At 38.8% G+C, this 72,089-nt stretch overlaps 3 protein-coding genes across 14 annotated transcripts; 1 reads left to right on the forward strand and 2 right to left on the reverse strand.

The window, feature by feature from the left end:
* The first annotated feature begins 3,627 nt into the window (after positions 1–3,627).
* On the forward strand, positions 3,628–39,299 carry LOC104605206 (protein FAR-RED IMPAIRED RESPONSE 1-like). 9 transcript variants are annotated; one of them, XR_002023134.2, is made up of 6 exons: positions 3,820–3,834; positions 4,040–4,164; positions 4,496–4,576; positions 4,664–5,241; positions 16,144–17,957; positions 38,247–38,385. XR_002023134.2 is itself a non-coding variant. In XM_010269870.3 (5 exons), the coding sequence occupies exons 2-4, from the start codon at positions 4,143–4,145 to the stop codon at positions 38,454–38,456; spliced, it is 810 nt and encodes a 269-aa protein (XP_010268172.1). In that variant the 5' UTR covers positions 3,701–3,834; positions 4,040–4,142; the 3' UTR covers positions 38,457–38,463; positions 38,832–39,299. The 9 variants fall into 9 exon arrangements, 3 of the variants coding, with proteins under 3 accessions (XP_010268172.1, XP_088752478.1, XP_088752480.1); XR_002023135.2 differs by lacking the exon at positions 4,040–4,164 and having other exon boundaries at positions 3,628–3,834; XR_002023132.2 differs by lacking the exon at positions 4,496–4,576 and having other exon boundaries at positions 3,630–3,834.
* A 6,334-nt stretch (positions 39,300–45,633) lies between these two features.
* Positions 45,634–47,243, reverse strand: LOC104605205 (uncharacterized). Of its 2 annotated transcripts, none has more exons than XM_010269865.3 (3): positions 47,012–47,243; positions 46,336–46,933; positions 45,634–46,248 (listed from the first exon to the last, which is right to left on the reverse strand). In XM_010269865.3, exons 1-2 carry the CDS (start codon positions 47,017–47,019, stop codon positions 46,348–46,350), a joined length of 594 nt encoding a protein of 197 aa, XP_010268167.1. In that variant the 5' UTR covers positions 47,020–47,243; the 3' UTR covers positions 45,634–46,248; positions 46,336–46,347. The 2 variants fall into 2 exon arrangements, with proteins under 2 accessions (XP_010268167.1, XP_088752473.1); XM_088896347.1 differs by having other exon boundaries at positions 45,634–46,241; positions 47,012–47,229.
* A 684-nt stretch (positions 47,244–47,927) lies between these two features.
* LOC104605204 (protein FAR1-RELATED SEQUENCE 5-like) lies at positions 47,928–56,718 on the reverse strand. 3 transcript variants are annotated; one of them, XR_736554.2, is made up of 4 exons: positions 56,462–56,718; positions 55,304–55,968; positions 49,085–49,185; positions 47,928–48,862 (listed from the first exon to the last, which is right to left on the reverse strand). XR_736554.2 is itself a non-coding variant. In XM_010269864.3 (3 exons), exons 2-3 carry the CDS (start codon positions 55,808–55,810, stop codon positions 48,680–48,682), a joined length of 690 nt encoding a protein of 229 aa, XP_010268166.1. In that variant the 5' UTR covers positions 55,811–55,956; positions 56,462–56,716; the 3' UTR covers positions 47,928–48,679. The 3 variants fall into 3 exon arrangements, 2 of the variants coding, with proteins under 2 accessions (XP_010268166.1, XP_010268165.1); XM_010269864.3 differs by lacking the exon at positions 49,085–49,185 and having other exon boundaries at positions 55,304–55,956; positions 56,462–56,716; XM_010269863.3 differs by lacking the exon at positions 49,085–49,185 and having other exon boundaries at positions 56,462–56,716.
* Positions 56,719–72,089: the final 15,371 nt, after the last annotated feature.

The raw sequence follows: 72,089 nt of genomic DNA on the forward strand, positions 1-72,089 counted from the left end.
TTTTAAATAAAAAATTTTCAAAAAATGTAGAAAAATGCATATTTATGATATTTTATTAATCAAGTTAAAAAAATAAGTGTAATAAACAAGAGTTATTTTTCTTGATAATGAAAATGAAATACATCATTTTGACCAACAATGAAATATAAACACTAATTATAAGTAGTTCAACTTTTGGGTTAAATGTGTTAACCTTTAATGTCATAAATGAATAATAAAAATATAAAAATGAAAAACATATAAATTTTGTAAAAAAACATTTAGGCACATGTATAATATCATATATTTATCACATTAAAGAAAAATTAAGTGTGACATATCATAATTATTTTTACACACAAAAAATACAAAACGAAATTATAGAAAAAATTAAACACATCTATAATTCTATATTTACATTGCTATTAAAAATATAATTAAGTATGTGAAACTTTATTCTAACTAAAATCAAGGTTTTAGAAATCGATTGGAAATAGAATCGCTTTGGCTTTCGATTTATGGGTCAGCAGTTCAACGGTCTATTTTGGGTGGGTCAAACCGATAAGATGTAAAATATAATGTAATGTTTATTTTGATCGTTATATTAGGATTAGAATAAAGTCCACCATATATATACATTAGTATGTAAGGGGAATGTGAGACTTTGAGAAATAGGTAATTGGTTAAAGCTAAGAAGTGAGAAAAAAGAAAGAGATAAGAAACCACCAACAGTGGCTATGTCCATGTTCATCATCACTGCCACTACAACACCATTTACCCTCTTTTTACATTTCTCTCATCTATCTAAATCTCTCTTAGGTCCCATATCGGTTGCTTCATTGGTGTATTTTATATTTCTAATATAAGATTGGTGTTTAATATCTCATTTCTTGCATCCATATTTCAATCTCTTCATTGGAGTTTAAATTTTTATGTTGTTACAACTTAAAAAGGATTGCAGAAATTAAAAAAAAACTCAAAAACAAAATGGAAAAACTAAAAGTCTGAACTAATTTTGGCCATTGGGTATAATTAGGGGAGGCCACAAGCCGAGCTTCTCACAAGCTATTCGAGCTCGACTCATGAGCCTATTATAATAAATAAATAATTTTTTATTATATACGTACATACATACATACAAATGCATATACATATAAATATATATAATAAATAATTTTTATTTTTATATATAATATATACATAAAGTTTATAGAAAATTTTTTATTTATTATTACTATAATTATCATAATCTATTATTGGCACACTTACTAGTTATATATATAAAAGTGGAAATGCAATGTGAAACTTTTTTGGAATAAAATTACCCTCTACTTCTTTGTTTGAGAAAATGGTATAGAAGCCATTTTATTATAACTTTAATGGCTACTAAAATGCCCATGATTGTGTACTTAGTCCATCTAATGGTAAGGGTTGAAAATATAACTTCAATTATTACTTCACAACTCATTTAATCCCCTCTCATTAAATCTTATTCTTAAATTATTAACTCCCATATTCTCTTATTAAATCTTACATTTAAGTTATTTTTATTAATAAATGCTATTAATTAGATCTATGTCATTATTTTTAACAACATAAACCCATATATTTTAAAATTGACTAAAAAACAAAATCATTATTCGTCCAAGTGGTGGCTAAGAAAATCAACCATCTCAATTAAATTGATCAACCTATGAAGTCATAGTTAGATAATAAAATTTTTAAAATATGAATAAATAAAGAAAATTACAAAAATGTAGAAAAAATTAGACACATTTATGATATTTTTATTAATCAAATTAAACAATAAGTGTAATAAACAAGAAGTGTCTAGCCTAATAGGTAGGCTTGTCAATGATATTTGAAACTTCACAACTCAATCCAATTATTACATATTTGGATGAGGTATTTATGTAATCATATTTGGATTTTGCAATTTGCGCCTAATTAATAATAAAAATATACATTTATAGAAAATTTTTGAAAATTATTACCATCATTATCATCATCTATAATTGCTACGTTAATTGTAAGCAATGGTGTAAAGTGTTGTTTGTGCAAGAAATGAAAGCCAACAATCAACAACAAGAGTAATAGGAATCACACATTATAGAAGTTCAACCAAATTTAACCTACAACATTTTTCTCAAGCAACTTCTTGAGAATATCATTATATATATGGCATAGACTTTTGGGTGCCAACAAAACTTTTACAACAGTTAGATTTCTAGGTGCTAACAATACCTTTATGGTAATTGAACCTACGAGTACCAACAAGACATTTCATTAGTTGAACTTATAGGTGCCAACAAAACCTTACAACGTTCAATTTTAAAACACCCAATAACACTAGACTAGAAAAATCACTAGTTGATCAAATACAACAAGTCTATCAATGATAAATTCAAATGATGAGCGATGTAATACCTTTATAAGGTTGATATGCAAATGCAAAGTAAACTATTCAAATGCAAGAGATTGTACAATAATAAATGGGTTACAACACTTTAAGAGATTAAGTTTCTTAATGATAATCAATCTCTAACAAATGAATATTCAACTTTTCTCTTGATTCTCAACGTAATTGACTTATTTTTCCCATGGTCTATATTCTTGGCAAAAAACAAGTAAGGAGTAAAAGAGTTAGGGCTTACAAGAGAGTTTTGGGTCTATTATGACTTTTTTTTTGTGAGAGAAAATTAATTTTTTTTTTATTTTTTTTAAGAAGTAACATCTCAAAAGTGGTTATTCCTTCCACTATTAAAAAAGTTAGTTGTCCACTATAAAGAAAAAAAAAATCTCAATTTAAATGATAAGTGACAAAGTGGGGGTCTATTTAGAAATAAAATTTGTTTTGATCTCTTAAATTAAATAACAAATTGATATATAAAAATCCATTAAAATAATAACCTAAACTTTACAACCTAGAAAATGGGCGTCAAATAAAATTTATCAAAATACATAAATAAAAAAATACTAACATCATACTTAATATGGGGTCAATTTCTATTATGTATATCAAAATTAGTTACTCCCATTGTCAAACAAAAGCTTATACACTCAAAATAAAAAGTGAAATTCAACTTACTGAGGATTTATAAAGTGGGATATTATTTAGAAATAAAATTTGATTTAATCTTTAAATTAAATAAATTTATATATAAACAAAATAATAAACTAATTCACACGATTAGAATCAATGTAAACTAAAATTTATCAAAATACCGGTTACTAGCCCCCTTAGCCCTACTTAGCACGGGGCAAAGTCATTCTCTAATATAAGGCTATGTTTGGTTTGATGAAAAAGGTAGGGAAAGAAAGGAAAAGGTGTAAAAATCTTTATAGCCTAAGTGTCAATCAAGGATTGAATGTGCCCATCGAACGGTTCTAGCTTAAGTCCATATTATGTGACATCGTTATCAGACGATCCTGAAAACAAACAAGGCCTCCATAAACCATATAACCGTCTTTTATACATGGAAAGATTAAAGACCACTCACTTGGTATCTTGTGTTTTCATCAACACTACAGGCTAAAAATGGAACAATAACAACCGTCGGATCAGTGGGATGAAGAAAACAACGACTTCCACAAACCATTTCACCGTCTCTTAATCATTGGAAGACCACTCACTGGTATATCGTGTTTCATCAACCCTACAGGCTCAAAATGGAACCAATCACAACCATCGGATCAGTGGGCCACTGATGGATCAAAAGCAACGATCTCCACATACCATATCACCACCGTCTTTGATAATTTTTTCTCTCGGTAAGTGAATAACCTCCAAAATTTCACAGCCAGGAAGGAGGGAGAGAGGAGAGGGAAGAGGGTGAGCATCAAAAGAAGAATCAAGTAAGTTTTTATTTTTATTTTCTCGTCCTTAATTTAATATTATACTCTTTTAAAACAGACGATTTTTTCTAATATAAAAAAGGAAAACAGAAACCCTAGAGAGGTTACGAGTTGTTTAATCTTCAAACGATTGAAACGTCGGTTAATAGAGAATTAAAAAACAAAACCCATTTTTACTTATTTGTTCGAATATTTGAATTTGTAGTTTGGGACTTTGGGATTTCAAAGACGAGAGATTTGTTCACGCAAAACCGAGAAGTTTTGCAGGCATGTTGTTGAATATTATTCGCCATTGAAAGGCTTTGAGTATGAACGGAACAGACTTGTTAGGTAGGTTGAATATGTCTTTCAGTTGCCGGAAGTGTTTTTTTACAAGTATTTTGTTTTACGGTTATCATAAAAGCTGAGAGCTTTATACACATTTGGGTGTTTTATTATTTGTTTTCTGAGTGGAATCGGTAAATGGTGTCTAATACATATGTGTTTGATATAGTTGCTGAAAGCAATAACCACTGTAAACTAATTGATGAGGATAGAATTTTGCTTACATGCATGAGTGCTTGGAAGATTGGCTTTATGAACTATTCACGTTGTGTTTTAGATGAATATATTTCATCACTTATGAAAATAAGAACGATGTGCCTTTTTTTTTTTTTGCTAGGGGAAAGTATTAGTATTTTGTAGTTTTTGATATAGCTTTTGGCGGTTTGGGGAGGGCAATTTGGCCGACGAGGAAGAAAAGGTTATCTGTTTATTTATTTATTGAATTAATTATTTGCAAGTCTTATTTGGCATGGAGGATAATAGGTGTTGCTGTTGAGTGTGACAGTGAATTTTGGAGTTTATGCAAGTGATGATGACAGAATCGCAGAAAGTTCTGTTAGAATGGAGCCTGATGCAGATGAGGACACCAAGATGATAGAAAGTTCACTTGGTAGGGAAGCTGGTGGAGGTGAGACTGGAGCAATGGTTGAAATTCCTATCGGGAGGGAGTTAAATGTTTCTAATGGAAGGGAATTAGCTGATCTAGATGGAAATATAGATCCATATATTGGTATGGAGTTTGAATCAGAAGAGGCTGCAATGATATACTATGATGCATATGCTAGGCGTGTGGGTTTTATCATCCGTGTTGGCAATTGCCATCGTTCAGGTCGGGATGGTTCTGTTATTAGTCGGAGATTTCTTTGTAACAAAGAAGGTTTCCGTGTAGATAATAAGAAAACAAAGCGCCTTGAAGTCCGGAAGCCACGTGCAATTACCAGGGAAGGTTGCAAGGCAATGATAATGGTACGAAAAGAGAAGTCTGGGAAATGGGTTGTTACAAAACTTGAAACTGAGCATACTCATCCTTTGGGTATTCCTGCTGGTAAAGGTCGTCGGGGCACAGTTCAAGCTCGACCTCAGGTCAGTGTATTTCTTTTTGTTTAATAGTTGCTTAATTTTCTACTTTTTCTATTGTTCATATTTATTCCTTCACTTCTTTTCTGTTCTGCTCCCTCATATTTACGCTCTCATGCCTAATGTTTGCAGTTCCCTATGTGAAGTCTCTTGATGCACCTGTTTTTTTTTTTTTTCCAAGCACTTAAAGATGATAATGCCTTTTGTTTCTGTATGTATTGCATAGTCAGATAAGCTATGTGAATGGTGTGTCTAAATTCTAAACTCTTTTATATCCTTGAGCATTGGAGGTGACTATGGTTTGTTGGATAATTGATATGCCCAGAATAATTATATTCTCACTATTGATTCACTATCTTATTGACTCTCAGAGGAAGAACCTGAGATTTCCAAGTCTGTTTGTTAATCTATTTCTAATGATCTAATCTTACTAAGTATTGTTTGAAATATCTTAGTAGAAAATGTTGTTTTTTCTTTCTTTATTTTATTGCTTTCCAATAAGGATTTTTAGGCAATACCTAGCTAACCATTTTCCTTGATGGGAACTAGCTCCTCTATCTGGTTCTAGGTACCTCCAACCTGGCAACCACCACCCACCAAAAAAGATGAAAATAATGGTGACATAGTGATAGCTATGTGTCAGGCAACAAAGTTATACTGTTAATTCATTATAACCTATATGCATTATTGCATTTAATACAACTTTACACAGTTTTAGTACACTTACATGTTAATCATGCACTACTAAACTAGAAATTAAGTTGCTAAGTGATTAATGGAAAGTTGGAAACTATAGTATATCTGTTTTTCCATAAATAATTTATACGAGTTTTGAATAATCTTCCTCAGAGTGCTGTACAACCAATAAACACTATGTTAAAAAAGTATATCTGAGATGAGGATGATGAGATGGATGGGTGGCAAAGCTAAAAAAGGATGGAATTAGAAATAAACACATTAGAGAGGACCTAGGACAGTCCCAATTGGTGACAAAATGGGGGAAAGTCAATTGAGATTGGTCATGTGCATACATAACCAATGGTTTCATCAGTTGACTGGTAGAATGCTCTAGGGAGCAAGGTGAAGAGAAGAGTAATCAAAATGTGGGTTGAAGTGCTGAGAAATGACATGAAGATGTATATTTTGATAGGAAACGTGGTTTTTGATGGAACAGAATGATGAGACATGATTTGTGTAGCCAAATTTGAATGGTTGGTATTAAGGCTGAGTTGGGATCTGGAAAGAATTGGGTTTGGAACCACCTTTAAGGGGAGGCAACACCTTGTGCCTCCTCTTAGGGTGCTTCATGCTTGTACTATTTCTATCTCTATTTAATAAAATACCATTCATTCATCAAAAAAAAGGCTGAGTTGGGTTGAGTTTTGTATTTTGAATAATCTCCCTGGTTCAAAGTAATTCATTTTAGATCTTTTTGCAATGTTATTGACTGAGAGTGGGTTAAGATTGACATGGTTGTATCGAAAAACAAAGGGTAGCAAGGAGTTGGTTACCACCGGGAAGCGGGTATTTAAAATTGAATTTTGACGGTTGCAACTTTGGTAAAACCTGGGACCATCTGGAATATGAGAGGTGTTAAGGAATGAGAATATAGAGATATATGCAATGTTTTCAAGACCAATAGGTGAAGGGAATTCGATGAGCGCAGAGCTAATGGCTGCAGGTTTTAGGATACAAAATGCAATGGAATTGGGGGTGGAGAAACTTGCAATTTAGGAGACTCAAAAGTTGTAATAAGCTGGCTAATGAAGAATGATACTGTTTTTTTTTTTAATGGCAGGTTTACAAGAAAAACTGCCTTCTTCCCCAATCGCTTCTTGACGACCTTTGCAGATTTACAAGATATTAGCAATTGAAGTAAAGAAAAACAACTGGGAAATTTGTTTCAATGATTTTACATCAGTTTTAATAGGTAATAAATCGGTAAGAAGGGGGAAATGGAAATATTGTAGCTATGTTTTCAGGACCTATTCAGAATGGAAATGCGGTGAGATCAGAACTGCTGGCTGCTGTGTATGGGGTGGAGAAAGCTAAAGAATTAGGGATCGACAGATTGGATATTGAAGGTGATTCCAAAATTGTTGTGGACTGGCTGAAAAAGGGGGAAGGAGTAATATGGCAGTTAAAGAATGAATTCAGACGTTTCAAGCAGGTTTCTAAGGATATGATAATCCAAGTAAAGTGGATTAGAAGATCTGCAAACAGTGTGGCAGATGGGTTAGCTAAACGTGGAATTCAGAGACAGTCCATGTTTTGGGCTGTTTTGTAAATATTGAAAGTGGTTTTGGGTTTGATCTTTGCCCACAACTCCTTACTGTACTCCATTTTATAATTAATAATAAAATTTTCTTGTGTTGCTGATAAAAAATGGAAGATAGCAAGTTTAGACCTATGGGTAGGTGGAGAAAGGTAATCTCGATCAAAGCAAAAATATTCAAGTTCAAAGAGGAGAAAGCAAGGAACCTAGTTAAACTGAAGATCAGAGAAGAGAAAAGAAATACTGTTTACGTCCAGAGAGAACCGGTAACTTGGCTTAAAGGTTTTATGGATGTGGCTTTAGTGTTGAGGACAATGCAGAGTTGGAAGAACACATTGAAGAGGAATGGAAGTTGTTTGTAGCTGAGTTAAGTTTTAACACTAAAGGCTGGTTCATCATGTTAATAGAGTGGTTTGGGGAGGGCAGAAAACATATGATTTTCATCCCCTTGGAAAACAGAGCAAGGGATGGCTTTTATTTGTGGAAACTTTGCAGGAGTTCCTTTGGAGAAATGAAGAAGAATTAAAGGCTAAACAGACTAAGCAGGCTAACAAGACCCATTCATCGGGTGAACCATTAGAGTAGATAAGTGACCATTTTAAAGGTTCACATGACATGGTCACACCACTTGTAAGTATACTGAACTTAAGCGGGACAATAGATCGAGAGCTGGGTCCATTATTGTCTATCCCTTGCAAGAGCTGATCTGTAAGAAATTGGTTGAGAATGGAAGAGAGTTTACGAAAGTCCAGAGGTTCTTGACAAAAGGTAAGGATGGATTCATCTGGTGCAAGTCTTTTAGTTATAAGAATAAAGAGAAGAATAAATAAAGGTTCAGAAAAAAAAAAGCAAATGGAAGATGTGAAGGTTTCAGACTGAGCTCTTTCCAGTCCAAATATGGTGGTGCAGATGCTGAAGAGGAAGTGCTATATTGTATGGGGCAGAGTTTTGGACAGTCAAGAAACAACTTGTTCAGAAAATGAGTGTGATAGAAATGCGAATTCTAAAATGGATGAGTGGAAAAACTAGAAAGGATAGGATCAGGAATGAAGCTATCTGTAGAAACCTAGAAGTATCTCCAATAAGTGATAAAATGAGAGAGAGTAGACTATGATGGTTTGGTCATGTGCATAGAAGACCACCAACAGCTCCAGTTAGAAGAAGTGTTTTTTGTTACAAGTGGAAAGGGCTAGAAGAGCTAGGAGTAGATCAAAAAGGACATGGGTAGTAGTGAGAAATGGTTTAAGCACTAATAGTTTAACAGTGGATATGGTTTTAAATAGAGCAGATTGGCGAAACAGGATTCATGTAGCCAACCCCATATAGTTGGGATAAGGCATGGATGGTGATGATGATGATGATGATGATGATGATGATGATGATGAGATGCTGAAGAGGAAGTGATAGATGAAACTACTGGAGAAACTGAAGAGGGTTTAGTCAAGGATTTAAATGGGATGACACAGATTTTTACATTAGAAAAGGAGAATTTAGTGGTGCCCATAGAATGTATTGATGGTAAAGAAGGTGGAGTTATTGTGAAAAAGGTAACCGCGGTAATGAGGAAATTATGGAGGAATTGTGGGGGTAAAAGCAATGGGGTGAGGTTGAAGGACTCAGAAGTGGGAAGATAAGGGGAGAAGAAAAGAAAAAAGAAAAGAAAAGTAAATTACAGAACATTTTCAGCTTTAGAGGAAAATGAGATTACAGTGGTAGAAGAAAAGGAAGGAGGAAAAGAGGAGGAAGAAAATGATGGTGATTCAAGCGAAAGAGGTTGCATTGGATGGAACCCATGAAATCGAAAAATCAGTTGATTTGGAGAATGTGGTGAATGTAGAAGCTGAAGTTTGCAAATCTTTGGGTTTACTTGATCTAGGGGGTGAGGATTGCATTAGGAAGATGCTCAAGAGTTGGAAGAGAAATGTCCTATGCTGGGGGGAAGAATTTGAGGTAGTCCTTATCTCCTTAAAGAAAATTTCTCAAGTTCAGAAGCAAGTCATGATATGTAGAGATTGTCTGATTTTGACTAAGCTGTCAAGAAAAAGAATGAGGATAAAGATGCAAGCCAATTGTTTGAGAAGAATTCAGTTCTAGAATTGGAAAGAATTAATGGGGAATATAAAAATGCAAAGAAGTTTAAGGAGAACTCTCTAACAGTTGGCAGAGGAACAAGAAGCATCGAGACATTTTGGTTTCAAGTGTTTTTGCTAGATAGAAAAGGGGTCTATTTGGGATTGGACCAAACAAGAAGCTGTTGAAGCCTAGTAGGGCCATAAAGAAGTAGAGAGTTTCTGGTTTGCCTTTTTTGGATGCTGGTGGTGCATCTGTTTCATTGGCGCTTATTGGCTGTAAGGGATTCTGGTATGTCTCAATTTGGGGTTGGGTGCCATCATGGAGCTCATTGTCTTGAGGCTTATTTACTTTTATTTTGATAATCCCTTATGCTTACTTAAAGTTAGGGTTTTTGGGTTGTTTTTGTTTTCTTTGGATGGGGAGTTTTGACTCTTGTTTGTTCTTGGTTTTCTGTTTTTTTGATAATTTAAAATGTGTTTGATAAGATTTGAACCCATGACCTCTTATTTTCATACATTGCTTAATTACCATTAGTATACCTCTTAACTGGTTGGCTGTTTTTCGCCAGGAAGAATGCTAGTTAGGCTGTTTTTCGTCACTTTCCTTGTATCAACTTCATTTTTTAATAAATTTTAATTTTTTACCCCAAAAAAGAATGCTATTTAGGTTGTTTGAATGAATTTACAACTTAGAAAAAAGCTGCATAGCTGGGGTGAATATACGGTGTAAGCGGATCGAATTCGGATCGGATCAAGCAATATCTGAATCCGAATCCAATTAGAAAACCCGATATCCGAATTCGAATATGATTAAATATTTGAATATCCAATTCGATTAATTAATTATTTTATATAATTAATAAATATATAAAATAAATATTTTATTGATATAAAGTATATAAGTTTATAAGTTATTTATATAACTTAATTATTATATATAAATTATATAAAAAAATTTATATATTATATATAAGAATAAATAATCGGTCAAATTTGGATATTTATTGAATCGAATAAGGTCATATCCGAATTCGAGTCCAATTAACTATTCGGTATGAATAGGATATTCGAATTTGGCCGATTATATATTCGAATTATCTAATTCGATTCGATTAAGTCAAATGTCGAATTTGAAAACGGATTTTCGAATACCGTTGACACCCCTGGGTGAATATGGAGGATGTTGAAGTAGGAGTTCTACTGGATGTCTTAGGTTGTTCAATTAGTGTGTGACTATGGCCTATGAATTACTTAGGTCTTCCTTGGGGGGGACCCGAGGATTGATAGTTTTTGGACTCCAATTTTAGGAAGATTTGGGAAAAGGCTAGCAGTGTAGAAACACAACTATGTTTCCATGGGTGGAAGAATTGCTAATAAAATGGAAAAATCGATGAGGGATTTTCTTTAGGAGATGGGGGAAGAAAAGAAAGACCAGTTGGTGAAATGGGAGTTAGTCTGCAGTATGGATCAAGGCGGGTTAGGATTAGGGAATGCTATGTCAAAGAATGTAGCTTGTTAGGAAAACGGTTGTGGAGAGTACCCATTAAAAACCATAAACTTTGGCATAAAGAGGTGGCAAGTGTCCCTGGAATGGTGGCAATGGTTGGAATGCTGGTGTATCTCCTTGAGCTACTTTGGCTCCCCCTTGGAAGGCTATTCAAGCAGTCCTCCCACAATTCCTAAGTCATATCAGGTATGATGTTTATTTTAGAAATAAAATTTTATTTTGGAAGGCAAATGAGTGGGTGAGTTACCTCAGAAAGATGCTTTTCCATTTCTTTATGCTATTTCTTGTTTGAAAACAGAACCCATTTTAAAATTCTACTTTGGAATTGGAAGTTCTACTTGGGATTTGGGCTTTAGAAGAAGGCTGAGAGAGAATGTGTGTTCTTTTGTTGTTCAGCTTTTGCAAACCCTTGAGGAAGTTGTGATTAACTCAATCAAGCCAGATGGGTGGATTTGGACACCCAATCCTAAGGGTCTTTTCTCTCATGCTTCTTTTTTCTGGGTCTTGGTTTCTCCACCACTCTTCCCTCCACCTTCCTTGTTCATGAAGTTTGGCCTAAGCTGGTACCCTTAATAATTGAAGCTTTCTGTTAGGAGGTTTTTCATGGAAAGATCAATTCTCTAGACATATTGCAAAAGAGAAGGAATACTTGCATATCTCCAAATTTGTGAATACTCTGTAAGGCTAATGGTGAATATGCTTTTCACATTTTAATATCTTGATTTTCCATTTCTTCTATTTGGGATTGGTTCTTCACTATTTGGGTGCAAGTGGACTCCACCTACGAGCTAAGCTAGCTTGTCTGAGGTTGGAACTTTTAGATGGCCGAGAAAGAGAGGGAGAATTTGTGATGTACTAGGGCTGCTGTTTTATGGATGGTGTGGGAAGAAAGAAATGCTAGAATTTTTAAAGGAGGAAGAGCGAAGCTTGCAATCAGTATTGATGTGTATCTTAAATGGTGATTCATTGGGTCAAAGCTCCACATTTGTTCTTACCCTACTCTTATGATGATTTGGGAAGGAACTAGAGGGATGTAGCTGCATCTTCAACAAGGAAAATTAGAGGTTACAAAGAGTGGGAACCACCTGAAGAGAGTTTCTTAAAGCTAAACTTTGAAGGTAGCAGATTTTGCAACCCAGCCCCCTTGGTGATTGGAGGAGTGTTTGAGAACAAAGAAGGGAATGTAGTAGCCTTATTTTCTGGTCCAGTTGGAGTTGGAGACTCAACAAGCGCTGAAATGCTTGCGGTCCTACAAGAGGTTCAAAAAGCAAAAGAGATGAACATAGAGAGGCTGGTTTTGTAAGGTGGTTCTCAAATAGTGATAGGCTGGCTGAGGAATGAAATGTAAGCAGCTTGGACTCATAGATATGCTACAGAGATGGTTAAATGGTTAATAAGGGATATGATTGTAAGACTACATTGGGTTCCAAGGGGTTCAAATAATTTGGCTGATTTGTTGGCCAACAAGAGATCATTAGGGGACAGTTGTATTGGGCTTATCTTGTAATTAGTTGTATTGTCAAAAAGTAGATCTTCTACCTCTCCTTGGGACCCTATTGTATACATATTTTCTGTTTATATTAATGAAGTTGTTGCCTGTTCCTTTATACAAGCGCCGAAATGCTTGCGTCCTACAAGAGGTTCAAAAAGCAAAAGAGATGAACATAGAGAGGCTGGTTATGGAAGGGAACTCTCAAATAGTGATAGGCTGGCTGAGGAACGAAATGGAAGCAGCTTGGACTCATAGAGATGCTTTAAAGATGGTTAAATGGTTAATACAGGATATGATTGTAAAGACTGCATTGGGTTCCAAGGGGTTCAAATAATTTGGCTGATTTGTTGGCCAATAAGAGGTCATTAGGGAACAGTTGTATTGGGCTATCTTGTAATTAGTTGTATTGTCGAAAGGTAGATCTTCTACCTCTCCTTGGGACCCTATTGTGTACATATTTTCTGTTTATATTAATGAAGTTGTTGCCTGTTCCTTTTTACATCTCATTTACGTCTTTCCCTTTTCCTTTTGAAATGAAAGTTACCTTTTCTCAAGAAAAGAAAAAAAACCTCTTCCTAGTTAAGACTTAGAGTACCTCTAGTACCTCTATTAGTTAAGACTTTTGTTTTGTTTTTTTAATTCTCTTGTCTCTCCACAAGGTTTCAAGTTCTTCTTAACTACCTTAGTTTTGAATCTGTGCTTTCAAGATGCAAACAAAGCAGTTGAAGTAGAACCAGGTTCTTCTAACTGCAATAGCCGGTTCTGCTTTAGTCCTTACTATAATATCTATCTTCATTCAAAATTGAGACATGAATGATGGAGGATGCGCTGTGGTCATCTGTAAGGGTGGAATTTTATAGAATCTGGGGGTTCTGGTTTCTTCAGTTCTTCCTTAGGGGTGGGGTACATGGGAAAATAAAGGTAGGGTATTTTCTTTTGTATTTTTTTAATATTTTTATAGGCTTCATTTCGTAGGTCTCTGCACATGTGATCTGATTTCTACAAGGATAAGAGCATACCTTCTTACTGCATGTGTGGATTGAAGTGCATGTTTTGTGATTTAATTTTTCTTGTTAACAATTGGGCTTGGAAAGGTTTAGATATAATGATATGCTGAAATTCCTCATGTGAAATCTTAAAATTTGAAGCAAGGAAATTTTGGCAGTGTGGGCTTAGCTATGATATAAATTTTTTAGGAATGAAATTTCTTGAAGTTGAACCTTTTAAAGGTGTGGGGAATTCTATTGTACATTTATATTCCTGGGCCTTAGGAGAGTAAAGCAATCTTGATTCCATCAGCTAAAACAAGAATTGTCATTTTGATAGTCTATGAGTTTAGATTCACACATTCAAGGGAAATAAGGTGTCTCTGGCACCTCCATTATCTGCTGTTGGTAACTTCAATTAGGGAATAGTTGAGAACTCATCTCAGACCATTCCAAGCTAGTAGTCAATTGAGATCTGTTGATTGGGTTGACACTAGGAAACATAGTTGACCTGCAATTCTCACTGGTGGGCTGTCAATTGGAGACTTGTTTTGTAGAATTACTATTGATGGTTGATGCTGGACACGAGTCTAGCTAATGTCTAGGATAAGTGAATTACACATTAAATACACACGAAGAACCCATGTACAGGAGGCAGTAGTGGCATATGCCAACTGATAGAGAAGTAGCTATAGGTCAGGCAATGAAGTTGTGAATGACAAAATCCTCAATTTAGGGAGGCTAAGAAGTTGGAGAGATTAATGAGAAATTTTCTTTGGGAGCCGGGGGAGGAGAAAAGGATCATCAAATTAATTGGGAAATAGTTTGTAGGAGTAAAGAGGAAGGTGGACTGGTTTAGGAAAGTTAGTTCTTTTTTTTTATCAGCAACTCAGAATTTATTAATTGATTAAATAAAAAAAGCATATATAACAAGAAGTTATGGCAGAAGGAGAGGCCCGAAAGAAAAAACCACTAATTACAAACCAGCCCAGAATATAGATTGTCTTTGAATCCCTTGTTTAGCTAGTCCATCAGCCATACTGTTAGCTGATCTCCTAACCCATCTAATTTGTATAAACATGTCTTTGGATATCTGCTTGAAGCGCCTCAGTTCATTTCTTAGCTTCCATATTACTCCTTCCCCCTTTTTAGCCAGTTTACAACAATCTTTGAGTCCCATTCAATAATCAGCCTGTTAATCTCCATTTCTTTGGCTTTTTAACACCATACACTGCTGCAATCAGTTCTGATCTCACCACACCACCATGCTGAATAGGACCTGAGTACATGGCTAAAATATTCCCATTCTCTTCCCTTATCACCCCACCAATACCCAATGGGCCAGGATTTCCCATATAGCTATCATCAAAGTTTAATTTCCTCCATCCAGCCGTAGGAGGGGACCAAACCTCATTTGTTTTAGGTTTTCTAGAAGTAGTGTTAGCAATTGTTCCCCAGGATATGAAAAAACCTTCTGTCTTAAAGTCAGCAAAATACTTTAATGTTTTCACCCAATGTGCCACCCTTAGAGTTACCACTTCGATCACAGTTTCTTTGCTTCTTTCCTTGTCATAAAAAAATCCTTAGGTTTCTTTCTTCCCAAATTGTCCAGACCACTGCTGCTCTAGTGCACCTTCCCATGATTCTTCCTTTTCTTTTAGAGCACCAGAAAGAATGAGAACTAAAGAATCCATCCAAATTAACGGGAGTCCAGCTGCAGCCAAACTGAGAGGAAAACCACTCCCAAATGAAGTTAGCAAAAGGACAGGAAATTAAAAAAAAAAGGAACAAAGCTCTCTTAGGAAAATGGCTGTGGAGGTGGCCCATAGAAAGGAAGAGGCTGTTGCATGAAGTGATAGCTAGCATACATGGCAGATTGGAAAATGGATGGGATGTTGGTGTATTGCGTTGAGCTATGTTGGGAATTCCTTAGAAAGAAATTCCGAGTGTCCTCCCTCAATTCCTCAATTTTGTCAGGTATGATGTCTGCTTTGGTAATTCTGTTTTGTTTTGGGAAGACATTTGGGTGGGTATCTCTACTCTTAAGGATCGTTTTCCATCCCTCTATTCCCTTTCCCTCTACAAGGAAAAAGCTATCTCTCATTTTCTTCCAACACCTGTCTCACCTTCCTCCTTGAGCTAGGACTTTGGATTTTATAGGGGATTGAGGGATCATGAACTTATTTGTGTTTCAGCTCTCTTGTTGCTTCTTGGCAGTGTTTTTTTGGACCCTCTTAGATCGGATGTGAGATTATGGTCCCCTCATCCAAAAGGTTCCTTCACTTATGCCTCCTTTTTTAAGAGCCTTTGGTCTTCCCTGGGATAGTTGGGTTTTCTGGCTAAGGAGATATTGTCTAGAGTCTAGACCTGTTGCACATAAAATTATTATTTTCTATTGGGAAGTGTTTTATAAAAAGGTCAATACCTTGGATTGCTTGCAGAAGAGAAGGCCTTTCATGTGTTTGTCCTGTAATTGGTGACTACTTTGCAAGGCTAGTGGTGAGGATTGCTCTCACTTTATCCTATTCTTTTTTTGTTGCTATTTGAGGTTGGATCTTTGCTTTGTTTGGGTGCAGGTGGAATCTGCCCATAGAAGTAAGTCAACTATTTGGTCCTTCCTTTTTTGTGTGGCCTACAAAAAAGGTAGAACTATGTGGAGATGTATTAGAGCAGCAGCCTTGTGGACAATTTGGGAAGAAAGAAATGCGAGGTTATTTCAAGAGAAGGAAAGAAGCATTCAGGCTGTAGAGGAATGCATTTTGACTAGGGCGATACACTGGTTGAGAACTCTGGACTCCTTTCACATCTTTTCTTTTGACGATATTTGGAGAAACTGGATAGTTGTGGCTAACAGTCATACCAGGAATGACAGGATACCAGCAGCGTGGGTGCCTCCTGAAGGTTGGGTTAAGTTGAACTTTGATGGTAGTAGCCAAGGCAATCCAAGCCCTTTGGGGATAGGAGGGGTGCTGAGAGATAATGGCGACAGCATTTTATCCTTGTTTTCAGGTCCCGTGGGAATAGGAGACTCTAACGGAGCTGAGTTATTAGCAGCTGTACAAGGTATTCAGATTGCAGACCAACTAGAAGTTCATAATCTGGTAATTGAAGGAGGCTCCAAAGTTGTTGTGAGATGGTTGGCAAATCCAAGCTCAGTTATATGGTGATACAGGGACCTTTTGAGGAAAGTTAATTGGTGTTCAAGGAGTATGACTATTACCTCACTTTGGGTGGGCAGAACAGCAAATACCTTAGCGGATGGGTTAGCTAAGCAAGGGTCTCCAAGGGAACAATTATTTTGGGCAGCCCTGTAATTTTTTGTTTTAGTTTGATGTAATACTTTGTTAGGAGAGTTAACAGCTTATGCCTCTCCATGAGTAGCCTGTAATGTTTTAACCTCTTGATCTGTTCATTAATAAAATCATCTTCATTTATCAAAAAAATGGCAAAATCGTCAATGATCGCTATCAAATAATTAAAACACTGTCCACTGAGCAAGAGATCTGGTACTCAGGTTAACTGCTTAGAGTTTGAAAAATTCATTTAATGAGTTTGGCTAGGGTCGATTTGAATAAGTTTGATGCTATCAATTAATTTGATAAGATATGAGGTAATGCAGGATGGAAGGAGAAAAATCTACCAATAGGTCAATGCGAATGAATGAGAGGCAGGCTGGTGGCAGTGTTGCAGGGACCGAAACCTAGTATCTTAACTACAGAAATGTAGTGGTGGAAGGGGGCTCCCATCGTTGTTGTGGGGCTGGTTCAAGGGTAATAGTTTAGCTTCCTGGCAATAGACATGTTATAAATAATGCTGGACAGTTGGAAAGGGAAATAGGTGCAACTTTCACATGGGTTTAGAGATCAGAAAATGGGGTTTGTCTGATGCACTATCCAAACAAAGAGTGTTCAGAAATCAGAAAATGGGTGTCACCTCCCATTGATTGTTTGTAATAGGCAATGCATGAGCTAGATAGCAGTTGCTTGTAGACAGAGGGATTGATTTAATTCTGTTTTTTAGTTTCCGTCCTATTGTGTTACTATAGGTTTGTTGCACTCTTTTCTATTTGTATTGCCCAGGGGTAGCTTTGCAATTGTAAGTACTTGTTTCCCTCTTGCTAAAAGATATTCTTTAAGGGCTAAGATTCATTTGATACACTCTATAATCTATGTGTCTTTTTGCTCTCTTATGAACGGCATGGAAAAACCCTTGGGAGTTCTGATCTCCTCCACTATCATGGCATCAGAATGGGGTGCCAATTTATCTCTCAATGCTGAAGATCGTAGGTTGATTGGAAGGGATTCTTTGTCTAGAGATTTATGGAATTCTCTTCAACTTAACTCTACAAGCTCAAGGGGACTTGAGGAATCTTCTAATAGTTCAATCCGAGGTATTTTAAGAATCTAAATGCTCATTTTTCTGCAAGTTTCTGGACCATCTGAGAGGTGAAATTCTCATTGTTTGCCTTGGCTGAAATCTGGAAAAACTGAGGTGCAGATATGGTATTTCTCCTTTCTTCTTGTCTATTTAAAGTCTGGTCACGAAATCTTAGATTCCTGGTCTTCTTTTTTTGGTTTCTTGAAGCCTTTCTGGTTGGTTCCCCTAGATCTTATGGGGTCTGACAGAGGACCATCTATCACTCTATTTTTCAGTGCTCACTATTGTTTTTTCTTGGATTTTCATTCTGCTTGATATCTAGTGTGTTTTGATTATTCTCACCATGATGGCATCAGTTAAGTCAGATTTCATATCTGCACATTTTGATGGAACCAACTATAGTGTGTGGAGGTTCCAAACTGAAACCAGATGATAAGTTCGCTGAAGATCTTGTGCAGTGGGAAGTGGATAATGCTAAATTTGTCTCTTGGCTGTTGGGCTCTATGGACACAACCGTGGTATATCAACTTCATGTCTTTCAATCTTTAAAAGCAATGTGGGATTACATGGAGTGGGCGTACCAACAAAAAGATGTAGCTTGAAATGTGATGCATCAGAGCAGCAGTGGTTTGGACAATTTGGGAAGAAAGGAACTTAAGAATCTTTGAAGACAAAGAAAGGGGCAAGGAAGCTGTGATAGAGGTTATAGCCTTAAGGGTGGCACATTGGGTGAAAACTATAAATCTCTTTATTGACTTTAAGGTTGAAGATTTTTTTTTGAGCTTGTAGGGACTAATTGCTGACTCTTCCTCCAAAAGACAAAAGGTACATGAGGCCTGGTCACCTCCATGTGCTGGGTGGAAGAAATTGAACTTTGATGGTAGCTGCATGGGCAATCCTGGCCCATTGGGTATTGGTGGGGTAATCAGGGAAGAAGATGGAAACATTCTAGCCATGTACTAAGGTCCTGTTCAGCATGGAGATGTGGTGAGATCAGAACTGATGGCAGCTGTTTATGGAGTAGAGAAAGGTAAAGAAATGGGCATTGATAGGCTGATCATTGAAGGTGACTCGAAAATAGTTATGGGTTGTCTGAAAAAGGGGGAAGGGGTAATATGGCAGCTAAGGAATGAGTTTAGGCACTTCAAACAGCTATCTAAAGAAATGCTGATCCAGATAAATTAAATTAGGAGATCTGCAAACAGTATGGCTGATGGTTTAGCTAAACAAGTAATTCAGAGACAATCCATGTTCTAGGCTTATTTGTAAATATTGGAATGGTCTTCTTCTTGGCCTTGTTGTTTCTGCCCACAACTTCTTGTCGTATATCTCCAATTTAATTTAATGAATCAATGTTTATGTTGCTGATAAAAAAAAAAGATATAGCTCGAAATGTTGGAGTATGTTGTAGAAGGTGACTCAAAGGTTGGAGTATATACCATTTCAAATAGAGCATGATACCTTCATTATTTGCAAAGAGAACGGAAAATTACTGAGTATTATGCTGGTTTTATTTCTATTTGGACGTAATCGGAGATAATGTACTATATGGATGATTTTCCTTCAATGAGAAGTTTTGGAAAATCAACAATGATAGAAAGGTAACTCAAGGATATTGTGCGCTGGTTGGGGTGCAAATGACAGTTTCCTTTGGAGTATCGAAACATGATGAAAGAGGAACTGGGGAGGGATAGAGTTATAGCCTATAAATGGTTGCATAAATCAGCCAACAACATGTCTGATGTATTGGCATGGCAGGGTGATGGTAGGGAGTTGATGTTTTTGGGAATTTGTGTTGATATCAGGCTAGGGAGTAGGAAAAAAGGGTGGGGAGAAGGGCTTCACCAGCCTTGACAGAGGGGTTTTCATTGTAAATACTACTAATATTTTACTTTTTTTAGTAAAGTAAAGCTATTCATAAAAAAGTAAACAATTACAGAAAGGTTATGCATTTTCTTATGAAATTGCAAACTGAATATGAACCGGTGAAAGTTAGCTAGCATTATAAATGGGGTGACACTTCTGTATGAATCCAGTTCTTGGAGAACTACTTCAGGAAGAGACTGAAATCACTAAGGCTACTCTAGAAAGAAAATGAGAGGTCAAGACTGTATTTGTTGTTACTACCACATGAGAAAACTATTATTCAAATGTATAATGCCATAAGTGCAAAAAAAGGCCACATTGCTTCCCATTGGAGATGAGTGCTGAGAGGTTCGAGAGGTTAAGGCTTCAGATTGAGGCGAAGCAAGTAGAGGATTTGAACGAGAGGTTGAAACAACTCTTGAATGCTTGTCTCATTCGTAGGTTTTCTGGATGCGAATTGAAGGAGTCGATTGAAGCATGGGCAAAGCTTGAATGGGGTGAAGAAAGAGTTGTGGGTGTCAGAGATTTGGTAGGGTCTTCTTTTGTTTATGTTTCAGACTAGGGATGATGCATAATGGGTGTTGGATTCAGAAAGGTAGAAAATGGAGTTTGATTTGAGATTAGGTTAGTGGTTCCAAACGGTAGGTGTGATTTTTAATGGAAGGAGAAAAGAGTGGTGTGGATAGGTGTGGTGGGTATTCCCTTGCATGCTTAGGGTTCATCGTCATTCAAAAAGATCGAAGATAGGTGTGAAAAGTTTCTAAGCTTTGATAATACAAATTGAAGTTGGAAGAAGATTGATTTTGCAAGAATCGTAGTGGAAATGGAAGAAGTAGACGAAATTCCAATCTCCTTGGCGTTACTTTTGACAGGGGAAACTTACGACTTATGCTTGTTTATAGAAGGGGAAGACTAGGCGTTTTCGAGGGCAGCAAAGATCTCCATTGCTTCCGTGTGCTGCTTGGACTTTCGAAAAGAGAAATGAAGGCTTAAACGGATGGGGCCCTCTCTTGCGGTGAGTTGTTTGATGGGAAGGCGAAGGGTCATCCAAAGTTTGAAGACAATGGAATTGGAAGATCAATGGGGGCAAGAAGGTAATTTTGAAAGGAGATGAGATAATTTTATTTGATGGTGGTCATATGGTTAAGATTTTGAGGAGAGGGGAGAGGCTGAAGAGTTTAATGGGAGAGGGAGGTGGACATTTTTCTCCTTTTTTCAAAGGGCCTAGAAGGCTGAGTGGGGACTGGGGACCACTCTCTTAAGGAGGAATTATGAGTACCAAGGCAGCCTTCAAGTAGTTGAGGAAAGAAGTTCTTTTAGAAGAGGTTTGGGGGCCAAGTCCTTTGCTGATTTAAGAAAATAGAGATATTGAGGAGAAGAAATGGTCCATTTGTTGGTCGAAAGAGAAGGGGTTCAGAGTGGATTTGGGTGATTTCCACGTACGTGAGCTCTTACCAATTGAAAGAGAAATTGAAGGATACAAACCTCAATGAGTTTTTCTTTGTTCAATCTTTAGATTCTTGTAAGCTAATGGTAAGTTCCGTGGGACCTTTTAGTGGTCAGCCAAGGGTGGTTGAAGTTGGGTTTTTGTCTCAAGAGGTTGCTATGAATTCGAGGCTTCCTTGCCTTTCTTTTGAGCCAATGAAGAAGACTAGAGATGGAGCTGATGATTTGAGGGTTCCTTGCCTTTCTTTTTTAGAAATATCTTTTATTAGGATAAATGAATGCACACATTTTCAAAAGGTGCGTGCCTGGGCTGAAGCGCAAGGCACACCAGGCACAAACCTTTTGAAAGTGCTACGCCTTAGACCTAGGTGAGGTTCAAACCCAAAAATGCATGCCTCACTTGTGTGCCTAGGCATGCCTTTTAAATCATTGTGAATACATCTCTATAGAAAAGTACACACAAGACACAAGGACTCATTGTATATACTCACTATTCATTGATGTCAAATAATCAAGTAGATAAATGAAAATATTATGTTGAAGTGTGTACTAGGAATCGATTAGAGTGTCAAAACATGATGTATCTAACATGGACACTTCATCCACTTATGAGAGTCCATGTAGCAAAATGAGTGCAACTCAATTATTCTCTTTGGCTATAAAAGGACCGATGAAATAAGATGGAATATGGTTGTTGGATGCAATCAATGGAAATGGAGATTACTAACTTCCTAAATGAAATGAGAATTTATTAGTGATGCTTCAGGTAAAAAATAATGGATTCCAACAATTCTATAGTTGTTGGGCTTGTAAATTTTGGGTTTGGGAGGGCTAATTTGTATAACAACGACACTTTACCGAGATGGTTTTCTTGAGAGGCTGGGTTATATATATTTACGTATATTATCTCATTTTTCTACTTCTTTTATTACTAAATGACATTTTTATCTTTTCAAAAAATAAAAGAGTAAGATCCATATTGTTGTGCTTGATCAATACACCAAAAGCCTTAATATTGATGGAACGCGTTAGGCTAAACACTTTAACATTTAGGACTGTATCATACCACCACATTTCCGCAATTGACATCTAGTGACTTCACTCTAGGCATCTCTCACTCCAGTAGCAAGTAGTCCTTTGCATGACGGTTCACACTCTAGTGGTAGGTAGCCCTTTCCTTCTAGTGACTTTCACTCTACTCCAAGTAGTCCTTTTTGAGGTAGCTTTCACTCTGCTCTAGGTAGCCCTCTCCGTGCTTTGAACTTGAGACGCATTGGTAGTGGTCCTCTTTATTCGACTGAAGGGGATTTGCTAATGTGGCGCTAGTGGTCCTCTTCGTTCGATTGAAGGTTTGCATGGGTCAAGCTACTCCCAATAGATCCTCCCCACTTGAGATGGATCTTGCCTCCAGTATGACTTGATTGCCCCTATGAATCCATTGATAGTCCACAATGCTTATGGGCTTTGTGTCCAAGTCCATATCTTCAATAAACCTAGGGAGTGTCTGTGGTATGGTAGTGTTGTTTTTTGGATCGATAACAGTGAATTTTATTAATGGAATAAAAAGTTACAAAGCAAGAGAGCTAAACAATCTTAACTCCCAGAAACAACCAAGGTACACCCAAATTAAAAAGCAATTACAACACAGCCAAAACATAGAGTTTTTGTTCACCCCTTGCCTAGCTAGACCATCTATTTGCAAATAAATTTGCCTTCTCATTACCCATGTACATTGAATTTCAAGTTCCTTAGTCAGCCACTTAAATCTTCTCTTTTCATTGTTGTACTTCCAAAGCCTAGAGTTGTCCTCTTTTAGCCAGTTCACCACAATTTTAGAATCTCCTTCTATGATCAATTTCTTGATATTCATGTCTTTAGCCCTTTGTACCCCTTCAAGAGCCGCTGGTATCTCAGCCCTCAAGGAATTTCCCACCCCAATTGGACCAGAATACATGGCTAGCAGATTCCCTTTTTCATCTCTTATAACTCCTCCTATTTCGGAGGGCCCTGGATTGCCTATATTGCTGCCATCGAAGTTCAGTTTAGTAAAACCTTGCGATGGAGGGGTCCAACAAGAATTTGAAGCTTTCATAGCTGAAAGTAGCCTGAAACTGATTATGCAATCTCCTTCCACTTTCTTAGCAACTCATCTACAGAAAAATCTGCAAACAAGTCCAAGGTTTTCAGCCAATATATCACCCTAATATGAGTACCCTTCACTATTGCTTCCAAACTTCTCTCCTTTTCTGAAAAGATCTGTGGGTTTCTCTCTTCCTAGATAGTCCAACAAACTGCAGCCCTAACACATCGCCACATAGTCTTACCCCTTTTGTGAACCAGTTAGGAGTGGAAGTGAATAAGCTTTGCACATCCAATGGGGGTGTCCACCTGCACCCAAACAGAGAAGTAAACCATTACCAAATGAATTTAGCAAACTGACAAGAAATTAGTAAGCAGTATCCTGACTCACCATTGGATTTACAGAGGACACGCTAGTGAGGAGACAAACAACTATTGGGTCTTTTCCTTTGAAGCAAATCTCTTGTATTAACTCTTTTCAAAAAGGCATCCCAACAGAAACTCCCAACCTTTGGAGGTATAGGTTGACACCACACCTCTTTAACAGGAAAGGACAATCCAACAGAAGATGGTTGTAATAGGACTTTAAAGAATGAGGCACAAGTGAAGGAACCCGAGGGAGTGTGTGTCCAAATTCTACTGTTTGCCTTTGTTGGATCTAGGAAAACCCCATCAAGGATGGATAGTAACGATAAGGTACAATCTAACTCTGAGTCCCTTATGTCTCTTCTCAAACCCAAGTTCCAACCAAACCCAGAAGTTGAGTTGGAAGGTAGAAACCGGTGCATTTTCAAGGGTAGTCATAGCAAAAAGAGATGGAAATTGGTATTTTAAGGGAGAATTTCCAACCCAAACATGTTCCCAAAATTTAGTGAGATTGCTTGAGTGCAAGTCATTCCTGATCCAGGGAGAGAACAAAGTCAAAATAGATTGAATAGTTTTCCAAGGCGATGCTGTTGTAGTCCTTGTCAGAATCCTAGAGTCCCATCCATTGTCTGCAATCCCATGAATGCTACCCACTATCTTAACCCAAAACTTTTCTTTCTCCAATGAGAATCTCCACAGCCATTTCCCTAGTAGTGCCAAGTTCCTATTCCTTATGTTCCCAATACCCAAACCTCCTTCTTGCTTCTACACACCACCTCCCACCTAACCCTAGGGTCCTTCTTTTCCTCCTCCGACTCCCAAAGGAAGTCTCTCATTAATTTTTCCAACCTACTAGCCACCCCAGCCAGGACCTTAAAGACTAACAAAAAATAAATCGGAAGGTTAGCCAATGTAAACCTAATTAGGTGTGATTCTCCCTCCTAGAGATAGATAATTTTTCGTCCATGTTGCAAGCCTCTTCTCAAACCTCTCCACAACTAGATCCAAAACTCTCCTTTCTGAGGATTATCTCTCAATGGCAAACCAAGGTAGTTTAAGGGCCAATTAGACTGCGCACTCCAAAATGTTTGCACATTTGGATATCTCCACCTCCCCCAAATTAACTCCTACTATACAACTTTTCTCAAAGTTCACTTTAAGGTTTGACATTTGTTCAAAGAGTTATATAGTGAGCTTCAACTTCCTAATCCTATTGGGATCCCCTCCTTCACAAAACAAGATTGTATCATTTGCAAACTGCAAGTGTGTGAGTAGTATATTCTCCCTTCCAACTCTCCACCCCCTTATTAACTCCTTGGAATCTACTCTAGAAATTAGTCGCCCCAACACCTCTGCAACCAAAGTGAATAAGAAATGAGAGATGTCCTTGTCTAATCCCTCTCAAAGCTGGAAAGAAATCCACCATTGTCTTATTCACCAATATAGAGTAGTGACAAGTCCTAAAGCAACCCATCACCCACTTACACCAATTGTCTCCAAACCCAAAATTGATCTTCACCTTCAACAGGAAAGACCAATCAACCAAGTCATAAGCGTTTTCTAAATCCAATTTGCAGACCATCCCCTTTTTATTGGATCTCTTGAAATCTTCCAAACTCATTAGCTATAAGTATTTTGGTCAGTTATGTGCCTCCCCTTCAGAAAGGCGCCTTGGTTATTGGCTATAATTGCTAGGAGCACTTTCCTAATCCTGATGGACAACACCTTAGTGATAATCTTATAAAGGCTATTAACTAAACTAATTGGTTTGTAGTCCTTCAGATGGTTTGCATCTCTTTTCTTGGGCACCAAGACAATGAACGTGGAATTCAACCCAGGGTTAATCACTCCTCTATTATGGAATTCATCAAATACCCTCATTAGATCATCTTTTAGTACTTCCCAACAATCTTGATAGAAAGCCATTGTGAAACCATCCAGCCCTGGTGCCTTTGATCTATCCATAGAGAAGACTGCCTCCTTTTTCTCTTTCAAGTCAAATTTCTTCTCTAGCCACTCCCTATCCTCTAACTTCAAATTTGGCCACTCCAACCCCTCCAACCACATGCTATTATTCAGGGGTCTTCTATATATAGACCTAAAATGATCCGCAAAAGCCCCAACAATCTCTCTTTGAATGGAAACTATTACCCCTTCAATCTCCGGACTTGAGATGAAATTCCTTCTCCTTCCATTTGCCACAACATGAAAAAACTTAGTATTTCTATCCCCCTCTTTCAGCCACTTACATCTTGATTTTTGCCTCCAACTTATTTCCTCCTTGAGCAGATAGTGTTCTATCTGTTTGTGCAATTTCCATCTTTGTTCCTTATCCTCTTCTGTAAGGTATCCCTTCTCTTCTTTGATATCCAGGACTTCAATTTGTGTAATCACAGATTGCTTCCTTTCCTCTAGTCTCCCAAACTCTAAAAGGTTCTATTCCTTGATTCTATGGTAGTATTGGCCCAACAACCTTCTTAAAGAGAGAGACATGAAAAACCAGGTGTAGCCAAGAGGTTGCTGGAAGGTCCCAACTTGTAGGCCACCTTGCCAACTTTCTCTTGCACCTTAAATGGGCCAAGTATCGGGGGGATGGTTGTGCCAAGCCCTAGTGTGAACCATAGTGGGCCTTCATCCTTTGTTGGGCCTTTGACAGTTTATCCTTGAGTGACCGTAGTACTTCATCACGGGCCAATAACTGGACATCCACCGAGGCCACCATTGTGGACCCTTTCTCATAAGGAAGAAGTGGGGGGGGGACCTCTACCATAAACTGCCTTGAATGTGGTTGCCCAACCATTGAGTGGAAGGGGTATTACACCAATATTTGGCTTAGGGTAGTTGGGCCCACTACCGAGGCTGCTCACTTGCAAAACAACTTAGGTACGTCTCCAGGCACCGATTGAGAACTTTGGTTTGCCTATCGGATTGGGGATGGTAGTTGGTAGACCTATTCAGTGTGTTCCTTGTAACCTGAAGTATTCTTTCCAAAATTGGCCAAGGATCTCGATTCAAAACAATGGAGTGTGGTGTACCATGGAGCGTGGCCACAACTATTAGAAAAAAAACTGTGGTAGGGCTGAAATGCTCATACTTAGTCAATCTGTTGACCATCACCATTATTACTGATTTACCCTTGGATTTGGGTAGGCCCATGACAAAATCAATGGAAATGTCTTCCCATACATGTTGGGTAATGGGCAAGGGCTGAAGAAGTCCTGAAGGGGCTTGTGAGATGTACTTCTCTTGCTGGCATACACTGCACTCAACCACATATTGTTGCACATCCTTATGCATATGTGGCCAATAGCAGTGGCTCGCTATGCGTTTAAGAGTGCATAGGATCCCCAAGTGACCACCCACAGTTGAGTCATGGAACAATTTAAGTAGATTGGGGAGATGGGCCAAACTTGGAGCTACCACAAACCGACCCTTGTCAAATAGGTTTGGATCAATGAGAGAATATCCGGGCACTGTAGATGGGTCTTGTCGCAATTTGGTTGAATGTGGTCAAATTGGGCCAACTCTTTTAACATTGATAGAGCATCAGCTGTTTTGTTGAGTGGACTTGGGATATTTCAAGCTTCGTTAATCCGTTCTAGTCACGAATTGTCAACCTAAAAGATAGGCACACCATTTTCAGGCTGCAAATACGATGGCCATTAACTCTTGGGCATATGTTAACTAGGCCTAGGCTTGGGCTGACAAGGCCTTGCTAAGGAAGGCAAGTGGCTAGTTATTTTGCATTAGAACTGCTCCCAACCCTAATACAAAGGCATCACATTCAAGCACAAAAGTTTGGTAAAATCCTATAGAGTCAGAATTGGTGGGGTTGAGGTTGGGGCCTTGAGGTTGTCAAAAGCCCTTTGGGCTTCCTTAGTCCAAACAAAAGAGTCCTTGCGAAGAAGTTGAGTGGGAGGAGCAGCCAACACCTCATGGCTCCTTGATAAATCATCGATAATTATTGGTTAGACCGAGGAAACCACGGAAGACCTTAATTGAGTTGGGCCTGGGCCAATATCTCATAACCATAGTCTTCTCCAGGTCTGCCATCACCTTACTCGCAAGGACAATGTGCCCAAGGTAATGTATCTGTGTCCCAAAGGCATACTTAGAAAGCTTGACAACGAGTTTATGCTTCCTTAACAATTCTAAGGCTATCTCCAAATGTCGTAAGTGGGTGGGCAGTCATAGCTATAGACAAGCATGCCATAAAAAAGCACGAGAATAAATTGTCGTGGATGGTGCATTGAATAAATTGCCTAAGATGATTCTCTAAACACTGTCTTAGAGGCATCTTCATGATGTACACTGACCTAATAGTATCCCAACCTTAGGTCCATTTTTGAGAAAAAGGTAGCCTTCTGTAACTCATTCATAAGCTCATTTGTGAGGGGAACATGGTAGCTGTCTATAGCAATCTAATTCAGGTCTCCATAATCGACAAAACTGCCATGATCCGTCCTTTGACTAGAAGGGCTGGGGGGGATAAAGGGTTTGTGCTGGCTTGAATTAGTCCTTTACTCGGCAAGTCACCCACTATTTTCTAAATCTCCAACTTCTGAAAATATGGATACCAATAGGATCGGACATTGGTTGGTAACGAGCCAGGTAGTAAGGGTATTCAATGGTCTTGAGCTTGTTTAGGGGGTAACTGAGTGGGCTCTCGAATAACATCCTCATATTTGTCCAATAACAACTTCAAGGCCTGCTTTTGTTTCGAGGTTTTGTTGGGCTGATTTCAAAGGTAGCTAGGGCCAGGCTTATGTGTTCAAAGCCTAAATGTACAAGTATAGGCTGTCTTGATGCACTTGAAATATGCATGATGGTCTAGAGGCTTTTAGGCTTAGGTGATTTGGGTTCTTGCCCCTATAAATGACATGGTGAGCCATCCTTGGTAAAACCCATAGTCATCTCTGGGTCCAATCCTGAATGATAAGGCCCAATTGGTGTAACCATCTTACGCCCAAGACTTTCAAGTCTACTGAACTTGAGTGGATGTCCATCAGTAAATTATGGCCTTCTATTACGAGGCCCTTATTCTTACATATCCCATCATTGGAAATCCAATGGCCATTAACTACGTGAGCTGAATAGGAAGGGGTGTGATGAATCGCCATACCTAGCTGGTGGCCAAAAACTTAGTGATGAAATTCAAAGTGGTGCAACTTTGATTAGGATGGATACTAGATGGCCTAGAATTGTTCCTTCCACCCTCATGGACTATAAGGAGTGAAGGCCCATGAGGGCTTCAAGAGAAATCTCGGATTATATAAACTTGGCCCATCTACAATTCTCTCCAATTCTAGGTGCTCTGACCCAAATTTGTGACTCGGGTCTTACACTTATGACCCAACCCAGGTTTGTCATCATTAGTGTAGCACAGTCCTTTCTCATGTTAGGCTTGCATCTCGACCCAAGAAAAGTCATTTGAGTTGTGGGCCTTTCAGTTAGGGGTGTATATTTGATTTCAAACCAACCAAATCGGCCCTTGGTTGGTTTTTCAACCCCACCGATCAGTTTCGGTTTGTATAGGTAAATAAACCTAGTTCGGTTCGGTTTTGGTTTTCGTGTGTAAAAACCAAAACCGAACCAAGCTATTCTAACTTTCTAGTCTTTCCCTAATCTACTAATCCCCTAATTCTCTATCTTAGTTTTTGCTTTTTAGTTAGCTACTTATCTTTAACATAAAATAACAATAAAACATTAGCTGAATGGGAATTAGTTTTATCTTTGGGATTGTTATTCTTTTTTGAATTGTAAACTTTACACCAAATAGGAAACATCGAATATGGGGGGAAAAGACATGATTTGAGTCACTTTCAAAAACTTTTTTTGGGATTAGCAAGCATTGCAAGCAAGATCCCTACACCTTTAGATTTGTCAAACTTAGAAAATTGCACTCAATGGAGCCTTGGAGAGTGGACACGTTGGAGTTTAGAAATTTTGGAAAGAGTCAAAGAGAGGTTCTACTCTCTAAGGCATTCTTTACACCAAATAGGCAAATAGGAGTCCTAGAGTTTTGAGTCTTGATTTCTCTTTGGCTCTTCCAAATTCCAATCTTCATCAATTCATCTTCATCCTTGCCTGGTCCGCATCAAGCACTCTCAAGGTTTCTTTCAAGTTTCATCCACCAACATTACAACTACAAGTGCAATTGTTTTCCTCCCCTCTTCTCAACTCTCATTCTCTCAAGTCTCAACTTCTCAAGACTCAAGCATCACATTCACAGGTTAGTATTTTGTTTTTTTATTTAATATTTTTAAATTTTAATGCATGTTAAAAGTTGATATATTTTATTTTTTGTTTTGTTTAAGCTTTGAAAAAAAATCTGGTTATTTATGATAAAAAATAAAAAAATTAAACCAATACAAATATTATACATTGGTACAATACTTAATTCAGTTTTGTATAAATTTAAATATATATTTGTACAAAAAATTTCAGTTTTGTATAAAAAAACTAATCTATTTAAATATATATTTTATATTTAAAACAATTAAAAATAGATATTTCGGTTTTGCATAAAAACTGAAAAGAAATAAACTAAAATATAAACAGATCCATCAGGGCAGATCTTTTAGCTACTGTACAAGGGGTGCAATTTGCAAACCAGCTGGGGGTACAACACCTAATAATCGAGGGGGATTCCAAAGTGGTGGTGGGTTGGTTGAAAAATCCTGAAGAGGCTATGTGGCGTTACAAGAATGAAATGAAGAAATTTAGTTGGTTGACAAGGAATATGTTGGTCACTGTACAGTGGGTGGGGAGATCAACAAATACTTTGTCAGATGTGTTAGCTAAGCAAGGGGTAAATAGGGAAGAATTATTTTGGGCTCAGTTGTGATTCTTGCTTTTCTTTCCTAGTTTACTTGTAAGGTTCAAGGAGGGGCTGCAGCTTGCGCCTCTTGTTGGGATGTTGTATGAACTAACTCTAAATTTGCTTCTGAGTTGATAAATTTATTATCATTCATAAAAAAAAATATAAACAAATATTTAGATATAGATTAGACTGGATAAAGTGACCGATTAAACCGACCCTTCATGTTTGGGTCAGTTTTGCTTCCTGGACAGTCAGTCGATTTCGGTTTGCTGCCTTAGTAACCCGACCAGGTCAGGTTGGTTGACCAAAATGTCTTAAACCGGCCCAACTTGACCTGTGAATACCCCTACTTTCAGTTGTGAACTTGGCCTCTTCTCCTACCAACTTATTGGGGAGGACTTCGAGCCGGGGGGTATTTTGAGGATGGGTCCATGGGATAGGTGAGTTGCTCATAAGGTAACCTAGCCATGCCCATAGTGGCAATCATAGTTGTCGGTTGAAGGGCTTTCACCTCCAAGCAAATATCATTTTTTTATCAATAACTATGAATTGTATAAATATTAAGAAAAGTTACAGAGCAAGGGAGCTAAACAATCTTAGCTCCCGAGAACAACCATTGAACACCAAAAACACGATTACAATACAGCCCAAAATATAGAACTTTTGTTCACCCCTTGTCTAGCTAGACCATCTGCCAATGAATTCACACTTCTTTTTACCCATTTGTATTGAATTTCCATGTCCTTAGACATTTAAATTTCCTCTTTTCATTGTTGTAATTAGTCTAGAGTAATCCCCTTTTAGCCAGTTTACCACCACTTCAGAATCTCCTTCTATGATCAACTTGTTAATTTGCATATCCTTGATCCTTTGTACCCCTTCAATAGCTGCAAGTATCTCAGCCCTCAAGGAATCTCCCACCTCAATTGGTCCAGAAAACATAGCTAACAGATTCCTCTGTTCATCTCTTATTACTCCCCCTATTCCGGATGGCCCTGGATTACCCATGCTGCTGCCATCAAAGTTCAGTTTAGTAAAGCCATGAGGTGGAGGGAGCCAACAAGAGTTTGAGGCCTTCTTTACTGGAGCAAGTTCTGCTATCTCCTTCCATTTTCTTTGCAACTCATCAACTGAGAATTTTGCAAACAAAGCCAAGTTTTTCAGCCAGTCTATAACCCTAATATGGATGACCTCTAATATTACTTCCAAACTTCTCTCCTTATCTGAGAAGATCCGTGAATTTCTCTTTTTCCAAACAGTCCAACAGACTGCTGCCCTCATACTCCTCCACATAATCTTGGCCCTTTTTATTGGCCAATTCGGCATAGAATTGAATAAGCTTTGCACATTCGAAGGGGGGGTCCACCTGCACCCAAACAAAGAAGTACACCATTCCCAAATGACTTTAGTAAATCGACAGGAAATCAGTAAGTGATATCCAGACTCACCATCAACTTTATAGAGAACACACCAGTGAGGACAAAAATAACTATTGGGTCTTTTTCTTTGAAGTAAATATGCTGTATTAACTCTTTCCAGAAAGGCTTCCCAACAAAAACTCCCAACCTTAGGAGGTATAGGATGACACCACACCTCTTTAATAGGGAATGACAAGCTAGAGGAGGAAGATTGTGTTGGAGCTTTAAAAAAAGAGGCACAAGTGAAAGAACTCGAGGGAGTGAGTGTCCAAATTCTACCGTCTGCCTTTGTTGGCTCTAGGATAACCCCTTCAAGAATGGATAACAAGGATAAAATATAATCAAGCTCTATGTCCCTGATATCTCTTCTCAGGCCCAAGTTCCAACCAACCCCAGAAGCAGAATTAGAAGGAACAAGGAATGAGGAAACCAGTTCATTTTTAAATGTGGAAAGAGCAAAAAGGTTTAGGAATTGGTCTTTTAAGGGAGAATCCCCAATCCAAACATGTTCCCAAAAATTAATTAGATTGCCTGAGTGCAAGTTATACCTGATCCATGGAGAGAACAAAGGCAGAATAGCTTGAATAGCTTTCCAGGGAGATGCTCTTGTAGTCCTTGCCAGAATGCCAGAATCCCAACCATTGTTTGCAACCCCATGAATACTACCCACTATCTTCACCCAAAGTTTGTCTTTCTCCAATAAGAATCTCCATAACCATTTCCCTAGTAGTGCCAAGTTCCTTTTCCTTATGTTCCCAATACCCAAACCTTCCTCTCTCTTTCTCCTACAAACCATCTCCCACCTCACCATATGGTCCTTCTTCTCCTCCCTCGGCTCCCAGAGAAAGTCTCTCATTAGTTTCTCTAATCTGCTAGCCACCCTAACCAGAATCTTAAAAATTGACAAAAAGTAGACAAGAAGGTTAGCTAATGTAGACCTAATTAGAGTGATTCTCCCTCCAAGAGACAAATAATTCTTCTTCCAGGTTGCTAGTTTCTCTTCAAATCTTTCCATAACCGGAACCCAAAACTCACCTTTCTGAGGGTTATTTCCCAATGGCAAACCAAGGTAGTTTAAGGGCCAATTTGATATTACACACTCTAAGATATCTGCACACTCAGATGTCTCCCCCTCCCCCATATTTACCCCAACTATACTACTCTTCTCAAAATCCACCTTAATGTTTGACATTTGCTCAAAGAGTTGTATAGTGAGCTTCAGGTTTCTGATCCTATCAGGATCCCCTGCTTCACAAAAGATTATAGTATCATCTGCAAATTATAAATGTGTGAGTGGTACATTCTCCCTCCCAACTCTCCAACCTCTTATTAAGCCCCTGTAATCTTCTCTAGAAATTAGTCTCCCTAGAACTTCAGCAACCAATGTAAATAAAAAAGGGGAAAGGGGGTCTCCTTGTCTAATCCCTCTCAAGGCTAGAAAGAAATCTACCATTGTCCCATTTACCAGTATTGAGTAATGGCAGTTCCTGATGCAGCCCAACACCCATTTGCACCAATTATCTCCGAACCCAAAATTGATCATCACCTTCGTCAAGAAAGACCAATCCACCAAATCATAAGCCTTTTCCAAGTTTAATTTGCAAACCACCCCTTTTTTCTTGGATCTCTTGAACTCCTCCAAAATCTCATTTGCTATCAAAATCTGATCTGTTATCTGTCTCCCCTTCACAAATACTCCTTGGTTATCTGCTATGATTGCTGGGAGCACTTTCCTAATTCTAATGGACAGCACCTTAGTGATCATCTTATAGAGGCTGTAAACTAGGCTGATTGGCCTAAAGTCCCTCGGGTGATTTGCATTTCTCTAGAATGGAATTCATCAAACACAAGCCACAAATCCTCTTTTAATATCTCGCAACAATCCTAATAAAAAGCCATGGTAAAACCATCTAGGCCTGGTGCCTTTGATCTATCCATAGAGAATACTGCTCCTTTATCTCTTCCACTTCAAATTTCCTTTCCAACCATTCCCTATCCTCTAGCTGCAATGTTGGCCATTCCAATCCCTCAATCCACACCCTATTGTTTAGGGATCTTCTAAAAATAGACCTAAAATAATCTGCAAAGGCCCCTGCGATTTTTCTTTGGTTGGAAATTGTTGCCCCTTCAATCTCTAGACTTGAGATATAATTTCTTCTCCTTCCACTTGCCACTGTATGAAAAAACTTGGTATTCCTATCCCCCTCCATTAGCCACTTACACCTTGATTTTTGTCTCCAATTTATTTCCTCCTGTAGAAGATAGTCCTCTAGCTGTTTACTCAATTTCCATCTTTGCTCCTTATCTTCTTCTGTAAGACAACCCCTTCCTTCCTTGCCATCCAAGTCCTCAATTTGTGCAGTCACCATTTGCTTCCTTTCCTCTAGTCTCCCAAACTCTTAACAAATTCCACTCTTTGATTCTACCTTTCAGATATTGGAGCTTTTTATGAAACCGCATTCCACTCCACTTCACTGTTGGATTGCTCTCTAGCCACCATTCTTTGACTTTCTTAATGAAACCCGGGTGTCCTAGCCACATATTTTCAAACCTAAAAGGAGCGGGACCGCATTTCTCACCTCCTCCCTACAGATTACAATAGGCTAGTGGTCAGATGTCACCCTTGGAAGTGCTTAGAATTCAAATTCCCCCAGTGTTCTTCAAAGTCATTTGAGAATAAAAATCTGTTCAATTTGGAGCAAATCGGGTTCACTTGGAGATTGGACCAAGTAAAACAACTGTGTGATAATGGGATCTCTTTAAGTTCGTAGGCATCCACAAATTGATTGAATTTCCTCATACTCATGGTCGACCTCCGCCTAGGACTATTTGTTTCTTCCAGGAATCTTATTACATTGAAATCACCTCCTATACACCCAGGCCCTTCCCACAGTTCCCTTATATCAGCCAGTTCTTCCCATAACTTCCTCCTCTGTCTATAGTCATTCAGTCCATATACATTGGTTAGCACCCATTTGGTCCATATACATTGATTAGCACCTCCTATACACCCAGGCCCTTCAAGGAAACTAAAAATTAGCCTATCAACTCTTCCTGACCTACAAGTACTTCATTCTTCCACATTGTGACAACACCCCCTGCAGACCCCCAAGAAGGCATGGCTGCCCAACTAATCCCCCTACCTCTCCATACACTCCTTGCCCACTTAATGTCAGAATCTGCCCTTTTGGTCTCCTGCAAAAGTACTACATCTGGGTCTATTTTCCTAATGGCCTCTTTTATCACTGCTCTCTTCCTAGCACTTTCCAATCCTCTGATATTCCAGCTTATGATCCTCATCTATCTATATTCTTTACCCTTTACCTTCCTACCCTCACTTGTTCCTTTTCCTCCTTTCCCCTTTGACCTCCATGCTTCTATCTCCTCCCACATCCTTCATCAACCTTTCAGCCTCACTCAATTTTCTCCTTTTAACCTTTGTTTCTTTCTTTTTTTTTCCAAAAACATTTTGAGGTCATTTGGATCCTTCAATTTTTTTTTGATAAATATTTGGATCTTTCAATTTACATCCAATTTCTGTACAAAAACCGCCAGAGTCCTCACTAGTCAAGTCTCTTTCATTTGACTTCCTATTTCTCTCTCCTTGTTCTGCTTTCCCACCTCTATCTCCTTCCTCAATTCCTTCTATTCTAACTCCCTCTGGTCCTTCCTTTTGAATGTTATTCACCACTGCTTCATTTAACAAACCCTCGAGGATTTCCAGAATTCTTTTCCTTCTTTTTGCTTCTCCTTCAATCCCCACTTCTCTCTCCTGACCCTCCCTGTCCCTTCTGTTTTCTCTTACCCCTTCCCTTCCTTCAAGAGCTGCATCTAGGTTGGGATCTGTATTTGGCACACAGGACAAAGAGCAAACATTAGTTTCACAAATCGAAAGGACACAGTTACCTGGGTTGTGTTGGGGTAGGATGGGATTGCCTTGGAAGCAGACCCAGTCAGGCTCTGACAAGGACTGTGGGGTTCATCTAACTCCAAGGCTCGATTCTGAATAGTTAGCCTTTCCGCCTCCTTTGTTAAACAGAGATCTCTTCTCTTACCCTCCTGTTTGTGCCTCACCATTGTGTCCCCATCTTGCTTCTGAGAAGTGTCGAGTGATTCCATGCAAAGATCCTGTTCAGCAAGGTGATTTGGAGATGGAGCTTCTGAGTGCAAGTCAGACTCCAAGTGAATATCATTTCGAAGCCCTCTGACAAAGCACCCAACTAAAGTCTTTTCTAGCCAGTCAAACACCTTAGTTGCTAGCTTATTGAACTCATTCTGGTTGTCATGTACAGAGGCAGTGCCCGTTTGCTTCAGCCTAGACAAATTGTTCATCATAGTCTTCATACCTTGTTGGCCCAAATCTGATGCAAGGGTGTCTATGAACTTTGTCCATGTCACCGAGTATGAAACCTGTGCTACCACTGAAACCACGATTGCATCTCCATCTAGATGAATTGCTACAATGGAGACTCTTTGATGGCCCGGAGTTTCTTGGTACTCAAAGTACCTCTCCGCCTTGAAGATCCATGGAATGGGATCTCCTCCCAAGTAATTTGGGAAATCCAATTCGGTAACTTTGCCATGAAAAGGTCCCTCCAAAACGGAATCCTCCAAAACTTGATACTTCTTGGTCACCCTTTGGTCAATTGGAATTAATCTTTGATTGCTCTGAACTGACAACCAATAGAGCTTCCTTGATCTCCTTCAGTTCAGCCACAACCTAGTGTAGGTTGACTTCAATCTTGTCAATCTGTCATTTAGTGTAGCCGCTCATGAGGTAGGCATCCTGCAGCTCTTATGCCAAATGTTGTGTGCTTGACCAATACACCAAATGCCTTAAGACTGATGAAATGCATCAAGCCGAGCACATTAACATTTAGGACGGTAACACATCCAATACAAGAGCTTCATGTGGAGTTACCGATTACACTGAAAACCACAAAGAGTCTATTGGAGTTGAAAATGTCAGAACCATTTATTGCCAAAGATATAGGAAGGAGGAACTTTGGAAGGGGCATATTAAGAAATGGTAGGACTGAAGTTATTAGTTTTTGAGGGTTTTGCTTTTGAGGAGCTTTAGTTTCTGGTTTTGTCTTTGGGTAGGTGGTTGGGGATCTGGATGGTTCCTTCTAGTTAAGGTTCATATTATTGGCAATATTTCGTGAAATTTCCCCAAACTATCCCCATTTTTTTAGGTGGTGATACGAAATATTCTGTGAACCTTTTTTTTTCAAAATATCTCCAATATTTTGTTGATATGCTGGCGATATTTTTGATTTCATTGATAGACTATACATTTAAGGTTTAAAATTTTAGAATATTATTAAACACTTTAAAATCATCATAATTTGTTGTTATGGGTAATTTTTTATTTGATAATTGACTTACTATTTTGATATAATTCACGTACTAAATCAGTATAATTTAAAGGAAAAAAAGAAAAATGCAAATAACTACAAAAGAGTATTTTAAATCTAATCAAAACAGAAGGTTAAAAAGACAAAAGTCAAAATGGCAACTAATTAGCATATTTAATGAAAAAAATATGGCTAAGTGACTGAAAGGGAGATAAAGAAAGTTACCTATTAAAGTCTTAATTTTCTTGTATTTTATTTATAGAATTCTTTGCTATGATATTTTGAGCCTTAAAATGTGCAATTGTATTTCTTCTAATGATATCTTTGAAGGTTTATTAACTAATTCTGTGTTTCTACATAATTTTCCTGACATTTTTAGATTTTCTAAATATCTTAGTGAAATATCTCTACATGGTGATATCCCCCCATTGACATCGAAATTCCCCATTGACATCGAAATTATGAACCATGTCTCTAGTCATTTTCCAGCATTGTAGATATTGTCTTTGTTTGGAGTCTTTGTGCTGATGTTGTATATTGGTGTCATTCTCCATAATGACTGCAAAATAATAGTTTTTCTTTTCTATCATGTGGTTGATTGTGGATCAAAGAAAAAATGCTTGCTCTTAACTTATTTTAGAACATCTACATGCTTACTGGTGTAGTAGGGTTGTGTACTTCGAGAGCAATCTCATAAGACCTATTCCTAGATTGCCTGCTACATTTTTTGTTCATTCAGCTGAGTTGATGGACTAGATCTTTTTCTTTTTTTGATGCCTTTTTTTTGTTGATCTCAACAACCTTTATTCTACCATATTTCAATATCTATCATATATTTCTCTCATTGACTTTTATGTGCTGAAAGCCTTTCAAATTGTAAGTGCTATTAGTCAATTTATTTTATTTTTTGCGACTATCATTTAGCTTTGTGCATATCTTGTTTGTAGGATGAGAAGGATAAGAAAATTCGGGAACTTTCCTCTGAGCTTCACCGTGCAAACCAACGATTGGCCGAGTGTCGGCAACAACTGGACATGGTGCTTCAGGATATTGAGCGGCACACAAACCATCTTACAAAAAGTGTTCAAGACATAGTTGAAAACGTGAGGATACTTGAATCTGAGGATCATGATTGTTCATATCATGGAGGTTTTTAGTACATAGGTGGGTAATTTTCTATTATTCCTTCATTGTTTTGGATCTAGTGAAATTCTCATTATGTTTCTTTAATTTCTCATTGCTGTGGTTGAGTTTATTGCCCTTTTATACTCTATGAAGTACCTATTTTGAAATAATAACTAACCTAGAAAAAAAAGAGAAGGAAACTTTATGGTTCCATCCATTCTGTTCATATTTTTCTAATTTACTGGCAATTTTTAACTCCCATCATGCTTCCCTCACAATCATTAATTATGTTTTTCCTTTTCTATGCAATACTAAATTAGACTCTTCCAGTCATGTTTCTTTTTTCTTCTTCCCACCCCCTTACATTTTTCTGTATTCATCTATACTGATAGATGTCTGACATTCAGGTGATATTAGGCTCTAGGTAGCCCCTGTTTAGTCAGGCTTAACCAGGGAGAGGGCTTTTACTACAGTTGTTGGCTTGCAATGAGTTAGAGAATGCGGAGCTACATCAACTCTCTTTTTGTTTACTTGGTCACATTTCAAGAATGACTCAAAGATGCGGCATTTTACCTTCCGCTGGTACGAGGAAAGAGTATACTAACGTTTTTTTTTTCTTTTCTTTTCTTTTTCTAATGTTAATGAGGGAATTGCTAAGAGGCTGTATTGATCCGGTACATTATGAATTTCTATACATGATCTAATTTGACATCACATTGATGGACATCTTTTGGTTTCAGTGGTCTAATTGGACCACATCTTGGATTTTTCATCACCCAAATGTTATAGTAATCATAAGCTTCTAAAGAATTACATGGTACTGTTGAATGAGATGTGATGCTATTGAATTTTAGACTAGATTCAGGTGCTGGTAATTTGTTATTAGATTTGATCATAAATAGATCGGGAATTGATTCAAATGGTAGCCGCTGCAAACCATTGGTTTAGTCAGAAGATTGTCATCGACTGGATCGGTGGATTCCCAAGCCTCAACTCTTATCAGGTATGTCCATTTTATAGGACGTAGTTATGGATGAGCTGTTTTTCCACAGATCCAAATAGAAATTTTTGGAATGGAGGTTTTTAAAATTTTACTGTATGCCTGATGTGTTGCTTCCTCAACATTTTTCTGTTTGGATCTTCTGAGAAAGGCACCTTGAACGTATCAGATGTGGGTTTAAAAATTAGAACAGTTAAATTTTTTCTCGAAGAGGAATAAAAGGAAAGTTAATTTTTTACTTCGGATCTACGTCTGGTGTGTTTGGACTTGAAAGGAATTTGCCACACATCGAACAATGCTTATATCATCCACCATCTCTTTGCTGAATATAAATGTGAGCTGAAGTGGGTTGGAATTTAGTTTTACTGAAGATTCTTGCCATCCTTTCCGCATCCGGATGTCCACCATCACTATTCACTACCACCACTTTTGGAGGTGGTAACTGAATTTCTTCGCAAATTATTGGTTTCTGTTAGAGGTTTAATATATATAGTTGATTTTCATCTGGAGGAAACATCAATCTCAGAACTACCCAATCAGATTGAAATAATGGTACAAATTCAAAGTATTGATATGAATACTGAAAAATCACACATCGAACGATTCAAGTAATTGATATTCTGTGTATTGTTTTTTTCGCAGTGAACACCCATCAGACTGCGATTGTTTCATATTTACTGTAATTGTTTAAATTTGACCAGTGCCCCCAATTCCTACTGTAGCTGTATTCTTCAGTTTAGAAACCGATGCGTATAGTACAATATGTTACGATACATTGTGATACTTTGAACCAAGATTGAAACTGAGATGAGTTGTGTATCACTTGTCCGTTTGTTAGATAGAAACAATTGTCGCATTTCTGGTCTAACTACTTCAGTCCTGAATGAAGTTCGTGTAAAGTCGCCAAAACCAAAGTATAACAAATGTCAATGGCCGAGCAGATTACCAGATGGCCCAGCTCCTGTCGGAAAATTGAAGAGCTAGGCGTCCTTTAAAATCCATGGCTATAACAAATGACAATTCGCCTGCGTCTGGAGCAAGCAACTAAATTCTTAGTCTTCAAAGTGTCTTTCTCAAATCTTTCCTTTACAGAATTTGATGCTTCATCTTGAAAATTGTCCAATATGGTGCCCGGTGGTGTTGAGGTGTCAGCATTGAAGATCTTGGAACGGTGCCATACTGATATCTGCCGCCTTTGATCAAGTTTGAGGGGCTTCTCTGTTCTCAAGGAGCTTTCTACTAATCCATTGTGCAAAATTTAAATCTCTCCCTTTGCCGCCTGTATGTCTAGCTGAAGTTACAAATTGTATTTCATTAAAAAGTTTTATCAGATACATTGAACCCAAGGTTCAAAGTATCGGAAGGGAAATTTTAAAAGACGTATTGAGATACGTCTTGGATACGCATGTGTATCAAAGAAAAACTAAGATATGCATAAATACGCTTGGAAATATTATAAATACTTTAATAAATCATAAAAAAAACATCAATAACACTAAATATAAGACCTCAATGAGGTGTATATACATTAAATTAATATATTTTAATGGTTTTATGAAAAATATATAGTAATTAATTATAATTTCATTAAAAATCTTATTCTTAATTACAATTTATGAATTATAATTCTTAAGTTTTAATGTTTTATGGGATGGAAAAAACCCAACTATCCTATCCAACCATAAAACATGCATTGGCACAACTTCTAAGTGAAATTATAATTAATAATTCTTTATTATTTAAATCATTATTATTTATTATTTATTTCCAAAAAATATCAAAAATAAATAAACATTAAATAATATATTCAAAAATAGTTATTAAAGAATAAATTTTAATTGCTTTGTGGGTATGATAGATCATTCATAGAATTATAATATATTCAATCATTGTGATCAAATGATAAAATATAATTATTTATTTATTTATTTATTAATTCTAAAAATAAAAAATAAAAAAATAATTATTAAAGAAGAAATTTCAATTGGTTAGTGGATATGATAGATCATCCATAGAATTATAATATATTCAATTGTTATGATCGAATGATAAAATGTAATTAATTATTATTTATTTTTTAATTCTAAAAATCTAAAAAATTAAAAAAGAAATTTCAATTCCTCTATGGATATTTAGTCTTATGGGTAGAGAAAAAAATACATTTTCAAATTTTGTGTTAATTTATAATTTCCCCAAATATCTTCACGAAATTTCCATAAATCTACTGATAACAAAAAAAAAATTGTGATTTTGAATGTAAGAAATGTAGTTCAACATAAATTTAAATATTCAAGGAAAAAGTCACAAGATATTATAAAAATTGAAAAAATATACCTATTTTTTGTCATATTTTTTCAAAAATTGAAAAATTTCCAAAAAAAAATTAATGATTCACACTTGTTTCTTGCAAATTTTTGCAAATCTACCACTCTATGGATGAAGTTTGGAGTTTTAGAGTCATTTGGAGGTGAAAGAAGGCTTATTTCAGGGAAAAGAAGCTTGCTTTCCCCCTTAACTTTTTTTTAGTTTCTAGCCGTATCTTTTTCGTTGATACGCTATCAATACGCCCCAGTACACCCCCGATACACCTCCAATACACCCCAATACGGTCCGGTACAGGTTCGATACGCATGAAAAAATGGTGAGACGCCTGATTTCCATGTGTATCCCTATCTGCTTTTCAAAGATACGATACGATACGCCCCTATCTGGCATATCATATCAAAATTTTAAACCTTGGTTAAGCCTAAGGAGTTATGCTAATGCAATTAGTAAGGTTAGTAAAATTAGTAGTTAAATAACAACATCAAGAAATTTGTATCTTGCGGATAGCACAATAATTACAAAAACTTGAAAAGTAAGCAAAAAGAAAACAGGAAGGCACAAATAAAAAAGAGGCACAAGATTTTTATAGATGTTCATAGAAACCCTTACCTGTGTCTTCTACCTTAAACACCCTTTGAGGATTTTCAGTAACAGGCCAATTGGATTTCGCTAGTGCTAGTAAAGCCTTACAACTAGTAGGACTTTCAAGTACCTGCAATACCTTGACAGGACTTATAGTTGTTTATCCAACTTAACATGGTAGAGCTTACCGATGCCTATGAAATCTTAAACGGTGTTCAGAATAAAACACCTACTAACACTCAAAAGATATTGTTAATGTAGCCTAGTGGCAAGATTTTTTTTTTTTAAAAAAGCATCTATAATAGGAAAATAAATCAATACACGATTAAACCTATTCAATTGCAAGAGTTACATTCAAGATGCTCAACTCAATGAAGAAACCCACAATAGATGGGTGGAATTGTACAAGATTTTCTCACATCTAAAACTATGGAAAACTTAAGAGATCTCTTCAGCAAAAAGACTCTTGCTAAGTTGCTCTCACAAAAATAACTTTACACTAAATACAATATTAGCTCAGATTGTTTTTTTCTTGCTTGTCTTTAATTAAGCTAAACACCTCTATTTATAGAGGATTTGAGAGCAAGTGACCATCTAATTGTTGGAGGGGTTTTTGCATACCTAATAAACATTCAAAATGTCTTCAACATGATAGAAGGCTTATCAAACATAGTAGTCATTTAAGACTTTCAATGGTCAAATTCATCAAAATATTCTACTACTAAAATCTAGTAGTCATCTACTAGATGGAGGATTATTTTTTTTTTCTCCTCAATTCAGTTAAATCCTTCTATTTAATCGACTAATATGTGTTCTAACTTGGCATGACAGAGTTAGTCGATTATACATTTTGGGGTAGTCAACTACATTATACAAGCTAGTATTTTCATGCTTTGACTATTATAGGTAGTCGACTATGCCTTTTGGGTGGTCGATTATGTCTTATAATTAGCAATTTTCAGCCCTAGTTGTTAAGCTTAGTCAATTATATGATTTTGGTTAATCAACTAATGGTAACCCAATGCTTAGAAACCTTGGAAATATTTGTCCAAAGGTTTGGGAATTCTTCTATGGCTTTCAATGATGATTTTCAAGTATATAAAGCATTTTTTAAGTCCAAAAAAAACCTAGAAGCCAAACTTATTCTAACCATTGGTCTTTAAGGTTTACTAAACCAAGTTAGGTCTTGCTGAGTATCATGAAGAGTACATCCATGCTATTGATTATATCAAGAATCTAGAAATATGACACTTTAGAGCATGGCTTAATGTAATCTTCGTCCTTGGTGAGTTGTCGTAGCATAAGATGACTTTGAGGAGATCCAAAGCCTTTTAACACTTTTGTAGCCTTTGTATGCTTCAATTTCATTTGAGCATCCTCATTTGAGAGATAATAGTTGGTTTAAAATTATAGATCTCAATCAACTAAAACAACAGCGCACTAAGCCCCCTTGTTATGGATTCTTGACTTCCTTTTGCTCCATCACTAGTGAAGAACTCCGGTAGCGATGGTCTAAATCCCTACCCACTTTCCCTATGCCTGTTGCCTAACACCTAGTTACAGCATGAGTTCTGAGGTCCTCCTATGCCTCTCATACAACCTTTCCTTGAGCCTTTGGTAGGGGCTTTCTGATTCCCATTTACTCTCACTAGCGGACAACTCGACGGTCTAAATCCTAACCTAGTTCCCCATGTCCTCATTTGTCGTTCAAACAACCTTTCTTGAGACTTTGGTAGGGGCTTTTTGATTCATTTTTGCTTCATCACCGATGGTATCAAGTTTTTTTGTTGAACTCTTTCCACTTAGAAAATCTCTCTGCTATGGAATAACATCCCTTCTATCTGCTTCGCAATTTTTTCTTCTTAAGGCTCAGTTTGGAAGGAGTATAAATGCAAATGTGTAGAGTGCAAAATCTTGTATTTTATATTATTTTGTATGTATTTGAACTGTACATATTTGTATTTGTACTCCTTCCAAACTAAGCCTAAATGATTCAAGAACGGGATGAAGAAGCAGGGTTAATACTAGTCTACAAGCAACCATAATCCAATGCAATCATTTGACATCCAAGAGAAGAAGAAAGTAATCTAAAGAGCCTGGATTTGGATTATGTGACTCTACTTTCTTAGTCATTGCATCAATCAAAAGTAGAATTGATAAAGCGATGGATAAAAGAAGAAGAATAGAAACCCTATATTCAGATTTCACGGAAAAGCTCAAAATTGAACCTCCTGAAGAGTCTATTAAACCCAAATTTAGATTCACCATCCAAATGATTAAAAATATACAACAAATTGTAAGAAGAAAACAATTTCTTAAAAAGAAGAAAAATAGAAACTACAAATAATACTCACTTTTGTGCAATCAAGGATAACATACAAGCTTTTCTTTTCTTCTTGGGTTCTTGTTGTTTACTAGAAGACTTCTCTGGTTCTTATAGTAACTATATTGTGTTTGAAAAATGTTTATTTTCTCTGGATTTTTTTTTTTTTTTTGAGAAAAGGTAAAGTATAATTGTAAGACTTCTATAAATATTATTTTTCTACTATAAGACTTATCCGGTTCTTGTGCAATAACTATATCCTCTTCAGCAAATGTTTATTTCCTGCATTTAAAGCTTTATCGAGATATTTAAAATAAAATAAACCCATGATAAATATCAATGGCATGAAGGCATGGAATCCAATATGTCGTGGTCATTGTTGTGTTGAGACATGTATTCACAAGTTCATGTGATTGTTAAACTTGTATGACAGTTATTAATTATTCATTAATATTTATATTATTAATAATTATTTAAAAGAAATTATCTAGAATTCATCATGATTTTTCAGCATTTCTCTTAAATTCACTATAACTTGTCAAAATGTCTAGGGAACCCCATGTCAGTAACTTGATGTTAAATATACTAATAATAGGTGTTATTAGATTATCATTTTACTCTTTATTATATTCGACCCATTTTTCAATATTTTAAAAATACTCGTCTTATTATTTAACCAAAAAACCCATTTTTCAATTCCTCAAACAGTACAATGAGAGCACGCCTCTCAATGAATAAAAATCTTATATATAAGATAGTTGGGCGCTTAAAGGCATTTTAGTCATAAAAATCATGCTTCTATTGTTTATTCAAAAATCAAAAGGTATTTGTATCTATTGTTTACTCAAAAATCAATCAAAGATACCATCTCACGTACATTAATGATTTTAGATTAAATTGGCAGTTTTCAAGAGTCAAGATATTACATTAACACCTTTTGAAATTCAAGAACTAAATTGAGACCAACCCCCAAGGTAGAAGATACTAATAGGCAATTTAACATTAATATACAGTAAAGACACTTTCAATTGCTCCTTCTTGGCCATAAGATTTATCCATACATCAAGTTATTCCAATTGAGGGCCTCGGGCCACTTACCAACAAGGAATGGGGTTTAAGCATCTTCTTCACCACAGCCACAAGCAAAATGCACGTTCTCTTTAGATTTACAAATTACAACTACTGAAAAGACCCTCATCTGATACTTGGCAAATAAATCCTCAGATTACAAAGAAAAATAGAAAACCCTTCGTGCAAGTAAAACATTCATCCTTCATTTGATTTACATGTCTCAAACTTTTCCATTCATAAGTCTTTCAAGTTTCAACAAAAACAGATAAACCCATCCTAGTCATTACCAAATGTTGACCCTAACCTCCAAACAATAGGCAAGTGACAAATTATGGGGGCAGAAATAGGGTTTAAGGATCTTGTTCACCCCAGACACAAGATTTTGCCAGCTGGCAAAATGCAGGTTCTTTAGGGTCATACAGCCAATGAAAAGAACCCTCATCTGATGCTTAGCAAATTCCTCCATATGACAAACAGAACCCTCGAGCCAAGCAAAGCGTTCATCACCCTCCTCTTCTGAGTTCTGAAAACAAATCAAACTTTAGAATGCAACACATAAGCAGAATAGAAGAAAAAATTACACTCTTGAGGAGTCTCTGAGAGAGTCTACCAAATTAGTATACTAATGTGTGAAAGCATATATAGCTGTGGAAATATAGACGATCAGACCCGTAGAGACCAATGTGACCAAAGCAGCCACTGAATCAACCGCATGCTTGCTGCCACAGGACAGCATCCCCAGCCTGATCTGAATCACATTAACTATAGACAACATCAAGAAAAGGCACCCCATCACCGAACCCACTGCAGATCCCAGCATCCCAAACCTCAGAACCTTGAGATTTATGTGTGCCTTGAAGACTTCATCAACGTCCTTACTGTTGAGAAGATTCAGTGCAAGCTTCAAACCCTGAGCCACCAAGCTTGAGAAGAGGAAGAAACTGAAAGAAACCACCTCGAAGACCAGGAGCTTCTTCTCTATGTCGAGTCCCGCATCGCATACGTTTGTGTTCTCTAGGCTGTGCTGGCCTGGTGTGGTAAAGGATAACCCAACGAAGACGGCTATGGTGAAGAGGGAGTTGACGTTCACGAGACCATCCAGTGCTGTGACATGAACGCTGGTCGATGATGATGACGACGACGACTGTGAAATTGAGCTGGTTCTTCTGGTTACTCGATCGTCATATTCTTTTGGGTATTCTAAGAATCTGAGATTGGGGAATGAAAAACCTCCATTTTAATAAGAGATAAGTAGATAGATGGAGAAAGAGACGATGGGAACTTACTCGGCCATGCTTAGATCTAGTCGTCCTTGAGCGCTTTTGGGCAAGAGAGAGCGAGAGACGGAGACCTACTCTTCTTCCATGAATTGATCTGCAGCATTATTTGGGCGATCTATATGATTTTCATCTAGGTCTTTTGCTTTTTTGTCAAGGGAGAGGAAGCAGCAGTAGAAAAGAATCTTTGCCTTTATCTAGTGGTTCGATAAACGACAGCGGACGGCTGAAGCTCTGAACTTTTTCAAAGGAGAATACGGACCGTCTTAACTCTTAATACGCGTATATGGATAATGGATGGCCCAAAGGAGAATACGGAGTGTTTATGATGGCCCAGCCCAATTCCAATTGTAAATCCCAATCTAGAGTTCGGACGCCCAGATCAAGATTTAGGTGGCACTTTCTTAGTTGAAACCTGGAACCGGGTGATTTGGGAAAAAATAGTTTCCTGATGGATTTATCTTTTGGTAAGTACAATAATCATATAAATAGCCAATAGGGATGTCAATGGGTTAGGTTAAATGGTAAAGCCGGCTTGATCCTATCCGGGTCAGTTTTATTCGGGTTAAACTGAATCAGTTCACAAGTCGGGCAAGTTCAGTGATCCTATTGTAGTCAGGGTGGGCTGGATGATGTATGGGTTGGGGTGCTTAAGGGATTTATTGGGTTCAAACAATTTGGGGTGGAGTGAGTGATCAACCCAACCCCAAGTCCCCAACATGTCAATTAACAATTAAGAAGCTGCCTTCTGCTTAATTGCTTGACTAGGCTGTAGTCTTTGGAGTAGGATCGTCTGTTTCTCTTATTGTGTGTGTACCCCTTAGGTGTCCTCCCACTCAAGGAAGGACACATGTCCATTTACAAAAGGGTTCCACTATGATACCATGTCTCTGGCATCATAGATTTTTCCCAAAGACCAGCTCTTGTCTACATTTCTGTTTATGGAGGCCATAAGAGAAATAATAAATGAATTGAATAATCAGTTAACAATCAGGAGACGCTAGAATGGGTGTCTGGTTTCAAGTGCAAAACCAGGCCTATACATCATTTGATACTTGAGTTTACTCTTCAAAAATCAAAAAATACAGAAACGAGATGGCAATATATCCCTGTCCCTGGTATGTGCCTAATGCCCCGTCAACGATTTGATGCCATCTTTCCTTTAGTTGCTACCAGAAAGCCATAAATTTTCTTTCACCATCCTCCACATAAAGCCAATTTAAGTTAATCCACGGGCTTCAAGAGACCACCCCAAATACAACCTCCTGTGATCCACAGCCAAGTCTCCAAGGACATGAAGCTCCAAAAAAATAAAAAACAAAAAGCCCTGAAATAGAAAATGACAGGCATCTACAACTATGATCCCTCCTATAACCTTGTAATGTTATTTTCCATCACTAAGGCCCCAAGTGCTCCCTTGAGCTCTCCTAAAAACTAAAAAGACCGCTAGCACAGTCGCTTTACAACCACATGAAGATACATGAAGAAATATTTCTTGGACGCAATAAAACACTGGTAAACTTGGACATCCTTATATATTTTGAAATATATACAGCCCAGATATGAGGGTTTTGATTTAAAATAAAAGGGATCCCCAGGAATTGATCCGTCCCAGCATAAAGCAATGCTGGGAAAATATTCACGGTAAGTTGACAAAAAATTGTATGCTGAGAGAGCTTAGCTTCCTTGATGTTCAACTTCCTTCATGTTGTTAACTATGTCTTCAATTTGCTTTGACAGGTGATGAGCATGGTCTTCCATATGTTTCAAAACCATTTGCAGCTGTTCTCGATATGTGGCAGATCGCCTCCTTTCACGTCTAAGTTCAGCTGAGAGCTCCTTGATTTTCCTTTTATCATCCTACAAAAATTTAAAAGCATAGACAATCATTAGATAGACCAGTTGAAGCAGTAGATTTTGGTTCAAAGAAATCCACTTGGTGGTACACTAATTAGTATGAAATGCCCATCAAAGAATATGAGCTTTGCACCTAGTAGAAGACCCAGTGGATTATGGATCACAACCCAATAGGGACAGAAAAACAACCCCTTTTAGGAATGCAGAGATGATTGCTAAAAATACCTTCCAAAACTCGTATCATCACCAATGCTCTCCCATCAATCAGTCTCCCATACATGCATTTTAAGGTATCACTGTTTAGCCTCAAATAAGTGTACGCATCTCTATCAATCAACCCAAAATGTTTCAGGTAGAAACCGCAATGTTACCAAACACAACCCAAAAAACGAAAAACTTAATATATATATATATATATATATATATATGTGTGTGTGTCTGTGTGTGTGTGTGTGTGTGAGAGAGAGAGAGAGAGAGAGATTTTCATATTCCAATTGGGAATGACAATGTTTTTTCTACCACATACAAGTAATTTGAACTTCCTCAAAATTGATTGTTCACTATTTGTCAAGTGAATCTCTGTTCCTGTAGGTTAATATATTTTAAAAACCTGATTTTTGCAAACCATTCAGTTTTTAGAACTGCAAGGGCCTTCTGGCGGCCAAGGCAAAAGATGCAAGGTGAGGTTCATGCATTTTCAAAATAAGGCACAAATTTCTGAAAAATTTGAAGGAAAAAGGATACATAAAAAATACAAACTTGAATTTTAGAAGAAATTGGATGTTATAAAAAGCCTATTGGATCAAACTAAAATACATATTTAAGCAAAAACATGTGGATCGTACCAAAGAGCTCCAAGCATTCAACAATTCAAACATGTGAAATTTCCTATCTGGTTATTTATATCAGAGTTCCATTTCTTTCTGCGAAGATGGTTGCATTACTTCCAGTAGCCAGCATGTTGCTCAATATCTTGCATTCCTAATCCATTGACCCTCAGTGTCCACAAAGGCCCCTTGAGGCAAAAAGTGTTAGACAGTTGTATGCCCTTAGCTCCAATCAGAATGATGTACATTATGAATTTATTGTAAATGAATAAAGTACATATTTGATTCATGTTCCTATGGTGTGTTTCTGTGTAATACCCTTAAACTGGACACTTATGAGACTCGTGTTAGTTTAGAATGTTCACAGCCGTTGGATAAGTCTGGGGAGATTTATCCTGCCAAGGTTGACACTGAGGTGCGGCCAAATGTTGGGGTGGCCTGTCTCAGCCGTCAAGGTGAGACCCAAGGCACATGCAGTGTAGGACTAATTGAATTTTTGAACCAGACCAGATTTTCAGTATTGCCCTGAACCTTGGAGATTGATGGGCAAAACTGGAAAGTTACACCTAACCCCTAGACTCGATTATGATACTGCACTAGGTGTCGGATTGGGCAGTATTTGATATGCTAATCAGTGAGATCCTTAGTGGGGATCAAAACCTGGGTATGTTGGGACAGTCTGAGAATTCATCTAAGTGGGTGATCATAGTGACAGGATCAGCCCCTTTGTCGGACAAAGGTAATGATCGGGGATGCACTCTCTCTGATGGAAACCAAGACTGCCGACACCCGATTTCAATCGTTGAAATTTTGTTTTGCAAAATATATTTATATACTGATATACATATATATATTACGGTTTCCAAACGTTTGCAAAAAGGTTTTAATTCCCGGAATCCATGTGAGTAGAGAGTGCAGCACTGTTCCTTGCAGCCGAGGGAGAGGTCCTCTCTTGTCGGGCAGTGTTTGATCATTATGGGCTAAGAGGTTAAGTGTAAGACCATTGAGGGTAATACCTGATGGGCACTTGCATCTGCCCACAGTCCCTGGGTGTTACAAGGTGGCTTGGCCCAGGGACCACTTAGGGTAAATGTTGGGCATGTAGAGCCCATGTGATGGGTTTCAGGAGGTGCACTGTCCATAACAGTGTATTTGGTCAGGCCTTGTAACAAAGGCTGGGCTGAACCCATGTGACTGATGTGTAGATCAATGTTTGGGTCCCACGCCATACAAAGAAGCCCAACTGGGCAGCAGTTTGGAAGGCTAAGTGAGCACATAACCTTAGGAAGCCCAACTGGGCAGCAATTTGGAAGGCTAAGTGAGCACATAACCTTATTAGGCCTAAAGCCCATTTCGAACTGGGCTGATTTGATCAGTTAAATGAGGGGCGAATTCTGATATTAGATTAGCAGAAACCTCCTAATGGGATTAGGAGAGGGCTGATCTAATCTACAGATAAGATAAGGGTTTACCCTTATCATTTAAAGGGAATTCTGATCCAAATATGATTTGGATCAACAACTCCTAATGGGATTAGGAGCTGATCCCTTTAAGCTTATAAAAGGAGGAGGGGGCAACAGCCTTTAGAGATATCCATATTCACATTCTCTTCAGAGCTGAAATCATAGAAGAAAGAATTCAGCACCTCTGTGAAAATTCTTTCTTGCCACCACCATATCTGCCAGTTCGATCTCCTATTCTCAGTGGGAGTGATCAATATTGGATCTTGATATCAGTCCTTTGTGAAATGGCTGATTGGAAGTAGTGCTCACGTGTCGTCCAGCTAATTCTTGCGAAGGATCTGGTTCTTTTGAAGAACGCTGCTGATTCTGCTCCATCCTACACTGCGCCATCTTCAGTGGGAGCAGTTTTTGGTTCCTTGGGTGTGAACACCTCCATTGGAAGATACTATTTCTCTGTATCAGGTATATCCCTTTCCTACTGCTTTTGTTCAGATCAAGTTTGGTTCATGGTTCAAGATTGATCATTGAAAAATATGATTTTTCTAAAATAGGGAATATGATTCCCAGTAGGATGGAGAGAAATTTTTTGAAATTCGCCCATTCTATTCCGCAAGATTTGAGCGTCCATACGATGGATATCTCATCCCTTCAAAAAGCCCAAACAAGTCCACATAGAGGTTTAGGGCAACACCCATGTCCTTAATTTTTGGCTTGTACATAAAAAGAGTTAGGAGCCATCACTTGGTGTATTGGTAAAATCTTGGGTTGGCAAGTATGAGAATGCAGATTTGAGTCTGAGAGCAGCTACACTGGGTAATGGCCTTATATATTTATACAATATAAACATGTTATTGTGATTTTACTTTTTTGGGCATATATTGTGATTTTACTTGAGCACATAAAAATCTACAAAAAAAGCACATCCAAAAAAGCATGTGCCTAGGCTAAGGTGCAAGGCACGCTAGGTGTGTCCCCCTTAAGGTGCACACCGATGCGCCTAGACATGCCTGAGGCACACCTTTTAAAACACCGAGACCACACATTTTTTTTTTTGATCAATAACATCATCTTCATTAAATTAAGAGAAGAGAGGGAATAAGTATACAAAGGGGGAGATAAAATAACTTAGCTCCCCAAAAACAGAAAACATAGGGAATGCAAAGAAAAATATTAAAAGCTAGCCCAAAAAACAGCCTCCCTATTCACTCCTTGCTTGGCCAATGCATCCGCAAATGAGTTGGCACTCCTCTTCACCCAGCTGTACTGAATCTCAATGTCCCTACCCAGCCATAAGAACTGTTTTTTTTTTCATTGTTAAAGTTCCACAAACCACTATCCTTTGTCTTCAACCAACTAACCACCACCTTCGAATCACCTTCCAGAATCAAGCGGCTAATATTTAATTCATTTGCTCTTCGAATACCTTCAAGCGCTGCAAGGATCTCAGCCCCAAGAGAGTCACCGTCTCCAATAGGGCCAGAGAATAAAGCAGTAACAACCCCTTCCTCATTCCTGAAGACTCCTCCAATCCTAGAGGGCCCTGGATTCCTTACGATACTGCCATCAAAATTCAGCTTTATAAAGCCCGAGGGGGGAGGGGACCAGAACGGACAAAGAGTCCTCTTGCATCTAGCAGTGGAAGCAATCTCTTTCCAGTTTCTTAGCAAGTCATCCATAGGAAAATCTGAAAACAACTCCAAAGATTTTAGCCAGTGGACAGCTCTTAAAAGGATTTGATCTAACAAATCTTCCAATGTTCTTTCCTTGTCAGAAAAAATGCGTGAGTTTCTTTCTTCCCACAAAGACTAGCATACCGCTGCCCTAATACACCTCCACATAGTCTTCCCTCGCTTCTTAGTCCAACTGAAAAAAGAAAGAGAAAACAAACATTGGACAGTCTCCGGAGGATACCAAGAACACCCAAAACGGGAGAAAACCCACTCCCAAACAGTTTTAGCAACCTTACAAGAGACCATGAGGTGGTAGCCAGAATCCCCATCAGCTTTACAAAGAGCACATCTATTAGGAAGTAGACAATAGTTGGATCTCTTTCTTTGAAGTATGAAAGTACGAAAAGTACTAGAACACGTTTGTTTGTGGTGTTTTTTTTTTACTTTTAGAAAACATAGTAAAAGTACAAAAAACACAAAAAGCACAAAGTCAGCTTTTGATACTTCGTGTTTTTTGGCCCTCTAACATACTCTATACTTTCTAAACCGTGTACATCAACCACATGTGCGATACTTATACACCCCACCACGTGGTAGCATATATAAATGCCATATGGAAGCATAGGCACATTAATGTATACAGTGACATGTGGCATGCAGAAACTTTTGGGTCATTTTCCTACTTCAAATTGGAGTCTATTGACATAGAGTTCTTATGTTCAGCCTATAAATACTCGTTGTAATTGCAACTTAGAAGAGTTTATTTGAATACATAAAATTTGCTTTAGTGAATTCTGGTTGTTTGCAGGAACTTTTCTCTCATTTTTCTTCTCTCTCACATGTTTCTTCTTTTATGTGATTTATCTTTTTGTTTACCCTAACAGCAAGAATTCTCTCTTTTTCTTTCTAATTTCTTACTTATTTTTTGGTGGACAGCAAGCCATCTACTTGCCTTTCTACCCCATTCTTCATCCTTAATCATCCAAAGCATTTCCAACCCACAAAGCCCACAATCAGGGAGGAAACTGTTCCTTGATGTCTCTAGAGGGATGCATCCTTTTTCCTTCTCAACTTGTAGATGTTGACCTCTAAGGAGTGTAGAGCTATCACCTTTGATAATATAAGGATGAAACTTCAACAGATTATTCAATCTTCCCCAGTTTCCTATAATTAGAGGACAATCCCTTCGTCTATATGGGTAAGTGAGACTTCAGATTCATACCAGTTTTATGGAATGCACAAGAAAAGAATCCAGGTGTGTTGGTAGTCATCCATGGTCATACACTAAAAGAATTCTGTGTATACAGTAGTAAGTTTACCATCCCAATATGTGGCCAGGCAGAAGCCCCCCCCCCCCCCCGATAATTGAAAGATAATTTAATTAACCAAAGAAAAGCAAGAAAAAAATTACAAACTTCCCAAAATAGCTCTTCCCTAGATACCCCTTGTTTGGCAAGATAGTCAGCAAAAGCATCTGCCAACCAACCCACCCATTGGACGACTCTAATTGTCGTGTCTTGTTAACCATTTGACTTTTTTATGAGATCCCTATAGCTCCGAATAACTGAATTTGGATTCAGCAACCAACCGCCAATCACCTTAGAGTCCCCTTCAATCAATAATTTCTCCACCCCAAGTTGGTTGGCAATCTGAATTCCTTGTACTGCAGCCAGCAACTCAGTCCTTGTAGAATCACCTACTCCCATCGGGCCTGAAAACAGTGATAAGATATTGCTCTCCTCAGTTCTCAAGACCCTTCCAATGCCTGACAATCCCGGATTGCCTTGACTGCTTCCATGTCAACTTTTGTAGATGGGGGATGGGGTTGTACTCACATGTTAACTTGTTACTTTTTCTTAATTCAACAGCCACCTTATCTATTACCAAAATCATAGCTAAGTGCCAACATAGCCCCTCAATGACCTTTCTTCTATATAATAAATTTTCCACAAGCATCTTACTGATAACCTGCATCCCTCTAATACAGGCTATTTAGCTTGCAATACTATATCATTTAGGTCACTTCTGATAGAGCTTATTGTGCCACTGCATTCTTAAATGCCATTTTGAAACAGAGGAACAGACACCAACATTATAGAAAGAGAGAACTTCCTATTAATGTTGCATTCCCGTTTCTGTTTATTACAATAAATGAACACAGTTTCACAACATTGTAGAGCGGTTTTCTATATCCACTCCGAAATTGGAGGACCTGGAGGCCGCGATTCAGGCGTTACGGTCCGAAAATTGAGGGGAGGGTAGGTCGTACGAGGGGTCAATCCTTCTTTTTCCGGGAACCTGTATCATATTCTTTTCCATAAAGAATCTATGTTGATCAACCTATACATCTCTTTCAACAAAGAAATACTTTTTAGATGCATGTTGGCCAACGGTTCTTTATCTTCATAGTGTAAAGAGAAATAAGAAACCAAACATGCAAACTACACAAAAAAGTGGAAAAAACACAGGAAGATGGCAGCTTACACTTTCTGCATTATTATCTCTGGCACCAAGGTTGCCCATTCCACGAGCTTCTTCCAGAAGCAACCTCTGGATCTGGCTAGCATCTACTCCAGCACCTTTTAGAGTTTCAACATATTCTTTAAGATTCCTAAATATATTCTTATGGGACCGAAGGATATGCACTTTCATCGGAGTCAGTTCATGATTATGTTCCCGTTGAAACTGTTTCACCACCCACATACCAGATGGTTGTCTCTTCACCCATAGCTGTGCCTTACAACCAACCCTTGTGATTGCCATCCGGCGTTTTATATTCCCTTTCTCATTTACATCAGAGGATTCAGGTCTAAATCCCTCTTTCGAACACACAAATATGCGAGACGTAACAGCTTGTTGCCGTGCTGATCGATAAATAGCACCCTTTCGGATACTAAACCCCATATATCTGGCATATGCGTTATAGAATTCCCTGGCTGCCTGTTCAGATTTAAACTCCTTTCCAACATATGGCTCTAGATTTACGTCCATGTTAGATGATGTGAACTCCTTCCCACATGAATCTTCTGTCACTGAGGTATCCTCAGCCAGGTCCTTTTCAATGTCCAAACCCGGAAAATTATCAAAAAGACCATCTTCTCTACCACCACAAGACGGAGATGATTCTTGATTTGGGCCTGCAGACATTTCTGCATATCAATGGAGCACAAATAGTATAAATTGATGAGCATTTAAACTGATAAACAAGATTAAGTTTTATAGACATCACCATAATCAATCTTCTCCCAATTGACAGCAGGACAAATCGAAATTCAAGAAAACACCCTAAAATTTTAGAGTATTAAATTTTCCGAAATTCATAATTCAAGTAAAACCCCTACAAACAAAAATTAAAGTTTAAAGTGAAATCCCTAAAAACGGAGGGTATTAAAAATTTCAAAATCAGTTCTAGGCTCCAAAATCTTGTTACTTTGAAACAATACCTTCACTGTATATAACATTTCCACTATTATTTGTCAGATTCACATAAATTCTGAGTTACACATTCCTAAATTACTCAAACAACAAAACAAGGTGATGAAGAGGGAAGCATCTAAAAACTTCGAAGGGGGGAGCTTTTCCTTTACCGTCTGTGCACATGTAGAAGCTATACAAGAGGAGAATGTTGTAGAGAGAACTTACTGAAGTATGATTGGATTAAATTAAGATCTTTCTTCTTTCTAATTGTTTCATTCTTCTTCTTCGATCGGGAAATAGTTGCCTATTCCACTGACATATCGATCCGAACGAAAAACTTTGGGGTTCGCGCCGACAAATACAGACTTTTGTTCGTTCGTTTCAACCTGGCCTCGACTCGAGAGTGTTGAAGAGATTCCAGTAGGGTGAGCAAATGGGTCGATTTTACTCGGAACTAACCTCGAACCGATATTACCCTACCTGTTATAGACTGTTATAGACTGTGTAAAGCCGGGCATGGGGATTGTTTTGGCGGGTCGGAGACGGGGACGGGGATTAATAATCCCCGATGGATTGAGGTCCCCCGACCCGATTATGTATATATTATATATATACATCAAAATTGTGTATTATAATATATATATATATTATTATATATGTATATATTATGTATATATATTATAATATATATATATATGTATATATTATGTATATATATATATATATATTATATCAAAACATATTTAAAAAATTATTTATAATTTAAAATTTTTATTTATTTTAAGTATTTTTTCAAATAAATACTGTTATTTAAAAAACTTTTGGGGATTCGGGTCCCCGTCAAGGATTGGGGATGGAGGACAAATTTTATCCCCGATGGAAATGAGGGACGGGGGCGGGGAATATGATCCCCGCCCGTTGTGAAGATTGGTTCTAGACTCGATTATGATACTACACTAGGTATCGGATTGGACAATCTTTGATATGCCAATTAGTGAGATCCTTAGAGGGGGTCAAAACCTGGGTATGTTGGGACAGTCCGAGAATTCATCTGAGTGGGTGATCATAGTGATAGGATCAGCCCCTTTGTCGGACAAAGTGAATGATCGGGGATGCACACTCTCTGATGGAAACCAAAGCTGTCGGCAGCCGATTTCAATCGTTGAAATTTGTTTTGCAAAATATATTTATATAGAAATATACATATATATATATATATTATATATATTATGGTTTCAAAATGTTTGCAAAAGGTTTTAATTCCTGAGATCCATGTGAGTAGAGAGTGCATGACTGTTCCTTGCAGTCGAGGGAGAGGTCCTCTCTTATCAGGCAATGTTTGATCATTATGGGCAGAGAGGTTAAATGTAAAACCATTGAGGGTAATACCTGATGGGCTAATCTTGCATCTGCCCACAGTCATTGAGTTTTTATAAAGTGGCTTGACCCAGGGACCACTTAGTGTAAGTGTTGGGCCCATTAAGAGCCCATGGTGATGGACTCAGGGGTTTACTGTCTCCTACAGTGAATTTGGCTAGGCCTTGTAACAGAGGCTGGGTTGAACCCACGTGGCTGATGTGTAGATCAATGTTTGGGTCCCATGTCATACACGGATACCCAACTGGGCAGCAGTTTGGAAGAAAAGTGAGCATATGGACTTAATGGGCCTAAAGCCCAATTCGAACTAGTATAATTTGATTATTTAAAGAAGGGGCGGTTCTGGGATTTAGATCAACAGATATGATAGGGAGTTATCCCTATCCACTCAGAGAGTCCATATCCAAATAAAGATTTGGATTAGGAAACTCCTAATAAGATTAGGAGGGATGATCTTTATTTGCAGATAAGATAAGGGTTTATCCTTATCTCTTAAAGAGAGTCCAAATCCAAATGAGATTTGGATTAGGAAACTCCTAATGGGATTAGGAGAAGCTCTTTTTAAGGCTATAAATAGAGGAGGAGGGCGAACTCCAATTCATCCTACAAGATTACAGATTCAAGAGAGAAGATAGCTCTAGTAAGACTGACGCCATCTTCTGCTCTTGCCTCCCTCTATTGCTGCTGCCATAGCCAGTTCGTTCTTCACCTGTAGGAGCGATCAAGAAGTGTTCTTGTCAGTTTTTGGTGAAAAAATGATATGAAGTTGTGCTCACTCACCCTCCATCGAATTCTTGTTGAAGAGTTTGGTTCTTGCTGAAGAACCACCTTTTGATTATGCTCCACCCTACGTTGTGTCATTTTCAGTGGAAGCAGTCTTTGGCTTTTTCCTTGGGCGTGAACACCTTCGTTGGGAGTTACTGTTACTCCGTATCATGTACATCCCTCTCCTACCTTTTGGTTTCAGATCTAGTCCGGTTTAGGTTCAAGATTGATCCTTGAAAATGCAGTTTTCTAAAACAGGGAATGTAATTCCCATATGGGAGAGAGAGAAATTTTTGAAAATTTGCCCTACCTACCTGTAGGGTTCAGCTATCCATATGATGGATCTCTCATCCCTTCACTAACCTAGCTTTGTTAAAAAAGGCCAAAGGCAAGTGACGCATGTGCGTCGATTACACCAACCTAAATAGAGCATGCCCAAAAGATTGCTTCTTGCTACCCAAGATTGACCGCCTAGTGGACACGACCTCAGGGCATGAGTTGCTGAGCTTCCTGGACACCTATTCCAGTTACAACCAGATTAGGATGGACCCCACCGACAAAGAAAAGACTGCCTTTATAACTGAGTTCGGATTGTATTGCTACAAGGCCATGCCCTTCGAACTAAAAAATGCCAAGGCAACCTTTCAACGCCTTGTAAATAAAACTTTTGAGCCGCTAATCGACAATAAAATCAAATGTTATGTTGATGACATGGTCGTGAAGACACAATTTTCAAATTTTTTGTTGGGTGATTTACAAAGTGATTTTCAAATTTTGCGAAAATACAATATGAAATTAAATCCCAACAAGTGTGTCTTCGGAGTCACTCGGGTAAATTTCTAGGCTATATAGTCAACCGACGTGGCATCGAAGCCAACCTGAAAAAAATAAAGGCCATCCTAGATATGAGACCACCCCACCAAATAAAAGAGGTTCAGAGGCTGACTGGCCGAATAGCCGCCCTGAGCCGCTTTATGTCCAAGTCAGTAGATCGCTGCCTACCCTTTTTTAAAGCCATAAAAAAGAGTAAGAACTTCGAATGGACTACAGAATGTCAGTTCGCCTTCGACGAGCTAAAAAGATACCTAGGTACCACCCCGGTTTTGACTCGCCCCGAGGAAGGGGATGTATTAAAGCTGTACCTCTCCGCGAGTGACGAGGTGGTACTAATCAAAGAAGTAGATCGGGTCCAACGACCCATCTACTATGTTAGTAAAGTTTTGCAGGACGCGGAAACCAGGTACCCGGAGATCGAGAAATTAGCATACACACTAATCATAGCAGGTCACAAGCTTTGCCCATACTTCCAAGCTCACACTATCGTCATCCTCACGAAAAAGCCTCCGAGACAGATTCTGCTCAAGCTCGAGGTGTCTAGCAGATTGACGAAGTGGGCTATCGAACTAAGTGAGTACAACATCCGGTATGAACCTCGAACGACAATCAAAGCCCAAGCCTTGGCCGATTTTGTGGCAGAATGCACGTTCAATACCGCAACTCCCGAACTAGCCGAACTCGAACACACGACGGAAGCTTTAACTAGTGCGACGCCAGTCCCAGTAAGAGCAAGTTCTATATGGGACGAGGAACCCTAGATTCTCCACGTTGACGGCTCGTCCAACCAACAAGGAAGCGGTGCAGGAATGATTCTATACGACCCAAGCAAGGTGAAGTTGGAATACGCCCTCCAGTTCGGGTTTGAGGCATCAAACAATGAAGCAGAATACGAAGCATTGGTCGTCGGGTTAACCCTAACAAGGGAAAATGAAGGCAAAGCACCTCATCGTATGCAGCGACTCACAGCTCATGGTCAACCAGGTCACCGGTGAGTATAAAGTCCGCGACCCCACTATGGCTGCTTACTTGCTAAAGTTAGAAAGATTCTACGCGGCTTCATTTTCTACTCCATCAGACAGATTTCAAGGTCCGAGAATGTCAAGGCCGACACCTTGTCCCGATTAGCGAGCACAAGCAGTAACACCATGCGAACCGTGTATATAGAGGACTTACCTCGGCCTAGCATTCTCAGGGGGTAGGAGAGGTCGCTCCTGTAGCACAAGCGGAATTGAGCTAGATCGACCCACTCGTAAATTACCTGCTTCATGGGACCCTACTTGCAGAACGTAACGCGGCCCGAAGGGTAGAGCGCCAATCAGCTAAGTACGTCCTTATAGACGGACAGTTGTACAGAAGGTCCTTCACGCTCCCTTACTTGCGTTGCTTGCGACCCTCAGAGGCCGAGTACGTACTCCGCGACACCCATGAAGGCTTGTGCGGCAGACACTTAGGGGTATGGCTCTCGCATAGAAGGCGTTGCGGCAAGGCTATTACTGGCCCACGATGAAGGCGGATGCACTCGAGCTCGTAAAGAAGTGCGACAGGTATCAAAGACACGCCAACATCCACCATTGACCTGCTGCCGATCTAAAATACCTCACTATCCCATGGCCCTTCGCGCAATGGGGAACCGACATCCTTGGCCCATTCTCGCCAACGAAGGACAGAGGAGGTTTCTGGTCGTAGCAGTAGACTACTTTATGAAGTGGGTGGAAGCTGAACTCTTGGCAACAATCACAGCTCGCAACATACAAAATTTCTTTTGGAAGAACATAGTATGTCGCTTCAGGCTACCTCGGGTACTTATCTCCGACAACAGGAAGCAATTCGAGGATATCAAGTTTCAGAATTGGTGTGTTGAAATGGGAATTCAACAAAATTTCACCTCGGTGGCGCACCCCCAGGCGAACGGGCAAGCGGAAGTCACTAACAGAGCAATACTTCGCGGACTGAAAGCTCGCTTAGCTCGAGCCAAGGGGTTGTGGGTAGACGAACTGCTAGTGTCCTCTTGGCCTACCGGACTACCATTAAGACCGCCACAGATGAGACTCCTTTCAACCTCACTTACGACATAGAAGAGGTGATCTCAGCAGAAATCGAGGTGCCTACACTACGCTTGGAGGCTTATAACGAGGAGACGAATGATGACGAGCTCCGTATCAACCTAGACCTGGTAGAAGAGGTATGAGACATGGCTTACATCCGGACTATAGCTTACCAACAGAGAGTAGCTCGGTACTATAACGCCCGGGTCAGAAAGTGATACTTCCGCGTCGGTGGCCTAGTTCTTCAAAAGGTTATGGTACCTGAGCCCGAATTGGGAAGGTCCATACCGAGTAAGATGGGTGAATGGGGAAGGTACGTACAAGCTCGAGATTTTGGAAGGGAAGCAAGTACCTCGAGTGTGGAACATCGACAACCTAAGAAGGTACTACTCATGACCACCAAACTAGAGAGAGGACTGCGAGTCACTCCTAGAAGCCCAATGGCCATGATGTCGAGCTGACAAAAGACCTCGGCACTACGATAAGTCCTAGTCGCCTCCTTGGCATAGGCAGATAAGTCCTAGTCGCCTCTTCGGCATAGGCAGACAAGTCCTAGTCGCCTCTTCGGCATAGGCAGTTCGGGTACAAACCCTACGATGTCTAGCCCACCTCGACATAGAAACGAGTAGCCCGTGTGCAGACAGGTCAGGTATATACCCTACGATGTCTGCCCACCTTGGTGTACAACGATACAAAGTTATCCCTACTCGGAGTCCAGCTCGTTAGCTCGATAGTTCGGGGTAACCAACACTTAGAAAAAATTTACTCCTATTTGGTTTAGTTCGCCAGTTCGGGAGTTATTTACACTTAGAAAATTTTTACACAGAGATTGCCAAAATACTTGTATTTCATTAATGTGGAGTTTTGAGTACAAAAAAAAGAAGAAGAAGAAACTATCACTATGAACTGAGCTCGGAGGCCTGGGATGTACATCATAAGAGGTCCAAGAAAAGAGGCAAGAATTATGCGTTCGAACTGCTAGGCAGGTCAGTCTCCATGCGGTCCTCCTTCGCGTCCTCTCGACTTGACGGGCCCACCTCAGGGACTTCATCGTCGCTTTCCTCTTCGGAGGAGCCCGGCTCTTCGTTAGCCTCCTTTTACATCTCGGGAGTAAGGTCTGACATGGAAACAGTTTCAAGGTCGAGTTCGGGAAACTTCTGCCGCATCATCCATTTGCATAGTTTGAAACTGGACCGATAAGTGCTTGATCCGTACTCGACCCGGAGATTGTGGAACTCCGAAGACTCTTTGAAACCTTTGATGGCGCGCTCTCTCTCCTCAGCTCGTGCCTCTTGGATGGCGGTCTCGAAGATCTCGGTGCGCTCTTTGATCATCGCATCGAGGTTCTCGTTCTCGCATTGGAGCTTCTCCTTCTCCTCCGTTAGCACCATGATCAACTCCTGTTGGCTCCAAGCTCCTTTCTTAGCTTGAAGAACCTCACCCCGAGCTAAGTCCAGCTCACAGTAAAGTTTCCGAGCGTTCTCCTCGGTTTCCCGAGTTCGCTTCAGGCGGATCTCGGACTGGTAGACTAACTAATGAATGATGGAGTTCACCTGGCAAAAAGAAAGCAGATGTAAGTACCCTTAAAAAATGAGCAAGGAAATAAAATATAAAGGTAAAGTACTCACCACCATACAGGAACTGGCAGCCCGGCCTCCGAGTTGACTTGTGGGCATGTCAGCCCACTCCGCGACTTCGGCGGGAGTCACTTCGGGGTTGTCGGGATGTGGTTGTTCGCTGAGGTCTTCGGGATGAGACCTAATCCCCGACCGAGCTGTCCTCCTTATCGGTACAACGCACTCCTGTCCTGGTTCGTGCTTATCCAATGACGTGGCCGAAGTGAAAAGGCAGCCACGGAGGTGACACGTGGGACCCGAGGCTAGATCAACCATAACCAAATAGGCTCATTTATCAATGGGAGAGCTTCGAGAGTTCCCTTCTTTGTGATTTTTTATTTTTTATTCTTCTTAATGTTTATCGTCGATAGTTCTTTATCTTATATATCAAGCACTTTTGCTAATATACATCTCAGGGTTTCATGTAAGGCTATAACTTGGGTCGGGTTGGCCCTAACCCAACCCGAAAAAGTTGGATTGGGTTGATGTTTGGGTTAGGGTTAGGGTTGAAATTCATGAACCCGACTTTACTTTGGGTTGGGTTAGGGTTGACCACTTAGCCAACCCGACTCTATAGTACGTCATATATAAATATATGTTATAAGTAATATATAACATACGTTGATTTGTTTAGATGCGTGATATTTGTATAGCCCCCACCACATAGTATCATGTATTTCTTTTAAGATAATCACTTCATTAATCCTAATTAGAAAGAGTAAAACCTTAATAACATTATTTTATGTGTTTTTGAAAATTTTATTCTTCATCTCCTCTATGTTGTTTGCTGCCCAAGAAAGATCTATCGTAAGTCATAACTCATAATAAACTATAGTCATTTCTAACACTTGTTTTTTCTAAATTTTGTACCAAAAGAACAAAAAAAAAACACCAACAAACAAATACTAATAAAACATAGGATTAATATATGTAGTGAAAGCTGAGTTAAGATCTAAAATCAAGAAATTTTAAGAGGTTTTAAGGGATGGGAAGAAGGTTGTGTTGGGCCTAACCCGAAATTGACTTCGGGTTGGGTTGGGTTAGGATTGAAGGAATTTAGTTAGGGTTAGGGATGGGTTGGTCGAGTTGAAGGTCGGGTTGGGTTAGGGTTTAGAACTTAGGGTTGGGCTAGGGTTGGCCTCAACCTGACTTAACCCGGCCCGACTTGCAGCCCTAGTTTCATGCGATCAGGTGCGGCATCCCCTTGTCCATTTGCACATGATGTCACATGATACGTATAACTAACGATCTGTTAATGGTAGGTACTGGATTGGTGCCTTACTAAATTGTTGTATTTTAAAGTTTGGGAACCAAAGTGACACTAGGCCCAAAGTGCCACTAGGGAATTTTCCCAACATAATATAAGATGAGAGAGGAGAGTAAGAGGGGCCAGTGGCAACAAAGATAATTAAAGCTACGTTTGGTTTGAATGAAGAGGTAGGGAAAAGTAAGGAAACTCATACAAGGTTTGTAAAGGTTACCTTTCCTTTCCTTTCCCTACTTTTTTCTTCAAACCAAACACAGCCTAAGGGTAATTGGGGGTGGCAATTTTCAACTCCATTTAAACCCACCCATTTATTATTGGGTTGGAAACCATTTGTTTGCTGGTCCATTTAAAGGGTTGGGTCATGGTTAGCCACTGGATATATGTTAGCAAGCTAATGTTATTGTTGACATTTAGTTTTTATTATTTTTCTTTTCTATATCTTTCCCTCTCTCTTCCAAAAACACAATGGGTGTGTTTGGAAACGATGCAAACAAGTGTGAATGCAAATATGAAGAGTGTAAAACAGTTCATATAAATTGTAAACTTGGGTTAGTTTTGCACTGACAAATTTACCTTCTTACCAAATAGACTTTGAGCTGTAATGGATGTAAACATGAATTCCAATAAAGCATATGTTTTTTTTTTTTATCAAAAGCTCACTTGAATGCAAATTTACTTTTTTTATTGATGTATTTTTACATCTCATTACCGATGTAAATATGCATTGGAAAATGTGTTTTCTATCATTTGTCAATGCATAAATACAATGTTGCCAAACACAGATAAAAGTGAACCAGAGTGCAAATTTACCTTGAACTGTGATTTACACTCCATTTGCATCGTTTCTAAACGCAACCAATAGAAATAGGGATGTTGTAAATTAGAAGACGTTGGCCTCAATGGTTAATCATGCTCAAGGCAGGGTATCATCAGTGCATGAACAAATCCACTCATTTGAAATGGCCACAAAAATAGAAGGACTCTTTTAATAGTGAATCCAATTGTGCTGGTGAAGAAAGGACCTTGAGAGATAGAATATTGGATTTGGCAAATGCACCCGATCTAAAAGAGAAATTTTCTCCAAATGTCTAAGTGTCACTAATGGTCCGTTTGGTTGCTAGAAAAGGATGAGATGAGATGAGATGGGATGGGATGAGAAGGGAATTTTTTTCTCAACGTTGTCACCTGTGTTTGGTTGCTGAGACCAATTTTTTTGAGGGACAAGAAATGAAAGTTATCAGTGGAAGAACGGTGGTGGAAGAAAGACCAATTTTTTCTCAACCCAGTACCTCAGCAGTGCTTGTGGTGGTGGTGGCAGGTAGTGAAAGAACGATGCTAGATCTGGAAGAGGTAGACACCAAAAGATGTTTTCTGGCAATGAAAACCGTTGGACGTTGGAAGCCAGAAATCATTTTCTAGAAGAGGCAAACACCGGAAGTCGTTTTCTTGAAGAGGTAGACGTCGAAAGTCGGAAGCCGTTTTCTAGAAGAGGTAGACATCGGAAGCCGGAAGTCATTTTCTGGAAGAGGCAGATGCTAGAATCTGGAAGTCGCTTTCTAGAAGAGGTAGACGCCAAAAGTCGAAAGCCGTTTTCTAGAAGAGACAGACACCGGAAGCCGGAAGCCATTTTCTGGAAGAGGCAAACGCCAGAAGCCGGAAGTCATTTTCTGGCAATGCAAACCGGAGATGATGCTGGTGAGTAAACCATTGGATAGCGTATGAGAAGAAGATTATGCTCAGTTGCTTCCCTTGATGAAATTTTCTTACTTAACTTCCTTTCTTAGTGAGGTTGCACTTTTTTTGTGAGACCCTGCGTCCCAAAAATTGAGACGTGTGTTCTCGTTGCATCTCACCCTTTTGCCTAAAACAAACCTGGAAAATAAGAATCTTTGAAGAATATTCCTATTTTCCCATTCCAATCGCACAAACAAAATGGACTGTAAAAGAATTTTTATGTTTCCTCAAATGCATCATTATGATAGGTTTCTTAAAGTTTTTGTTGAGCAAGGTTCGATACTTGCTTCCCTCCCTCCCCACTTTCTTTGTTCACTTGATTTATTTCTTGATCTTGAAAACCCTAACTTTGTTGGTTGATCAATCTTCTTTTGGAAATTCATTTCAAGGGTTTTACTTTGATTTAGTTTTGGTTTGTCGTGGGTAAGATGTCACCTTCACAAAAGTTAATGTGTTGAGCCAATGTTTTAAAACCGACCTAGGGGCCCAAATTGTTTTTGCCTTTGGATTATGGGCCACCAGTTCAACCATCAGGGTCAAATGAGTCAGCCGTGTCACACCAGCATTTTACATATTTAAGTATACATACATACATACATACATACATACATACATACATACATACATACATACATACATACATACATACATACATACATACATACATACATACATACATACATACATACATACATACATATATGCATTGTAATCTACATGTAATATATGCATTATTTTATATTTTTAATCCAATTTTTAAAATTTTATTGAACAAATATTGAAAATTACAATTTGAGGCTAAAAAGTTTTTTTCCACAAAAATAGTGGGGGCAAGGCACATATAACTCCTTGGGATGCATAGATCCCGGAAAGTTACCCAAAATCCAAAAAAAAAAAAGATCACCTCAATTGGACATCGGAGCACAAAGTTATGACCTTCAAAAGTTGCATACATATTTAGTGTACAACACATGACCCGATCACCAGGATGAACTGGTCAATGGTTCGACTGGTCGGATTAGACGGTTTTTTACCTAGTCAACAATTATTTTGACAAAAACTCTAGGTTTTAGTAGGGCTGGACCCAGAATCATGGCTAGTATTGGTTTGAATGGTTCAACCAATTAGGTCTGACAGATTGAAAGCACTAGGTTAAATGAGTTGGATTGGGTTGGACAAGGTGGGTTTGGATTCAATCCAGCCCGTTTGCTTTTTCTAAGCGTGTCATTAATGGGTTGACATGTTAGACGGGTTGAATTGAACTGTATTGAAGTTCGATTCAAAGCCAACCCCCACCCAATTGCAACCCCTAGTGGTGATGGTGGCAGCAATGGCATTGATTGAGAGAAAAAGAAGATGAAGAAGAAACCTCTCTCTCTTAACTTTTTAGACTATCTGATGGAATGGTTGATGAGATAAATTTTAAACATTTAAAGTATGACTTTCATGCTAGAATGGTTAGTGGAGATCTTTATTGAAGATAAATATTCAAGTAATCATATTTTAAATTCGATTGTTAGAACCATAACCCAAAGATCAGGTAAAAGGGTTTAATGGTTTTAATTTTTCGTGTTATATGGGTTTTGACCAATCAACGTTTTGATGGTTTGAGAGGTTGAACTGAACCATCATAGATAACAATATAGGCTAATGGGGGGGGGACCAAAACATTGCCCTGTAGTTTGAATTGCATTCATCAATGATGCCATGTCAGAAGATGTAATGGGGTGGGTCATAATACACGAGATCCATCCTATACTGAACCCATATTAGTAGGATTGGATCCCCTTAAACCGTTTTTAAGAAATAAATGAACAAATGTAAATTGAATTCGAGTCAAAATAGACCTTAGCTTAGCTTGTACTAATGCTGCGAGATTTCTTCCCCACAAAAAAACTCTGCACATACCCTGGAAGCACTCATATCCACTGATACATTGAGAACATCTCCCCAATTTAATACATATGTATGGAAGATACTCCCAATGTGAGAGTGGATGCCAATGCTTTTAGGTACATGTTGGGTTTTGTGGGGAGGGAATCTAGCTTCTGTACTAATCCATATATGAAAGCATTGTTCGGTAAAAACAAAAATTTGAATTGAAATTTTCAGTTTTGGTTTTTTGGTTGTTGATTAATTCAGCTTTTTTGGAAATTTCGGTTTTGATTTTCAGAATTTGAAATTCGGTTAATCAAAATAATCAAAAACCAAATTGAAAAGTTTATTTTTCCTATAATTTAGTTTCAATTCGGTTTTCATTTTTTATTTTGTTTTTTAAAATTATTTATTTATTCAACTGAATAAACTGTATGCTCACCCTACAATGGAGAACTGTCAAGTTCTCTGCCACACTACAGCAGGGCTAAAGACTTTATTATAGACTCATTCCACATTTATACGATGAAATGATTGTTCTACTCCATACAGGTATTTTCTTCTTTAACGGCTTAACCTAGTCAAGTGGTATATAACTTTCTCATCAAAATATTGTTTTAAGTTTTCAGTGCCAATCCAATTGGAGGGGACTTGGAGAATGAATTAAAATATTGAATTCATAGTGAAACCCAATTTCAATTTTTCTTCAATATTATCAATAGAGCTTCATAATCAAATCAAAGTAGGATTGACCCCCGTTCATAATCAAAACTTATCGGAGAGCTTTGGCTTTATTGTGGTGTTCATGTTCATGTTGATCCTGATTCCTGGTGGTTTTTGCAAAACAGTAAAATTAATCACTTACTTTAGTTTCTATTTAGTGTAAAAGAATTTAGAGATACAATTCTAGAAATATGCTTATTAATCATTTCCTTCTGTTGCCATTAGTGTAAAAGGATTTAGAAATATGTTTATTTTACCGAGACAAGATAAGGTATTGGGCCAAGTTTTTGTTTTGTATAATCTATGGTGGTCACCCGGGAAATCAAACTATTTTAGTGGGGCTTAAAAAAGGGGTTATACTAGCATGTAAGAAACATAGGGTATAAGAACATCTCAGCTTCTCATTTTCATGGGAACTGAAGTCATCAAGTGGGATTTAAGGTCATAAAACGGCATGCATGTCAATACAAGGAAGCAAGGTTCAAAGTATGGACATGTATCCACTCGTATCGGTCGATATATATCGTATCGAGACCTTTTTGATACGCCCCTACAATGGGTGTATCAGGGTTCTGATCGGTTCAGGGGGTGGGTGGATAAGCCTTAAACCGCCTCCTAAATCAGTTTAAAAAAAAAAAAAAAAAAAAAAAATATCAGTATCGATATTGCCTGATACGCCGATATTTTGAACATTGAAGAGAGTTGTATGGCCCCAACTCATTATCATTAACATATGTTTAATGTTTTCCCATGCTAGCATTTGCCTAAAAAATGCCCTGTCCATGGATTACGACTATAGCCAACCAACTTTGCAATCAAGAAAAAAGGCCTTAATGCCTTGGTCCCAATCACAAGTAGTTCCATTTAATGCCTACTCATTGGACTTGTTGATTTGCAATGACTTTGAAGAAAATGGTCTTATTAGAGCAAGGATTAGTTGAATGTGACGGCTATTTAGGGGTGGGTTCGAGCCGAGTTGAGCCAAATATTTGGCTATTTGAGCTTGGCTTGTTGAAACTGTGTTAGGCTCGAGCTTGACTACAAGGCAAGTTTTTTTTTTAATAAAAAGTATACATATAAATATATATATATTTTTTATTTTACATACAAAAAATTAAGAATTATAAAAATTATTCACCATCATACATAAAAAATAAAAATATTATATATAAAAAAATATTTATATAATAAAAATTATTTATTATATATATTTTGAGGAGCTCGAGCCGAGGGGTCATTATGCTCTCCTTCGAGAGCTGAGGCTCGGGCACGAAAGCGCTCTCCGGCTCGTGAGGCAGAGCTCCTTCGTCCTGGTCTTCATCCAGGTCCACGATAGGAGGTTGGGGACGGACTTCCTCCTCCGGAAGATCGGCTGAGATCGGCTCCGGCGCAGCGACCTCGGGTGGGACGGGGGCAAAAGGGCCGGCCTCCCGACGAGACTTCTTTGAGGCCTTCCTCTTTTTCCCTCTCTGGAAGCTCTTCAAAAGGTTTTCTGCATCGACCTCCGGCATAGCTACTGTAAGAGAAAAAGGAATGGGTTAGTCGCGAACTGAAGTAAATTCAAAATAAAAAAGAATGTGAGCGCCGAGGTGGAGGTCTACCAGGAGGGCTCAGCCTAGCTCGCACAAGCTTCTCCTTGGCCAAGAAATCTCTTGTCTCCAGGCCGAGGTCCCTCCAGGAGTTAACGATCGCCCTGGTCTCCGCATCTAGCCTCACCCCGGCGTCTTTAATGGCCACCCGCCAGTGAGTCGGGAAGGGCCACCCCTCGGGGTTTTGGACAAAAAAGTATCTCCTCTTCCAGGCTGATATTTTGTTCGGGCTTCCGAACAGGATTTTGAACCCAGGGTGGGGAGAGATGTAGTAACTCTGTCAGATATCCCCGTGCAGGCAAGCGGAGTTCTTTTTGATCGAACAGATCGAGCTAAAAATATCTAAGGATAGAGGTCGGTTATACTCGTGGAATAGGGAGATTGTACCTACTATAGTTTGGATGGAGTTCGGGTGTAATTGGCCAATGGTGATATCAAAGAGCTTAATAATTTTTACAATGAATGGGTGGAGCGGGAAGTGCAACCCAACTACAAGCTGCTCTTCGAAAACCGCGAGCTCATGGTGACCATGAACCCAAGGGTACCGACCCAAAGGAATACTAAAAACAAGGTTATCGGGAAGATGATAATGGGCTACCAATGACAGTAACCTGTTCGATGTCATAGTGGAAGGACCAAAGTCATCTGGATCCTGACCCCGAGAAGAAGACGGGACCCCCTCTCTAGAGGTCGGTCCCTCCTCCCAAGCTACAGGCTCCTCAGGCCGAGATGGCCCGACTTTGGGTAAAAGAATTTCTCCTAAGGGGCGAGGGGGAACTGCCTGGCGAGGAGCTGACCTCGCAAGCAAGAGCCAAGGACTGCACCTCGGCACCCTCAGGCTCACTAGAGTCACTAAGAAGCCTATCTATGCTAGCACTAGACATATTGGAACAGGAAAGGAGAACAAACTAACGAAGAGAAGACGAACTCACCAAAAAGACGAAAGCGACCTCGGAGCACAAGAGAAGAAGTGGCGAGCTGAAGGACTCCAACGCTACCTCGGGAGAGCTCAATCACAAGATTTTTGGCGAAGAAGAGGGGCCCCTCGGCCCCCTATTTATAGTTCACCACGTGGCGATCAACGGCTAAGACCTGCTTGATCCAATGGCTCTCATGAAAACCAATTGCATGACACCCGAGGACGAAATCGGTTGAGCGCACTCTTTGATGTCCGTGGAGTCTATAAACAGCGTGATGTCTGTGCTTACCCGAGACGCGATCTGGGTCATTTCGTGGTTGAATCAGACGGTTGAACAGGCCCGACCAACGGTTCGCTCTTCAGATTGTCCAGACCCCACGCCAAATCCACTTAGATCCTCCATGAACTCCTCACACCGGGTTGGGACCCCTGGCACGAGGAGTGGGGGGCAATTGATGAAGGGTGATTTGGCGTGACCTAGCGAGAAGGGGACACGTGGACACGACCTGACTAAGGGATGACAGCTCAGCCTGGCAAGCCTAGTTCGCAACATTTGAGCTCGGGTGTTCGGTCACCTCGGCATAGAGTCACCTCGACACAAGGTCACCTCAGCGTCAGGGCACCTCGGCATTCAATCCAACTCGGGACTAAAGAACCAAAGTTCCAGCTCGGGGATAACAACCCGAACCGCCATGTAACGACTCTGGAAGTTTCGCCAACAGACTCCGAACCTCACGGGATCACGCCGCGTAACGGAAGGCCTTGTCTTCTCCCCGCCCGGATCGGGCGGAAACGAAAGACTTTATTGACTGATATGTTACTCCCCGATTAAAGCGGAAATGGATCCCCTCAGGACGAAGATCCCGAAACCGATCCGTGAAACTCGCGAGAGCTCAACTATATAAGAGCAACGACCCCTCCAGGGCCCAGGTACGCGTGATCACTCTACTCTCTAGTTCTCAAACTCTCAAAACATTCAGCTCGCAAAATGCTAACTTAAGCATCGGAGTGACCTCGTCGGGTTAGCCACCCCGGGTTCTCTGATCCATTGTCTTGCAGATTGATCCAGCTCGCTGCTCGATTGGAAGTCAGGTCACCCTCCAACT

Source organism: Nelumbo nucifera, chromosome 1, assembly GCF_055504915.1.
Source record: "Nelumbo nucifera cultivar China Antique chromosome 1, China Antique-T2T, whole genome shotgun sequence".
Taxonomy (NCBI): Eukaryota; Viridiplantae; Streptophyta; class Magnoliopsida; order Proteales; family Nelumbonaceae; genus Nelumbo; species Nelumbo nucifera.

Coding starts and splice junctions, on each gene's coding strand:
- LOC104605206 (XM_010269870.3), top strand. CDS start 4,143: ATGAACGGAACAGACTTGTTAG. Junction 4,165..4,663: donor GAACGGAACAGACTTGTTAG/GTAGGTTGAATA, acceptor TGAGTGTGACAG/TGAATTTTGGAGTTTATGCA. Junction 5,242..38,246: donor CAGTTCAAGCTCGACCTCAG/GTCAGTGTATTT, acceptor TCTTGTTTGTAG/GATGAGAAGGATAAGAAAAT.
- LOC104605204 (XM_010269863.3), bottom strand. CDS start 55,966: ATGTCTGCAGGCCCAAATCAAGAATCATCTCCGTCTTGTGGTGGTAGA. Junction 48,863..55,303: donor GAGATAATAATGCAGAAAGT/GTAAGCTGCCAT, acceptor AAATTTTTGTAG/GATGATAAAAGGAAAATCAA.